Raw genomic sequence first — 71,831 nt, 5'->3', positions numbered from 1 at the left:
AGCAGAATCTGTCAGAATTGATGGATTATGCAGGCACAGGTTTCAAAAACTTCCGGTCAGGGGCAGCTAGGTGGCACAATGGACAGAGCACAGGCCCTGGAGTCAGGAGGACCTGAGTTCAAATCTGCCCTCAGACAACATAACACTTACTAGCTGTGTGACCCTGGGCAAGTCACTTAACCCCATTGCCTAGCCAAAAAAAAACCCCAACAAAAACAAAAACCTACAGACAATCCCATGCCACAATGGCATCATAGTAGGAAGTTTGGCCATGGTGACCCATAAAACATAAATATGCCAAATTGCTGGTGGTGACAGTGGTAGAGTGAAACAAAAGGGAGACATAAGGTTCTAAGAATCAAACAGTTTTTAGGTAATTTGTAAATATTAATTTAACCATTGGCAGATAGCTACTGGCTTCATAGTCAGGAAGACCTGGGTTTAAGGACTTGCCTCTGCTACATCTGGCTTATCCTGGGCCTTATACTTATCCTCTCAGTGCCCCCAGACTACTCTCTAAATTGCCAAGAAGGTGCTAATCTGCATGGGTAATGAGAGTTCCTTTTGGGGAACTCTATACACTGTAGTGTGTGGGTGTTCAGGGAGAACTAGCACCTCTGATGTGAGGGCCACTCATCCTTCTGGGGTCCACCTGGTACCCAACTCTCACCTGTGACTACAAGAAGCTATAGCATGCAGAGCAGGCCACATGGGCTAAACCAGGTTGAGGGTAACCTAAGCTGGTCGGTGAGTTAGTGGGATGCCTACTGCAAGGATGTAAAGACTTTCCACTGTGGAATGGACAGATGAGAACAATTTGTTCCAGTGGCCACGAAGGCGGCTGAAGCAGGTTCTGTGCAGTGCTTACAGCTCGCTCAGACGTTGAAGACACTGAGGTTATCCACAGCATCCCGGGCCATCACCAGTCGTCTTGACTTTTGACCTGCCACTGGCCTTTAATGACTCTGGAAGAGAGAGTGAGGCTGATGACTTTGTGCGCCTCTGCCTCACTTAAATCCAATTTACACATGAGTCAAGACATCACCTCATAATGTCATCGGTCCTCTTCGAGAATGGAGAGCAAACAATACACCAATATCACGAGTCCAGTCAAAAACTCCCCACAAAATTCTAAGTGTGAACTCTTTGTTCAATGACCAAGGATCTGATACGCTATTGTAGGAATTGAACCACAGTCATATTACTAAAAATGAAACCAAAGAACATAAAAAAGTTTGAGCCAGATGGAAAAATGCCCCGAAGGCTTAGAGAGACAAATAAGGGAGTTAGAGGAGCTGATTTCTTTGTGCACCCAAGAGCTACAATAAGCATCATTTCCTGGGGCACCTGGTCATCTCATCCATTAATTAATAATTAATTTACATAGGCAGGAGGACCACCAATGTCTGTTGCACAAGATAAAGCAGCACAGAAATTCTATAAAGAACTTCATAGAGCCAACCGACCAAATCAAGTCGACATAGACTTGGTATTTGATTATTTCATTGGAAAGGTGGATTTAGGGGAGGATGGAAAAATAGACTAGAAAACATGACTCAGGATTGAATAATGATAGAGATCACAGACCTAAAGAATACTAAGAAACCTAATACCTATATATTATGAATGATTTATTCAAGGAGAGAATTATGATGAGTACTGAGTTGCATCACAAAAAAATGAAATTGAATCCATACTGAATGACAGGCAATGATGGGTTACCCCTGTGAGGGTTATTCAGAAGCAGGTCTCCATGTGTAGTGCTTGGTTTCCTTCAACACTCAGCTCAGATTTCACTCCCTACATGAGAGCTTTCTATCCCAACTACTAGTGCCACCCCTTACCAAGAAATCCCTTTGTATTTACTTTTAAAGTTTTTTGCTTTTTTAAAGTAAATTTTGTTGCTATTTTGTTATTACATTATCTATATTTCCACTGCATTCTTCTCTCCATCTCCTCATAGAAGGCTATCCCTCATAATAAAGGATAAAGAAAGTTTCAAAAGGTTACACAAAACTAGACAAGACATAAAAAGTTTAACACTACGTGTACTTCTATGGTCTTCTACTTCCACACAGGAATGGGAGGGATGTGTTTTGTATTTCTTCTTCTCCTCCTCTTCCTTCTCCTCCTTTTTCTTCTCCTCTTCCTCCTCCTCCTTTTGTCCTCCTCCTCCTCCTGATCTTCCTTCCTCATTTTCCTCCTCCTCTTCATTTTTAAACATTTTGAGTTCTGAATTCTCTCCCTCTCTCCAGCCTATCCTCTATTCACTGTGAAGGCAAGCAATATGATATCAATTAAACATGTGAAGTCACACAAAACGTATTACCCATGTTGCAAAAAAGAAAAAAACAAAAAATAAAGTGAAAAAAGTATGGTTGGAGTTGAACTCAGAGTTTATGAACTCTCTCTGGAGGTAAACAGCATTTTTCATCATGAGTCTTTTGAAATTATCTTGAATCATTGTCTTGATTAGAGTAGCCAAGTTTTTCACAGTTGATGATCATTACAATATTGTTACTGTATACAATGTTCTCCTAGTTCTCTTCATTTCACTTTGCATCAGTTCATATAAGTCTTCCCAGATTTTTCTGAAGCCATCCCTATCATCAATTTTACAACAAAATAATATTCCTTCACTATCATATACCACAACTTGTTCAGCCATTCACCAATTGATGAGCATCCCCTCGGTTTTCAAATTCTTTGCCAACAAAGAGTGGCTATAAACATTTTTTCATATATAGGTGCTTTTTTCTTTTTTCTTTAATCTCTTTGGGATACAGACCTAGTAGTGGTATTGCCGGGAACAATGGAGCATAGTTCCAAGTTGTTCTCTAGAATGGTTAGACCTGTTCACAACTCCACCAAAAATGCATTAGTGTCCCTATTTTTCCACATTCTCTTCCGCATTTGTCATTTCTTTTCTGTTATGTTAGCCAATCTAATGGGTATGAGGTGGTACCTCAGAGTTGTTTTAATTTACATTTCTCTAATCAATAGTGATTTAGACTATTTTTTCATATAATTATTGATAATTTTGATTTCTTCTTTTGAAAACTGCCCATTGACATCATTTGACCATTTGTCTTATTTTTATAAATTTGGCTCAGTGTCCTATATACTTGAGAAATAAAGCCTTTATCAGGGAAACTCACAGTAAAAATTCTTTCCTAGTTTCACATTTTCCTTGTAATTTTGGCTACATTTTCTGTTTGTGCAAAACCTTTTTAATTTCTCATAATTGAAACTATCCATATTACTCCTTGGTACCCTTCTCTTTCTCTTATTTGGTCATAAATCCTTTTTTCCATATTCCCTAAATTTGCTTATGATGCCACTTTTTTATGTCTAAATCATGTATCCATTTTGACCTTATCTTGGTATATAGTATGAGATGTTGGTCTATGCCTAGTTTTTGCCAAACTATTTTCCATTTTCTCTAGAAATTTCTGTCAGGTAGTGAGTTCTTACCCCCAAAACTTAGATTCTGGGGCTCATCAAACACTAGATTTACTGTACCTAATCTATTCCATTGATTCACAGTACTAGATTGTTTTGATAATTGCCCCTTTGTAATATAGTGTGAAATCTGGTACTGCTGTGCCATCTTCCTTCACATTTTTTTTTCGCACTGATTCTCTTGATATTCTTGACATTTGTTCTTCCAGATGAATTTTGTTATTTTTTTTCTAGTTCCATAAAATAATTCATTGGCACTCTGATTGGAATGACACCAAATGAGTAAATTAATTTAGGTAGAATCATCATTTTTATTATGTTGGCTTGGCCTTCCCATAAGCAATTAATATTTCTCCAGTTGTTTAGATTTGTCTTTATTTGTGTGAAGTGTTTTCTAATTATGTTCATCTAGTTTCCTGGGTTTGTCTTGATGGGTAGACTCCTGACTATTTCATACTGTTTAGAGTTACTTTAAATACAATTTCGCTTTCAATTTCTTCCTGCTGGATTTTGTTGGTAATATATAGTAATGCTGGTTAGTTCTATGGATTTATTTTGTATCATCCAATTCTGCTAAAGTTGTTAATTGTTTCAGCTAGGTTTTTTTAGCTGATTCTCTATGGTTCTCTGAGTATACCATCATATAGTCTGCAATGAGTGACAGTTTTATTTTTTCACTGCCTATTTTTATTCCTTCAATTTCTTTTTCTTGTCTTATTGGCATAGCTAGCACTTATAATACAAAATTGAGTAATAGTAGTGATAATGGACATTCCTGCTTCACTCTTGATCTTACATATTTAATTGAGGATTTTAAATTTGTCCTTTTTCTAATTTTTTTAGTTGCCTAATTTAATCTGCTCTTTCTCTTTTTTATTGATGTAAGTTTTAGAGATATAAATTTTTCCCTAATTTATCCCTATTGCAGATAATGCTTACTCTTAGTTTGAAATAGATACTACTTATTTATTCCTCCTATTGGTTCTGATTCTAATGTGAAAATATATTTAATATGAATGTATATGTAAAGCCTCTATCAGATTGTATGCCATCTTGGGAAGAGGGAAAGGGAGGGAGGGGGAGAAAATTTAAAACTCAAAATCTTATGGAAATGAGTGTTGAAAACTAAAAATTAATTAATTAAAAACAAAAAAGTTTTTCTGTGTCTATTGATATTTGTTTTTTGTTGTTATTATTATTGATATGGTAACTATGTTTATAATTTTCCTAATATTTAATCAACCCTGCATTCCTGGTCGTAGTGTGTGATCTTTATGATATATTGCTGTAATTTCCTTTAATATTTCATTTAATTTTTTTTTGCATCAATATTCATCAGGGAAATTGGTCTATAGTTTTCTTTCTCTGTTTTTGCTCTCCTTGGTTTAGTTATCAAAACCATATTTATGTAATGGAAGGAATTTGGTAGGACTCCTTCTTTACCTTTTTTTCATATAGTTTGTATAATACTGGAATTAATTATTCTTCAAATGTTTAGTAGAATTCACTTGTAAATCCACCTGGTCCTGGGGATTTTTTCTTAGGGAGCTCATTTTTGGTTTGTTCAATCTATTTTTCTAAAATAGGGTTATTTAAGTATTCTATTTCCTCTTCAGTTAATCTGGACAATTTATATATTTGTAAATATTATTCAATTTCACTTAGATGATCAGTTTTATTAGCATACAATTGGTTAGAGTAATAGCTCCTAAAAATTATTTTAATCTCATCTTCCTTGGTGCTACATTCACCCTTTTCATTTTTGATACCAATAATTTGGTTTTCTTTCTTCTAAAAATCAAATTAGCTAGTGGTTTATCAATTATATTGTGTTTTTTTTCTATAAAACCAACTCCTAGTTTTATTTGTTTGTTCAATCTTATTAATTTCTCTTTTGATTTTCAGGATTTATATATCAGTGTTTAATTGAGAATTTTAAATTTGTCCTTTTTCTAACTTTTTTAGTTGCCTAATTTAATCTGCTCTTTCCCTTTTTTATTGATGTAAGTTTTAGAGATATAAATTTTTCCCTAAGTGCTGCTTTGGCTGCATCCTACAAAGTTTGGTATGTTGTCTTATTGTTGTCATTATCTTTAATGAAATTATTGGTTCTATCTATGATTTGTTTTTTGACCTACTCATTCTTTAGGATTAGATTATTTAGTTTCTAACTAATTTTTAATCTATACTTTATGGAATGTAATTATAATTACATTATGGTTTGAAAATGCTGCATTTAATATTTATGCTTTTCCATAAACAGGGGGGGAAAAGCATGGAGAAAAAGACACAGATAGTAATCATAACTGTGAATGTGAATGGGATGAACTCTCCCATAAAACGGAAGTGGATAGCAGAATGGATTAAAAACCATAATCCTACAATATGTTGTTATCTATTGTTTGATAAACCCAAAGATCCCAGCTTCTGGGATAAGAACCCACTCTTGGATCTAAGACATCTCCAGAGGCCTAGTGATGGAAAATGCTATTCACATCCACTATGGAAGTTGAATCACTATCTTTTTTTTTTCTCTTCTGTTGAGCTTTGTTTCCTTTTTCTGATGGTTCCTCCTATTGGTTTTAATTTTTACTTACAACTTCACTAATGTGAAAATATGTTTAATAGGAATGTAAATGTATAGCCTATATCAGAGTGTGTGCCATCTTGGGGAGGGTGGGGGAGGAAGGGGGAGAAAAATTTTAAACTCAAAAGCATATGGAAGTGATTGTTGATCAATTAAAATAAATTTTAAAAGTATTCACAAAAAATATTTATGCTTTTCTGTATTTGTTTATGAGGTTTTTATGCCATAATACATGGTCATTTTTTGTGAAGGTGTCTTGTACAGCTAAGAAAAAGGTATACTCCTTTTTATTCTCATTCAATTTTTTCCAGAATCTATCATATCTAACTTTTCTAAAATGTTATTCATCTTCTTCACTTCTTTCTTATTTATGTTTGAATTTATCTAACTCTGAAAAGGGGAAATTGAGGTCTCCCCACAAGTATAGGCTTACTGTCTTTTTCCTCTTGTAATTCATTTAACTTTTCCTTTAAGAATTTGGATGATATGCCATTTGGTATATATATTGGTATATATGTTTAATATTGATATAATTTAATTGTTTATGGTACCTTTTAGCAAAATGTAAGTTCCTTGATTATTTCTTTTAATTAGGTCAAATTTTGCTTTTGCTTTGTCTGAGATCATGATAGATTTTTGTCCAGCCCCTTATTTTAACCCTGTGTGTATTTTTCTGTGTCAAGTGTATTCCTTGTAAACAACATATTGTTCGTATTACCCTCCATCCCATTTTCTTCTGTTTATTCCTGTCTCTCTCTCTCTCTCTCTCCTTTTTCTCTGTCCTTCCTCAAAAGTGTTTTTTGCTTCTGACACTACCTCTCTTAATCTGTCCTCCTTTTCAGTCCCCATCCCTTTCTCTTATCCCCTTCCTCTCCTACTTCCCTGTTGGGTAAGATCTCTCTCTCTCTCTCTCTCTTTGTGTGTGTATCTGTGTATGTGTGTGTATTCTTCTCTCTTCGAAACAATTCAGATGAGAGTGAAGTTTAAGTGTTGTTCCTCCATTTTCCCCTTCTTGCCTCCTCTTTTATGTGAAATAATTTCCCTCATTCTTTCTCTCTTTTCTCCCTTCTCCCACTGTATCTTCTTTCTCATTCTTCATTTTTTCAGATCATCCCAAAATAAATGACTCACACTCATGCCCTCTCTCTATGTAGATGCCTTCTAACTGCCCTAATAATGACAAAGTTCTTAGAAGTCATATGTATCATCCTCCCATATGGTATTATAAATAGTTTAACCTTGTTGAATCCCTTGTGATTTCTCTTGACTTTGAATTTTATGTTAAGGTTAGGCTCTACTCATGGTAGCAGGAGCAGAGCCAGGGGATGTCCCAACCTTCAGGATTTTTTTGTGCTGCTGTTTTCACAGCTAGTTCTAGAGGTTTGTAAGTTTTTAGTACTTCCAAGGTGATATGACCCAGAGAGAGATGTGGTCACTGCTCTCCTGGTCAGGACTCTGGTGTTTACCCAGGAAGGGCCTCTGTTCCCTTGCAGCTGCAAGCACTCCTTTCCATCCTGCAACTTTGACCCAGAACTGATTATGGACAATGGGACTGCCAAACAATGTCTGTTGACCACCCAGTGCTTGCACAGCAGTTTCCCTGTAATCTTTCTGACCCGTTTTTCAGTCCCCTTGCCTTATCTGGACTGCAGAGCTTTTGAAGCTGCTGCTGCTACTGTCACTACCATCTCTAAGGCCCATAGCGGGTATTGCTGCTGTGTGTGCTCCAAACCAGCCACCAATCCAGTGTCACAGACCTCTCCTTCTGATCTCCCAAGCTATCTTGGGCTGGAAAAATGTGTCACCTTGACCTTTTGTTGGCTGTGCCACTCCAGAATTTGATTTGAGGTGCTATTTTAAAGTTGTTTAGAGAGGAATGTTGGGAGAGCTCAGCTGTAATGTTCTTTCTACTCTGCCATCCTTAGCATATCCCTTCTCAAGGCCAATTGTGATCATTAAAATTCCTTAGCATTTAGTTTCAATTATTGTTTTTCATAGCCACCACCCTGGTGCAAGCCCTCATCACCTCATACCTGGACTATGGCAATATCTTTCTGGTTGGTCTTCCTGCCTCAAGTCTTTCCTCATTACAATTCATCCACCACTCAGTAACAGCCATCTTATTTTGCCTCGTTTTTTAAAATTATCCCTTTGATAATTTGATTGTTATACAGCAAATTTATAAATTAACTTTGGTAATATTATCTTTTTTATTGTATTGGCACAGCCCAGCCACAAGTGCTAAATATTCCTCTAGCCATTTAATTTGCTCTTTATTTCTTTAAGGAGCATTTTGTCATTGTATTTTTACAGGCATTAAGTAAGCTTTGTTATATTGACTCCTGGGTACATTATATACTTTATTATAGAAATGCTATTTAATTTTGTGGGTCAGTTTTGTAGACTACAACTTTACCGACACTATTGTTGTTCTCAAATTTTAAACCTTTTGTTAATATTTTTGTTTTTATAATAATTTCATATTTCAATATATTCCTCCCTCTCTCAGACATTCTTTTTAACAAAGAATAAAAAACCTAGAGAGGGGGAAAATCACTTCAGCAAAAATAACTAGCATATCAACTAAGTCTAACAATACATGTCATGTCCTATATCTATAACACCTTATATAAAGAAGGAAGGGATGAGCATTCTCGTGTCTCTTCTTCAGGGCCATGTTCAGTGTTGACTTTGTTTTTGTTGGTGGTATTCTTTCCATTCATATTGTTCTAATCATTGCACATATTGTTTTCTTTTTTGTTGTTCTGAAGATGATATTTAAAAATACAATTTTATATTTTTCAATTACCAATTTTTTTTCCCCTTTCCCACATACTCCCACCCCACTGAGGGGGAAACCCTTTTAACAAGTAAGTGTAGTCAAGTAAAACAAATTCCTGTACTGGCCATATCTAAAAATATGTGGCTTGTTCTGCACTTTAGTGCATTCCCTTTCTGTCAGAAGCACACTTCATCATTGGCTATCTGGAATCTTGACTAATCATAGTTCTTAATCTTTTGAAATTGTTTTTATAATTTAATATAATATAAATTGTTCTCCTGGTTCTGATAACTTTGCTCTGCATCAGTCCATATAAGTATTCTCACATTTCTGAAACTGTTTCATTTCTTATAGCATGATAATATTCCGTTACATTCATATGCCATAATTTGTTTAGCCATTTCTCAAATGAGGGACAGCTCCTTAGTTTCCAATTCTTTGCCTCCACAGAAAGAGCTGCTATGAATATTTTTGTACATTTAGGACCTTTTTGTCTTTCTTTGATTCCTTTGGGGTATAGGCTGAGTAGTGGTATTGCTGGCTCACGGGGTATGCACAGGTTAGTAACGTGTTGAGCTCAGTTCCAATTTATTCCCAGAACGGTTGTACTAATCTACAGCTCCACCAACAGAGCATTTAGTGCACCTGTTTTCCCACAGACACTTAAATATTTGTAATTTTCTTTCATTTTTTTTTTTGGTCAACTTTGCCAATCTGATGGGTGTAAAGTGGAACCTCAGAGTTGCTTTAATTTGCATTTCTCTAATTAGTAATGATTTGGAGAATTTTCTTCAAATTGCTATAGATAGCTTGGTTGTCTTCACTTTAGAACTCCCTATTCATATCCTTTGATTATTTATCAATTGGGGAATGGATTTTATTCTTGTAATTTTAATCAGTTCCTTATATGTCTCGTAAATGAGACATTTATCAGGGAAATTTGTTGCAAATATTTCCCCAGTTACCTACTTCCTTCTTAATCTTAAATGCATTGAATTTGTTTATGCAAAACTTTTAAATTTTATGTATTTCCCTCCATTCTGTTCTCTTATACTTTTTACTTTCTTTGCTCCCTACCTCTTCTTTACATAGAAGAGGGTCATGGAAAAGGCAGCAATGTACTCACCACCAATGGTCTATGCTCCATAAACTTCCACTCCCCTGCTCCTCTTTTCTTCCCCTCACCCAAACCCCAATCACAGGTTCTTGATTTTTCTTTCCTTTTGGACCCCTCTTCATGATGTCCCTCCCAAAATTTAGGGTTTATTTTACTTATGGCTAATCTCTTCCTAGATCTACCCTACCTCTTATTTCCTCCTCTTTTCCCTTTTTGCTATTTCCTCTTGTTTTCGTTTTGCACTGAATGTATTATACACCAAGCTCTGTGTATGTAACATACCTTCCCTTGACCAGTTCAGATAAAAAAGGAGGTTCGAATGATACCTGCTCATACCTTTCTTCTTTCTATAGACCTATATTCATGCTCCCTGATTATGTGAAATAAGTTTCCTCCCCAATCCCCTCCCATTCCTTTTCTTTTCTTCCCTAGGGTATCCTTTTCCCCCTGCTTAAGATCATCAAAACATAACAAACATCATTTTTAGTCACTGTATCTTATTTGTCTCCCTCTCTTAATCTTGGTGACATCATGATTTTTAGGGGATGCTTGCATTGTCCTTCCTTCCCCCATTAGGATGCAAATGCTTCATCATTATAAAGTTATTTAGTCTCTGTGCAGACATTTCCTAACCAGTTCTAACCTGTCTCCTTGTCTTGCATCTCCAACTGCCTATTAGACATCTTGAACTAGTTGATCCAGAGACATCTCAAATTCAACATGTCCAAAACTGAATTCATTATCTTTCCCCCCTAAGCCCTTTCCCTCTTCCTAACTTCCCTATCACTATTTTTGTGTGTTTCTTTTCTTTTCTTTCTTTTTTTTTTATATGAGACAATTGGGTTAATTGATTTGCCCAGAGTAACACAGCTAGTGAGTGTTATATGTCTGAGGCCAGATTTGAACTCAGGTCCTCCTGACTCTAGGGCCAGTGCTCTATCCACTGTGCCTCCTAGCTGCCCCTTCCCTATTACTATTGAAGGCAACATCATCCTCCCAGTCACCAGGATTCACAACTTAGATATCACCCTTGACTTCTCACCTTCTATTATCCATATTATCACCTATTATCATATCCAATAAATTGACAAGTGCTGTCAATTCTACTTCAAGACGACTCTCATATAAAACCTCTTCTCTCCTCTGTCACTGATTCCACTCTAGTGCAGGCCCTCATTACCTCACACTTAGACTACTGCAGTAGCTTTCTGGTTGGTCTCCCTGACTCAGTTCTCTCCCCGACTTGGACTCCAGTCCGTCCTTCAATCATCTGTCAAACTGATCTTCCTAAAGTACAGGTCTGATTATGTCACCCCCTAGTCAATAAATTCTAGTGGCTCCATATGCCTCTAGTAACAAATACACAATCCTGTTTATCTTTTAAAGCCCTTCATAACATGACCCCTTCCCATCTTCTCTATCTCCTTATACCTTACTCCTCCCCATGTACTTTACTATTTAGTGACACTAATCTCCTTGCTATTCCTTGCACAACACACTCCATCTCCCAACTCCATGCATTTTCATTGGCTATCTCCCATGACTAGAATGTGTTCCCTCCTCATCTCAGCCTCTTGGGTTACCTGGCTTCCTTCAAGTCTCAGCTAAAATTCTACTTTTTGCAAAAATTATTTCCAGATTCCCCTTAATGCTTCCCCCTGAGATTACATCCAATTTATCCTATATATATATATCTTGTTTTTACATAGTTGTTTGAACATTGTCTTACTCCTTAGACTGGGAACTCCTAGTGAGTAGAAAGTGTTCTTGCCTTTTTTTTTTGTATCCCCAGCACTTAGCCTCAAGGTCAATAAGTACTTGCTGATTTGATTTCCTAATTGTTTGCTTGTATTTACCATTTTATGCAGCTCTTTATATTCTGTTTTTGCATTACAAAACTTCTACTCAGTTTTGATCTGTTCATAAAAAATTCTTGGAAATCCTCTATTTCATTAAAAATCCATTTTCCTGCCTGTAGGATTGTACTCCATTTGAAGGGTAATTTAGTTTTGCTTATAAGCCAACATCTTGTGCCTTTTGGAATATCATATTCCATACTCTCTGTTTCTTTAAGTAGTGGATGCTAAATCTTATGTGATCCTGACTATGGCCTCTTGGTACTTGAACTCATATATTATTTTTCTGGTTCTGCATACTTCATTTTATATCAACTCACAGAAGTCTTCCCATGTTTCTCTGAATCCTTCCTATTCATCATTTTTTACAGCGCAAAAGTATTCAATTGCATTCTTGTTCCACAATTTATTCATCCATTCCCCCATGTTTACTTTGTATATATTTTATATATACGTATATGTTTATATGCTGTTTCCTCTTGTAGAATGCATGTTCCTTAAAGGTAAAGACTGTTTCAGTTTTATATTTGTGTCCTCAGTACCTAGTGGAATGCCTGGCACCAAAGTAAGCCCTTAAGTGTTTGTCCTTAAATACTGTGTACAGTTACAAAAGTTCCAATTGGACCTATTTGAACAAGCTACTAGCTTTGAAAAATGGGAAATGTTTATCTAAAAGGTTTGCCCCGGAGGAGCCTGATCAAGAGTAATGGTACAATGGACAGAACAGTGGCTCTAGAGTTAAAGGCCCTAAGTTCAAATTCCAATTCTGAATCTTACTACCTGTGTGACCTTGGATATGTCATTTAAGTTCCCTAAGTCTTAGTTCTTCATCTCCAAAATGATGTAGTTAGACTGGTTCGCTCCTGAAATCCTTTACAGATTTCTGTCTGTGATCCTAAATGATAATACTTTTCTTCTGGTATTGAAGCTCTAAACAATGTATAACCATTCCCACATTTTAGAGTTTGTTCTGGCACTGATGATGCCTTGACTGATAAAGTGTGAGCTCACTTTGCCTTGGGAGTTTACATCAAGGGTGATTGAATGAGTCATGACTAGTCATGCGATAGAGTTAAGCCTTTGGACTTGGTCCTTAAAAGGGAGACTAGACAGAGAGACAGAGAGAACAAAAAATAAGATATCCAAAGAGAAGTCAGGCAGACACAGCCCCTGGAGGGCCCTGCTGCCACTCCAGGAAACCAGGTCAATCAGGGAACCACGTAGTTTCAGAGATAGCAATAGATAGAGCCAATGTAGCGGCAAGGAATTTCTGGAGAAGCAAAGGAATTCCTGGAACAAGTCTCCTGAGCACACTGTCCATTGCTTGGACAAAACAAATGCCTCAACTAAGCAATTTACTAAGAAGGTTAGTTGATGGACCAAGGAGAGGAATAGCAGGACCAGGAAAGATATGCTAAGGAGCACTAGGAGGAGCTGTGTTGCAGAGGAGTAAACCAAGACTTTGCCCCTCATTAGTAATAGAGTTATATGACTCTTGTACGTCCAAGGGAAGGAGGTTACTTCTAGAGGAGCCCTGAGTGCTTATTGATAAGCTTCTACTCTAGGGTGGTGCTATAGACCCAGAGAACTGTCTAGAACCTTGGGGGATGTAGGACTCACAACTGAGACAGTTCGTTTTACTCACTAGCAGCCCTAAATGCCTTTCCCCTTCTAGGGGTTGGGGAAGTGGGGAAATTCAACCAGGGTGCTACCCTAAGTCCAAAGAATGGGTCAATGGGAAGGTAAGGTTCACTTGAAGAAAGGGTTGCCTGAGTCTTTAGAATAAGTGCTCCCCCATTGTGGGAGGGAGACCTTACCCAGGGTAGTGCTATAATTCTGGAGGGGATAGTATCACTTCCTGAGAAGGAAGAGGGCCCACTGTAGGAAGAGAATTTAACTCTCTAGCAAGCCTGAGTGCTTTCTTGCAAAGGGGAAAGAGGTCACCTTAGGGGGCAGTATCTGAAGGCTAAATGACAGGGAGAGATGAAGGTTTACCAGAGAAGAAAAAAATTATTTTTACAATTTATGAGCTCAGACAAAAGTCTTTGCCTGTATATAAGATTTAGAGCTGGAAGAGACCTTAGAGGCCATCACGTCCCACCTCCTCCTTTTATGGTGCAGAAAAAAGAAGTTAATCAGGTCACGTAGGGAGTGACAGTAGTGCTAGGATTTGAACTCAGGTCGTCTGACCACCGTTCTTCCACCACCATTGCACCATGATGCCTCCTCAATCCAATCATCTCTGGAGCATTTATAAATGAAACTGGAAGGGAAACAAGAAATATATTTGAAATAGAACAGATCTCCCAATGTTTCTATGATAATCTGTTATCATCGTTATTACAGTAAAATTATCACATGTGGATTCTGACATGTTAGTACCCAATAGACAATATAAGTAGATGTAAATGGCACCCATGACAATGAAGTCTAGAAAAGCAGCTGGATCTGACCAAACACACCCTAAGGAAATCCATGCTGTGAAGGGCCGGGGGCAGGGGGAGCACAATTAGAAAGGCACTCAGACACTGAATTTTAAGATATATCAAGGAAAGTTTATAAAAGCCTGAAAAGAGGCAGCCTAATTGTCATTATTATAACACATACATGGTACTTATGTTATAAATATGGACTCATATATTTCTTTTCTTATTTCTATTAAACTTTTAAGCTAATGGTCTATGCACATATCAAAGATTTCCTTGATGAAAATATGAGAAGAGAATAGCAGGTTTTTGAAGATAATTCTCTACAGAAGACCACATCTTCATGGTCACACAATTGAATGAGAGACATAAAAAATATAACATCCTGCCACATTTGTAATCTTTTATTACTATAAAAGCATTTGACCTACAGAACAAAATACTATGGGGCTATGAAACACGGAACAGCATGATCTCAGAGAGGTCAAAATTTTAAGTGCTCCAAAAGGCAACGGAAAGATGCACGGGTAAAAACAGGCTGTATCACGTTACAACAACCTGCACGTAACAGGTGATGGCAAAGGCACCATCATGGACATTTATGACTGGAGAAAGAAGTGGGCCAATCACATAGCAAGAACAAGAAATAATAGATGTTGTTGTGGTACCCGTAAAATAATAAAAGACTCCAAGGAAGGCCTCCAGAATATATATGAACATCTGGGGAGGATTTATGAACAGATGAAGATAAGAGTTACTCTGGGGGAAAAGGCGTGGATCAGTTGTGACCAGCCCTAGTGGAGATATCATGGATCCACAAGTATTCAACAAGTATCTCATGAATCACTCTCCTCTCTATTTTCTCTGCTACCCACCCTACTTCACTCACTTCTTAAACAGACTGTCATCCTTCATGGAGAGAGTAGATCTACATTACAAACCACAACCAGAGAGCAGATCTACGTTACAAACCCAATCTTTCCTGCTCAGAAACTTTCAGTGGCTCTCCCCTGCCTACAGGACGCAATTCCTCAAAACCCCTTCACTCCGTATTATAAGTCCTCTGTAGTATGTCACTATTTTCCCTTTTCTTCCTATTTCCAGCATGCACACACTATATTTTAGCTCACTTGGACTCCTTTCTGCGACTGAACAAGCCTTATAAATTTCCGCCTTTAATCTTCTGTCCAAACTACTGTTCCTTCCACTTCAAACCCTTCTTTCCATCCCCATCTTCACCTATCAAAGAGGACTCCGAAAGCCAACTCAAGTGTTACCTGTTCTACCACGCTTCCTTTCTCTGATCCTCCCCCAACCCATCCTCACCCCTGTTGGAAGTGAATCGTGTCTTCGTGAGTAGTACCATAGGACTTGGTGTGTACCATGACACACAGTGCTCATCGCTTGCAAACACATAGTGAAGATCTTTGTCTAATGCCATCCCCCAACTACACTTTCCCCTCCTTCTAATGCATTTCTTGCTTCACTACTTCAACTCCAAGAATTTATGTGGGTACTCTCCCCCACCAAAGAAGACTACAGTTATTCTATGTCATAGACAGTAGTATTTCCAAATTCCCAATAGATATTAATATTTGAGATTTAGTAAAGAGAAATTGGAATTCCTGGGATAATGTTCTTCTTTATTCTTCATAAAATTTTATCTGTTTTTGAATAATGTGTAACAATAATAATAATAAATAGTAAATCATTTTTCTATGATTTTGTTGTCATTTTCAGTTGTGTCCAACTCTTCACGATTCCATTTGGGGTTTGCTTGGCAGTGCTACTGGAGTGATTTGCCATTTTCTTCTTTAGTTCACTTTAAAGATGAGGAAACTGAGGCAAACAGGGTTAAGTGACTTGCCCAGGTCACACAGCTAGTAAATGTCTGAGACTCAAACTCATGAAGATGAGTCTTCCTGATTCCAAACCCAGTGCTCTATTCACTGTACCACCTAGCTGCCCTTTATTTATGATAGGGTTATACTAAAAGTTTCATAGGTATTGTTTTAAAACTGATATAATAAATTCATAGTTTACTATTATGAACCAACCCATGATAATGATTTAAAACATAGCTGGCTTCACATGTATAGTGGTCATCATATAGCTTGCCTTCTTGGGAAGGAAATGTAGGGAGGGAGAGAATCTGGAACTCAAAATTTTTAAAAATTAATGTTAAAAATAAATTAAAAAGGAAAAAATAAAGTAAAACATCTGGCAACAAGATGACTGATTTCCTATCTCAATCTTAAAATACTTTCAATATTCTTTATAATCTTTACTTGTTATTAAAGATGTTTACAAATCATTTAATAAATACAAAATGTTAAGTTTAGTAGTATTTATAAAGAAGTGCAGCCTACAGCAAATATTTAAACCCTGAAAAAGGCCAGCAAATGTTATTGGAGAGTTTTTTTAATACCATTCAAATCTCCTAGTAAAGTTAACAGCACTATGTAGAATCACATGTCTGAATGATCAATTTAAGGATTTATTTTGCTTCTCAAACTCATTTCTTGGAATACCACTCATAAGATTTGCATACTATGCAATAAATTTATTGATATTTATTTTATTTGCAAGAATGACTCACCATTAGCAGTAGACAGGGCCATAAACACATACTTATAACATTTTTGTGAATTTCTGTGGCTGATGGTCAACTCGGAGAGGAGCTATTCCAAACTCAGCTAGGTTGATCCTTGGACAGCAAAGTCCATTGTGGGTTCTACATTCACACCTTTCCAGCTTGGTCCTCCCACCAAAACTCATGCTCCCCTAACTTGGCCTTTGAGAATCCAGGGCCTCCCTGGAAACAAAGCGTATATCAATCATTTGTTTAATAGGTGAAAAAACTTTGGAATGTGAATTAATGGAACAATTTTGAATGGTAAGGAACACAAATAGTAAGAATTCAAAAATGCACAAGAAAATCTGTATGTACTATTGTAAAGGGAAGTAAGCAGAACCACAAGAACAATATATACAATGAGGTATCAGAGGAGGATTTTAGTAATCAGTTTCTTACTTTAGGAAGCTATTTGAGAACAGCTGAAGGAATCCAGGACAGAAGTTGTCAGCTCCACCCTATCTCTCTAGTATTTTTCTAAGTAAATTTAGTCCACAGTAATCTGTATGGCCCTGGTGAAAGCTTCCAGGAATGTTTGGAGTTCAACTAAGAATCTACTGGGACTAAAAGAATTCCTGACTAAGTAAAAAACTAAAAAAGACTGACCTGACCCAAAGGACTCTATTGTGCTGGCTAGGGGGAACTGTGAGTCTAAAAAAAAAAAACACAAAAGAAAACAAAGAATTGAAATCCTCCTGAGGCTGTACAAGCAAGCTCACAAAAGAGCTGCAAAATTCTTGCTGTAGGGGAAAAAGCTACCCAGCAGCTGCAATTCACCAGAGAAGCAGCAGATGGCGGTAGCATCTTAGTGGAGAAGCCGGGCCCAATCAGACAACCCGGCAGTAGACGTTATCAGCAGCTCACTGGAGAATCAGATGATGACAGCTAGGCATTGGACATCCGCAGATCTGGAGAGCGTTGCAGGCAGAGAGACATTCTAGCCAGGATACAACTCTAGGAGCATGAGGTTGCCAGGCTACGAATGCTCCCTTTCCTACCAGGGACGTGGGAATCTATAGGTTATTTTGCCTAGTATGTGTAGGATGATTTTTCCTTGTTATTTCCTTTGCTGTTTTTTTAATTAAATCTTTGCTTTGAATTAATGTGCCCTCAGGTTTAGTCTAATACTAGAGGGGGGAAAAGCTGGGGGCTTATGCACTATGGTTTTGAATACATGTTGATCCAAAAAAGACCTTGAACTTGGATATAGCTTTCAGGGGCCCTAATATCCATGACCAAAATTATGCCTCCATTCCTATTATGTCCTTTCCATTTGAGGAAAAGCAGTACAGTATAGAAGACAGGAGGCAGGAATTAGACGTAAGAAGATGTGGATTTAAAAGCTGCCTTCTGGTGTGGTAGCTATAAGTCACAATTTCTCTGAGCCTTGGTTTCCTCATCTATAAGACATGGATGATAATAATACCTACAGTAACTACCCTTACAAGGGTTGTTACAAGGGATGGCATAGGAATAAGCATTTATTGAGCACCTACTGTATCAGGCGCTGTACTAAGCACTCTGCAGATATTTTCTCAGGTGCAATGAGGTGGATAGAGCGCAAGGCCTGGAGTCAGGCACACTTATCTTCTTGAGTTCAAATCTAGCCTCAGACGCTTACTAGCTGCATGACCCTGGGTGAGTCACTTAGCCCTGCTTGCCTTAGCTCCTCATCTAAAAAATGAGCTGGAGAAAGAAATGGTAAACCACTCCAGCACTTTTGCCAAGAAAAACTCATATGGGATTAGGAAGAGTTGGACATGATTCAACAACAGCAACAAATGTCATCTCATTTGACCCTCACAACCTTGTGAGGTAGGGCCCATTTTGATACCCATTTTATCGTTGAAAAAATGGAGACAGATGGAGATTAAATAACGTGCCAAGGGTCACACAGCTAGTAAGTGTCTGAGTCCAGATCTGAACTCGGTTCTTCCTGATGCCAGGCCCAGCGCTCTATCCATTGGGCCACCTTGCTAGCTCTGAGGAAGGCTCAAATAAGAAGCACTTTGAACTTCTTATTTAAATGGCCTTTTCCGCAGAACCTTTCCCTTTGTTTTTCTACTTATTACCCGCATTTTGTTATGGTTTTCTTTTCTAATTTTGAACAAACACAAGAAGTGTTTCCTTGATTGATTTTCTTGATTTCCAAGTATAGAGAAAGATCAGGTCATGATCACTACTTCGTAATACAGCTAACCATGATATCCTGCTAGGGCCTATGCATGATGGATGGAGGAGCAATAAGACAGTTTCCGATATACTGGATCATAAGCTCTATGAGGGCAAGGGTCGTGTCTTAATCTTTGTTATCTCCCCCTAGTACTTGGTACAGTAGCAAGTACTCAGTAAATACTTGTTCCATTAGATATATGAAAAACAGAATTCTTTCTCCTTTTGGAGGTAACCCAGAGCTGGGGATCCATACAGATAGTAAGTATGGTGGTAGGTCTAGTGTGGAGAGGGGGCTAGTCCTGGAACTCAGAATGTACAGGAAGCCTAGAGTCACCAGAAAGGGTTGATCCGCTGGGTGAGAGGTGAAGGCCTTAGTAACTGGAAGTCACATGAGGGGGAAGCACAGGCTCAGTGGCTAAGTGTGTATTGGGTTGGGGGATTGGAAGAAGTAGCATGGAAGGAGGCTGTAATGGAGTGAATAGCAAAGATTGAGTTAGAGAGCTCAGACGTGGAGCAATGCCCACTGACAGTGAGTTGCTGGCTATGGCCAAAGCCAATAGGGGAATGAATATGGAAATCAGAAGATTCCAGGGGCCTTGGGATCTTAGGCCAGTGGTGCCTGCTAGGGCTTCACCAAGGCTGATGGTATCTGAGGAGGGATCTGGACTGGTTATTTCATCAGTGGGAGGAATTCCCTGTGTGGAAACTCCTTTTTTAATGGTATTTTATTTTTTCCTCAATTATATGTAAAAACAATTTTTAACATCCATTTTTCTAAAATATTGAGTTCCAAATTTTCTCCCTTGTTCCCTCACCTCCACCCCTCCCTAAAACAATAAGCAATTTGATATAGGTTATAAATGTTCAATCATTTAAAACATACTTCCATATTAGTGATGTTGTAGAAGAAGAAACAGACAAAAGGGGGAAAAAAGCCATGAAAAATAGTAGCCTTCGATCTGCATTCAGACTCATTGGTTCTTTCTCTGAACGTGGATAGCATTTTTCATCATGAGTTCTTTGGAATTGTCTCGGATCATTGTTTGTCTGAGAAGAGCTAAGTCATTTGCAGTTGATTGTTGTACAATATTGCTGCCACAGTGTACAATGTTCTCTTGGTTCTGTTCATTTCACTTTGCCTCAGTTTGTGTAAGCCTTTCCAAGTTTTTTCTGAAATTAACCTGCTCATCGTTGTGGAAACTCCTTCTACCAAAGCAAATCTTAGATTCTTGTCTGGGAATACCGCAGGTTAAATCACATGGCTAGTATGTATCAAAGGCAAGACATGAACCCAGATCTTCCTCAATTCTAGGCCTGACCCTCTAACTCAGTGGTTCTTAGTGGGGGGTGGGGGGCTAGGATGGACTTCTCTGGCATTCTGATGAAACCTATTCCTCCCTCTACCCTCCACATGAGACAGGGTAGCACAGTGGATAGAGGGCAAGATTTGGAGTCAGGGACAAACCAACTTCAAATCTATCCTCTGACACTTACTAGCTAAGTGACCCTGGGCAAGTCAACTTAAACTTGTGTTTGCCTCATTTTTCCATCTGTAAAGAGGGGATAATAATAGCATCTATTTTCCAGGATTGTTGGGAGGATCAAATAAGATAAAAGTCATAAAGTACTTTGCAAACTTTAAAGTACTGTGTAAATGATAGTTATTATGACTATTCTCAAAATGATACTTTTAAATAATTGGAATAAATGCTAAATTTTAGTTAAAGGTTTAGTAAAAATAAAGATATATATTTTTCCCATCTAAGCTCCCATAAACCTGAAATTGGGCCCCAGTTTAAGAATCCCTGCTCTAACCAGTAGGCAATGCTGTTATGACAATAACAATGCATCTTTATGGAGGTGCACTAAGGTTCACAAAATGGCTTTACTCATAACAACCCTGGGTGGTAGGTAATGCAAGCATTATTATTCCCGTTTTACAGGTGAGGAAACCAAGGCACAGAGTAGTAAAGTGACTTGCCTATCATTGCATGGCTAGTCAGGCTACAAATCCAGGTCCCCTGGCTCCACACTATGTCCTTTCTCCCAATAATGCTTCTCTCAAAGGGATAGTAATGTAGGAAAGCCGAGGATGGTAATGGGGATGTGGTAAAGAACTGGAACAGGAGCCAGGTGCCAATGTTTTCTGGAAGTCAACTAAGACGATTGAAATAGGTCCTGGGGGAATGCAAACAGTGGTAATCCTATAAACAGATAGCAAGGATTTGTGATGAAAAGAAATGTAGAGTGAGGGTAGGTGATGCTCAGCCCAGAAGTGATAAGGAGAACAAAGAGTAGGCAAGTGGCCACAACTCTAGCAGCGGGGACTTCTGTTAAAGCTGTGACAGAACTTATTTACATGAAGGCTTACTTGGCATTGAGACAGGTAACAGGCAGCCCATGGAGTCTCCCTAAAGGATTTAACCACAAGAAATACTCTCATCTGGCAGGGAGAGCTCAGTTAGAAACAGCCTGGACATGGACGGGGAACAGAGAGGAAATGACCTCTCAGCAGTGAGGTCATTGGCCCCTATATCTGAAGCCCATGCCAGAGTGCCCTTGGTGCTAGACTCCTCTCTTTTCTGGCCCCTGGTGCAGGGGGGCATGGCTACAGGACCACTCCCTACCAGACCTACACCTTTGTCTGATGTGAACATATTTTCTTTTCTCCTTCACTTGGACGTTTGTGTTTGCTTCTTCCTCCCCCTTCACAGAAGCCTCAGAGAACAAGGGTAGAAATAGGAAGGCACTCAGACAGACTGAAGAGTTTGATTTGTGGGCTCTGGGAATGAGCCAGCCCTGCTCTTTCACCCTTTTTCTCTTTTCTTTTCTTTTCCTTCCTTCTTTCCTTTGAGAGACTTCAGAGAGCTCATTCCAAGCCTTACCTCTTCCAGGTAAGACACATTGCAAGGGGAGTGGGTTTGCCCCACTATGTCCATAAATACAGGTTTGGGCTTCAGGTCCTCACGTTGTTGGGCTGTGACCTACACTTCTGTCTGGTGTGACCTGCATCAGCCAAGGAGAATGGAGACCAGTTTGAGGGAGGCAGCAGTGGCCATGACCTGCATCTCTACTTGCAGCATCAGGACAAGAATTGTAGTCGCAGTCTAACAGGAGCAATGAACCAAATCCAGAAGGGGGTCCAGAGCGTTGGACACTGTCAGCAGGAGTGACCTGGGGCCAAGGAAGCCCACCTTTCTTACCATGATGTCCTGGTTGTACTGTCTAAAGGCCAAGGTCAAGATCTGGGGCTGAGTGGGCACTGACATCTCCACCTTTCACTCTTTTTCCTGTCTCCAGGACATGAATCAGCAGGTATTCAGGACTGTCCCCCAAGCATCCCCAACGAGAGGTAGAACAAAAAGGAGGAGGCTGGGTGATGATTAGGGAAAGCATTCCACTCTGGGTTGTTTGGTTTTTTTTGCAGTTTTACTTTACTATAAACCACGTGCTCACAGGAAGGTCTATTATTTATGCCTTATAAATAGAGAGGGCTGGACTGTGCTAGGAAATTTCCCAGATATGAGGTAGGGGCAGAGCCGCTGGAGTTTCCCATAATTCTCCAGTGATTCAGAGTCCATATTTCATATTACCCCTAGATCAATATCGAACCCAGGTCATTGGATGTTTCCTTCTGGCCCAGTCATCTGAAGCAGCTTTGCTTGGTGGGGTGGGCAACAGGTACTCTTTCATGCAAGCCCACAGGGAGAGTATTCCTCATTAGTTAATTAAAAGACAAAGTGACAAACTATTTTCCATAGGCTATTTCTAAAAGCAAGATACTGGCTGGGTGGGGGCTGCCCTGCTAAATGCAGTATATTTTGTTTCACGTGGGATAAACTCTCAGTGCCTGTCAAGCCTTTATTGAGTCTAATATAGCCTCATCAGAAAGACTGCTCTGTAGGTGTTTAGATGTCTCTTCTACCCCTGGGCTTCCTGTCTGTTATCATTCAAACTGGGAGCTTCCCAAGAGTTATGGTCTTTATCCAGTTTTCTCTGCATTCTTAGGACATAAGATACCATATGTGGACACACATGGGAATGGAGGGAGTGATTTCTGACTCAAATGTGATCTCCCTGGGGATCTGCCCAGATTTCCTTAGGTTAGAGATGGGAGAGACCACACAGTGGTCCTGAGCTTCCCATCATCTCATTCCTTAGCTTTTGTTCCCAAGATTACAAGTTTCCTGAGGGATAGGAGGGTAAGGAGCCCTCTGGATTGGTGTCCTCAGACACATGTAGGTGGTGCACATATGATGCACCTAAGAGTGGTATTCACCTCTCTTCACCCATAACCCTGTCCCCATGAGGCAAGAATGACCTTATCCGTGACCCTAAGTGGTCAACAGTAGGTCAGATTCCCCTCACCAAAGTGATCAATATAACAGAGGGTGTTTTTCCCAGTGTGTGCAATCTAAGCAATCTAAGCTTAAGCCACAGGGTGGCAGCACTAGCCCAGATCCCTGCAGGGTAGGAGGCTATTATAGAAGGGTAGAAGTTTGTAGGGTCATAGATTTAGAACCAGAAGGGACCCTGGATGCCTTTTAGTTTAACTCATTCATTTTACAAATAAGACAACTGATGATCAGAGAGGTTAATCGATTTGCCTGAGGTCATCCAGTTAGTAAATGGCAGAGCTGTGATGGTGGTGTCTGAAAGTGGATTGGAGTGTTGTAAGACCCCCTTCAGTTCCACCATCTGGCTGGCAGGACAGGGCCCCTTACAGGGCTTGAGTTCCTCTGACCTTCCAAAAACCGGGAAGAATTGTTTTGGTATTCTGTATCAATCATCCTGTTCTTAGACATTTACTAGATTATATTCTTCTCTCCCTGATAGCCATCCCACACAGCCAGATTTATCTTGTAGCAAGATCACCATTCTGTGACTTGTAGCACTCCCCCACTAAGAAAACTTCACTCACTGCATTTGGTCTGGCCCCAACCCCCTCTTTGTCCACCTGCTTTCTAATATGGGCCCTATGTTCCAACCAAACCAGAATAATAATCATTGACCTTTAGGAATACCTTGGCCTTTCCTTCCCACCTTTGTTTCTTCTGTCTGGAATGTCCTTCCCCATCTCAACCCTTAACCCTACCCATTGAAACCTTATCCAGTTCAAATTTTACAGATGAGGAAACTGGGTCATGTATAATGCCTTCATGAGCTGGGGAATGGATAAAGACAAACCAATTTGGAGCCTTAAAATTAATTATGAATTATGAATTCTTATGAATAATTAGTGTTAGTTGGTCATATGGCCTTTGACCTGCATTAAGCCCCATGTAGCTACTCCCCTTGCCTGTCCTGTTAAACCAGTTAACACTAGCAAAGAGGGCTAAAGGGACTGAAGATGCAATAACCAGGTTAAGCATCAGGTGGCTCAGGAACTGGCAAGGCTGAGCTCTCTGTCATTTTGCTTCCCCAAAACAAAGGAGATATAGAGCTCAGAACTCCTGAGGTCAGAGAAATAAGCCAGTCAGTGCTATAAGGTGTTATTAGAGTTTTACCTGAAACGATAGGGAGAGATTTGGGATTCAAGTGTGTCCTCTACCTTAACATTTATGGTAAGGGGAAGTAGATCTTTTCTTTTTGCTATGCCAGCCCAGCAATGGATAAGAGACAGAGGGCACTGAGTGCCCCCTCAAGATTTATAGGAGAAGCTGGTACAGGAGAAAAAGAAGGCAAGGCATTAGGAGTTTGTAAGGTTATGGTAGAAGAGGGAGACTTAAGTGGTAGGTAAAGGGAGTTTAGAGGGAGGAGGAGGTAGGGTGATAGATAGAAAATGGAATAGAGAGGGGGATAGGGGCAGGTGGCAGAGTGCAGGAGGTTTAGGTGATTATGTAGCCTGGCACATGGTGAGGGTTTAATAAATGCATGTTGTTGATTGTGGGAGGAAAGAGGAGACAGGGCTTAGAAGGTGATAGCAGGTGGAAAAGAAGATAGAGATGGGGTGTTTAAGGGATAGGATAGATTAAAGGGGGAGAGTAGAAGGCAAAAGAAGGTAGAAGGCATCTCCCATAAGGATCTGAGACCCCTGAATACTGAACAGCTTTGGTAAAGCCTTCAGTACGTCTTTGCTGCAGTTGCTGTCTCAGGTGCCTGCAGCTTTTCTGTTCTGTGGGATTACAAAACTATCCCCATAGTTAATGACTCAAGTCAAAGACCATACCAAAGGAACCCCATTTATGATTCCTTGACAAAATATGTTCAGCACTGATTTTAAGGATCCACAGTGGAACCTCTTCTCTCCCATTCCTTCCCAACATTTTGGCAGCTTTACAAGGTGAGAACTCCTTTACTTCTATGGCCTTCCCACCCCTCCCTTCTGTCCCCCTCTTCCCAGCTCCTGCATTTCTGTGGGCAGTGATAACATTTCCCCCATTCTTTTGCCTTTCATCAACTTGACCGGGCCTAGTACTCTGAACCAGTTCTGACTCATTGCGGGCCAGGCCTGAGCACCTGGCCAGAAAGGGTCACTCATTCTCCCACCTCACCAGTTGTGGGAGATTCTGTCAATTGGGCAGGGCACATGAGCCACACACAGAGGCCACTCCTAACTCAGCACTCTCAAGGACCTGGGCTCGTGCTGCCACCCTGTGTCCCTAACTGGTGTTGCACCCGCTCAGGTACCGCACCTGCTCATGGACGGATGACTGCTCTCTGTCAAATACTGCAGCTCCTTGGTCGCTGCATTTGCCCAGATATTGGACCTCTGGGGCATTGCAGCTGCTTGAGAGGTTCTGCACACGCTAGGTAGCGCATTTACGTCGACACTGAATCCTCTCTAAAGTTTAACCATTGGTTATCATGCATTACACCTGCTCAGATACCGCACCGGCTGCGGCCGTTTGTGCGTTGCACAAGATTGAGCACTGCATTTCCCAAGAACGTGCACCCGTTTTGTGTCCTCATATCGCAACGACTAGTGCATTTCCCCAACCCACTCTGCACTGCTTCTTTCGAGACTCCCTCCTTCCCCAAAGCCTAAGACGTGGCAAAAACCATCCTAGACTTCCAGCCACGGAAAGGAGGAAGGGCTCGTGCCCACCCAGGCGTACGCTGCAGCCGTTGAACGTACCACGACCCGCAAGGGGGCGGAGCCAACGTCCTCGCCCCGCCCCCTCACTCCTCGCGGGTGGAAGTGACGTAGCTAGGACAAAGGGAACGCACGCTGGCTCGCCACCGACGCCGAGCCGGAGTCTCCGTGTTGAGGCTGAGGTTTACTGGGCTGCTGCTGCCGCTGCCTTTGCCATTCTCCCCCCCCTTCCCACCCGGCCCTAGGTGACCTACCGCCCTCTGCCCCGAGGGTGAGTAGCGTGGGGGGAAGCCCTTGTGAGGGCGGCGACAGGTGAGGGTGGTGGGGGGGGAGGTTTTCCTCCCAACGGCCTCAGCTTCCCCAGCCCATCCCCCCCGCTGAGCACGTGACCCTTCCCCCCCTGGTGCTAGCCCCCCGCCCTCCCCCTGGTAATGTCTGTTTACGTGACCCTGCGTTTCTAGGAACCACGTGGCCCCCTGCCCTAGGAAGAGTGCGTGCCGCCGAGACCCGCCTCCCCTTAACCTCTCCCCCAGCGCCTTCAGCATTACCACCTCCAGGCCGCCTCGCCGCTACCTGAGCTCAGGCAGTCTCTTTCCTGTTGCTCTCCCCTAACTCATCCCCTCACCCCACCCCCCAGGTACGAACTCTTTTTCAGCCTTGTCCCACCTTCTAGGGTGGGAGCTGGTGCTGGGCCTGAGGCGCCTGCTGCAGTGAGCTTGCAGGGCTGGTAATGTGAAGAGGCATTTTTCTGGGCTGGTACTTGACCTCTGGGCCCTGAGGCTTTGGGGTTGTGGAAGGGAGGAATGAGGAGACGTTGCCCAGGATCCGGCCAGTGCGCCAGAGAGTGGTTACATAAAGTAACCTAAACGGACCAGGCTGACTGCTTAACGCAGTTCCCTAAATCCCCAGATTCTGCCTCCAGACAAAGAAGTGGGACTTTCCTGACTCCTGCTACATGTAAAAATGTGAATGTTTTCTGAAGGTGATTTGTCCCATCCTTGTAACCTCCTAGAGGCAAACATGACCTTACTGTTCTGGCCGCAGGGGTCATTTCAAAGACAGGTTCTGCTTGTGCATAAGTGGAAAGTTCACTAGCTAAGGATTCAAGGGCCCACCCTGTGTTTTAATACTAAGGTAGCACTTTAATGTTCATAAAAATTCTTTATTATGGCAACCTGGTACAAATGTTATCCTTATCTTACAGAAGAAATGTGGTGGAAAGAGCCTTGGATTTGAAGTCAGAAGACCTGGGTTTGAATCCATCTTTTTTACTTGCTACCTATGTGACCTTGGACAAGGCCCTTAACCTTTCTGGGCCTTGGGGGTTGGAGTAGGTGATCTCGGTGGAACCACAGAGGTGAAGGGATCTGCCCATGAGTCAGAAATAGGATTGGAACCCAAGTTTTCTCTAAATTCGAGCCTCCTTTCCTCTGTACATACTGTTAATATTTTCATCTCTTTCTGATTCACCTTGTGACTGCAGTGGGTTAAGTTCTTCTCTGTGTCTTATATAAAATGAGAGAAATTGGACTAACAGACCTCTTAGGCTCACTGAGCTGTGACTTCTTTGATTCTGCTGTCACAGAGAGATTATAGAAAGGAGTGCCTTGGCAAATGGTAGTAACTTTCATGTCTAGCCTGATATATGCATTACTATCTCACTTGGTCTCCACAACACTGTGATATAAGGGGCACAAGTAGTAGCATCCACATTTTATAGCTGAAGAAACTGAACTGCAAAGAAGTTGTAATGATGTGTCCATAGTTATGCAGCTAGTAGGTTTGTAGAACAGGGACTAGAACCTAGATTTCTTCATTCTAAGGCTGGTGGGTTTTTTTGGCCACACCACATTGTAGTAGTTACTCATATGCCTCACTTTCAAGTTGTCCCCAGCAGGTTGGCAGGATATAAAATGCTCCTGAGCTATAGATTGAGTAGTTGCTAATGTTGGACCTTGGTGGTGTTCCTAGCCATCATATTGACAAAGTAAGCTTGGCTTAGTACAAATTTGGATGTTAGAAAGCCGAATTAAATCAGGGCCCAGGTTTATTCAAGACTTAGTTCTTGTCAAGTGTCAGAGTTGAAATGGTTTCTGTTCATGGCCATTTCTTTGTAACTGATGGATATCATGTTGTATTCCTAAAAACTATCAAATGTTTGTCAGTCACGTCATATTGTCAGTGTATTGGTGGACCTAGAAGTGGACGGGAATCCCTACAGCAAGTAAAGCAACACTTCCCCACCCCCAAAAAATTCTTTTGTTTTATAAATATCTTGTAATATATGTCTTACATGGTTGAATTTTTATATGCAAGCTCAACCCCTTCCCCCATAATGTTGTCCTGCCAGTATAGGTTTACAATACCATTAATCTAGTATAACCAAATTCTAAAAATATACTACAGAAAGAGCTGGTACAGTAGAAGGAGCACTGGATTCAAATCCCACTTACACATCCTACCTACTTTGTATCTCATTTTCCTAATGGATTTAATGGGAGGTTGGTCTAGAAGAGAGGTGTCAAACTTGTGACCAGTTACTGGCTACTTTCTAAGTGCAGCTGAACCAGATTAAAATGTAAATGGAAAATGTTTAACAAAATAAATGAAATACAACATTAGATAAATGTCAATTTGTGGTTTGCTAAGTTAGTATGCACTAGTAGGGATCATTTTCTATTTCAGTTTGACACCACTAGTCTAGAATACCCCTAAGGTCAGTCAAGTCATTAAACATTTTTTTAAGTGTCTGCTCGTGTACCAGGGACTGTGCTAAAGCACTAAGGATGCAGAGAAAGGCAGAAATCAGTCCTTGCTCTCAAGGAACTTGTAGTTTAATGGGAAGAGATAATTTGTACAAACAAGGTATATTCAAGATAAATTGGAGGTCATTAAGAGAGGGAAGGTCCTTCCAGCTATGAATCTGTGAGCCTGTGTTCAGCTGATCTTTATAAACTGATATTTTTGCAGAACCAGTTATTATTAGGCAAAGTGTGCTTGTATTAGGTTTTGTAAAAGCACAATGTACTGTGTCCTGCCTCAGGGAGACTCCAGTCTTTTGCCCAGTGCTGTCCAATGGAATACTTCTTTACCTTCAGACCTCAGCCAAGTGAAGCAGCCCCGCAAATCCTCATCAGATGGGCCATTACCTATTCCTGTTAGCTGCTGGTGAATGGAAACTCTTGAGGGAGTGAGGTGACATTGTTTTGGATGTTGTCTGATTACTATTTTCTTTGATTCTAGAGTTCTTTCTGAGCAGAATTCCTCCTAGCCTTTTTGAGGATATACTTGTAGACACTGATGTAGTAGGATTACAGGGGCAGTCGAATATATTTTTGTCCATGATCAGCACAACTTGTTACTCAGGACAGTCACATAATGACATCTCTTCCAGTTTTATGTCCTCAGTTGTTTGCATATTTTTTTCTCCCCCTCCCTACTTGACAACTGGAATTCTGAGTTACAACTTATTAACTGTTCCATTGCCCTTCTCCTCCACCCAACAGTGATATAATGTGTTGGGAGACATAGATATGTTGTTCTATATTCAGCATAATTTATCTAGATCCAATTATACACTTACCCCAGGAAACATTTACAGCCTACTTCATAGTCATCACCTGGTTGAGCCACACAATTAAACATGCAGTGCAAAAACAAAATACTTAACACTACTTTTCAGTACTTGTTTTCAAGTCATTTTATAAGTTTATGTCCACAGTAAAGAAAGAGACCAGTTCTGGCCCTTTGTCTACTTCACACAACACCCCTCCCTATTTACTTTTGACTTGAGTTTCCTAAGAGCATGAAGCTCTAGTCTGGGTTAAACAATTTCTTTTTCTGTGCTGACTGCAATTTTATTTTTAAAAATATACATATAACAACAACATTACATGATGAGCAACTATGGTTGACTTAGCTCTTCTCAGCACCACAGTGATTCAAGACAATTCCAAAAGACTCATGATGGAAAATACTATCCACATTCAGAGAAAGAAGTGATGGAGTCTGATCTAAGCATACTACTTTCACTTTATTTTTTTTCCATATTTTTTTCCCTTCTGTTCTGTTTCTTTCATAACATGCCTAATATGGAAATGTTTTACTTGATTGCACATATATAACCTATATCAAATTGCTTACTATCTTAGGGAGGGGAAGGAGGAAAAGTTAAAATTTGGAGCTCAAAATTTTATAAAAAATTAATGTTTAAAATTGTCTACTGTAATTGGAAAAAAATACTATTTTTTAAAATATATATACATGTGTGTAAAACAAAGAGATTGGAAGGAGGTATAAAAGGAATAACAGAGAAGTTACTCTCTTAATGTATGAGAGACATTGTGGGGGTAGATTTAGTTAGATAGTACTTGGCAGCAGGTGAAGGTGAGGGAAGAATCAAAGATTCTTCTGGGGTTTTGAGCTCTGGTAACAGGGAAGATGGTATGGGTATTAGCATAGGGAAATCAGAAGGAGCAGATGTTGGGGGCAAATGATGAGGTAGGGTTTTTGAGGTATGTTGAGTATGGAGTGCTACCTAAAGATACACCATTGAAGCTACAGAGAGGTTGGGATTGGATATTCAGTTGAGGAATGACTGTTGTGATCATTGAAGCCCTGGGCCTAAGTGAAGTCATTGTGAGGGAAAGAATAGCAAGAGAAGGTCTGAGTACTGACAAAAGTAGGACCATATTTCGTTGTAGAAAGAAGAGTTGAAGTTGTTTCTCTAAGAAGAGCAAGAAACTAAATTCGAGCATTTATTTAGCTGCTGCTATGTTCAAGGCAGCTTTGAGGATACAAAGGCAAGGTGAAAAACTACCCCTGCCTTCAAAGATCTTACATTCTACTGGAGAGTTGCAACATGACAGTATGTGCACAGGTGACTAAAATTAATTTGAGGAGGGATGGCACATTTGTAACTAGGAGGATCAGGAAAAGTTTTCCTGTGCAACCTTTTTAGGAGAAGCTAAGGATTCTAGGAAGTGGAGAGAGAATACATTCCAGCCTTGGAAGATTGCAGCAGCTCAGAAGTGGGAAATTAAATGTTGAATTCAAGAAATAGGCTAGTTTGGCTAAAACAAAGAAATCATGAAGGCGAATAATGTGAAATAAATCTGGAAACAGGCTGGACCCAGGGTATGGAGGGCTTAAATGCCAGTCTGAGTAGTTTATGTTTTATCCTGAAGACAGTGAGGAGCTGGTCAAGATTGGTTAACAGGATTGACATTGTCAGACCCTGTGCTTTAGGAAGATTGACAGTTGTGTGGAAGATGAATTGGAGAGGAGAGTCCCTAGAAGCAGGGAGACCGTTTAGTGATAGTCCAGTTGGGAGGCAGTAGGTCTAAAAGGAATAATAGAAATTAATCTGTTAAAGTGGCAACTGATTGCATAGGTTGATCTGAGAGAGAATGAATAGTTGGGGGTAACTGAGGTTGCAGACTGTTTAAAGTAGGATAGTGACGTCTACTTTGATGTCTTACTTTCATATCACACCCACTACCCCAATCCATTCTGTTGTCAATTTTTGCAATTCTGCCTCTTCAACTTTTCTTGTGTCCTATCATACCCTTGCCTCTATCCCCACCACAATCACTGTAGTTTGATCCCCTTTTTACATTTCACCTAGAGACTCTTAGAATAGCTTTCTAATTGATCTTGTATCCAATCTTCCTCCCTCTCTAATAGAGCTTTCACACAAATCTTAGGTTAATATTCCTTTCAGTGGCTTCCTGTTACCTTTAGGGTAAAATTTTAAAACTTCTTTTGGAATTGAAAGTCTTTTAAAATCCAACACCATCCTTCCATTCCAGATTGATTATACATTACTCTCCACACATTCTACATTCTAGCCAAACTGGCCACCTTGCTGTTCCTTGTAAATAGTAAATTTTATCTCTCGCTTCCATGACACCGTGCCTAGAATGTTCTCCCTTCTCACTTCACTCTTGGAATCCCTACCTCCGATTCAGCTCCCATCTCAAGTACAATCCAGCTTCAAGAAGTCTTTCCTAAATTCCCTTAGTGGTTAATACCTCCAGTTATTGCATCTTTGTTTAGTTTATGTTTTATTTTTACATATCTGTGAACGTGTTTATCTCCTTATTGGAATGTAAACTCTTTGAGGACAAGTTTTGGCTCACTTTTTTGTATTTGTAGCTCCAAAGCACAATACAATGCCTAAAAACAAAAAGGAAAGTTTAGAGAAAAAAATCAGTTCTGTTTTGGATATGCAGAGTTTGAGGTTGCTTATGAAACATCCAGGTAGAAATGTGCAGGAGGTAGTTGTGACTAGAGCTTAGTTAGGAGAGAGATGGGGCTGGATTTATATGCCTTTTGTCAACTGCCTAAAGATGATTGGACCCATGAGAGCTGATGAGATCACTTGGAGAGAAAGCTGCCTCCTCCTGAGAGATGTGCTTCTCTGAATAATGTCCACTGAGCCTCAGGCTTTCTGTTTTGGCAGAACCAGCACAGCTAATAGAAAATAATATACTGTTGGCCAGTGAAGAGCTGTCAGCTCATTCTTGGTATTGTGGGGGAGTTTTATTCTCTCTCTCTCTCTCTCTCTCTCTCTCTCTCTCTCTCTCTCTCTCCTCTCTCCTCCTCTCTCCCTCTCTCTCCTCTCCTCTCCCTCTCCCTCTCCTCTCCTCTCCCTCTCTCTCCTCTCCCTCTCCCTCTCCCTCTCCCTCTCCCTCTCCCTCTCCCTCTCCCTTCTCCTCTCCCTCCCTCTCTCTCCCTCTGTTTCTCTCTCTCTCCCTCTCCCTCTCCCTCTGTTTCTCTCTCTCTCTCTCTCTCTCTCTCTCTCTCTCTCTCTCTCTCTCTCTCTCTCTCTCTCTCTCTTTTCCTCTCCCTCTCCCTCTGTTCTCTCTCTCTCTCTCCCTCTCCCTCTCCCTCTGTTTCTCTCTCTCTCTCTCTCTCTCTCTCTCTCTCTCTCTCTCTCTCCTCTCTCTCTCTCTCTCTCCCCTTTTTTTAAGGCAATTGGGGGTAAGTGACTTGCCCAGGGTCACGCAGCTAGTAAGTGTCAAGTGTTTGGTCTGAGGTCGGATTTGAACTCAGGTCCTCCTGACTTCACGGCCAGTGCTCCATCCACTGTGCCACCTAGCTGCCCCGGGAAGTTTTATTCTCAAAAAAACACTTTGAAGACTTTGAATTTATGCCCAGGTCACTGTTCAATCTGGCTGCTCCTTTTTAATGATATTCCCTGGTTTATATTAAGTTTTTAAGACACTTAGAATAGTGTTTCATATTTCAGTACTTATTAATGTGTGATTGTGGTCAAATGCTTTACCCCTTGGGGTGTTTGGGATTCCTTAGATCATTGCAGCGTTTATGAGATTAAACAAAAATAAATAAACGTGCTTTAGAGTTGGGTTTAGAGTAGGTTGTTAAGCCCCAGAAGAATAGAGGCAGTGTGTTACCATGGAAGGTCCGGTTCACATTGCACCTCTAACGTTTATTGTGTCTTGAGATTTTGGCAACTTAGCCTTCCTGAGTCTTGATTTCCTCATCTGGAGAATGAGAGGTTTGGACTTAGCATCTGTGTAATTGAAAAGAACCTCAGAGATCATCTAAGATCTCTTTTGATCTGTAACATTTATAACCTGTATGTGTGAAAGAAACATAGGATGTAAGCCTTTTATTTCCTTCTCTCCCTATTGTGGCTAGGTCATGAATATTTAAAGCTTTCTATGAACTTTAAGCCTTGTGCCATGAGTAGAAGTTAAATTTGCCTTCGTACTGTAATTGCTATTTTTTCCTTAATGCTGTGCTGCTAGCATATTTTTAATTCCATCATCTATCCAAAAATGTTTTTTGAACATTTTTGTCTGATTTCTGAGTAAATCATCAGTAGAATGGAGAAGGAATGATCTGAGATTCAGTGGGATGCTCACCTTTTCTTACTCCCTCAGACAGATCCTGTTCTCCTGTAAATAGGAGTAGAAATTATATTATCCAGAGGATAGTGTGTACTTGCATTTTAAAGGGTAAATTATGTGAGTGAGGATAGGGAGCCTTGTAATGAATTGGTCCCTACTATTATTGCTCTGAGTTGCTCTTTTCTTCTTTCTTGAGGAAAGGATCCATAGCTGATTGTTATTGTCCAGGAAACAGCCTGAATTGCTTGCAACATGACAAGTGAGGTTGTGGAGGATGAGAGCCAATTCTACTTGAAGGCAGAGAAGTACTGGAAAGATGTCCCACCCACAGTGGACGGCATGCTTGGAGGGTATGGCCATATCTCCAACATCGACATCAACAGCTCCAAGAAGTTCCTGCAGAGGTTTTTGAGGGTAGGCAGGTCTGGGGTGCTCTACAGGCAGGAGTGGGGTGGAAAGCACACTGGCTGTCATGGAACAGTGTCATTTGAATGGGAATATCATGAAACAGCTGCTCTAACATGTTACAGCTTAAACCAGCTGGCTGTTTTTACTTTCAGCACTTCAGAGTCTTCTTTCTATTTCCTTCCAGCCCCTCCTCCCAAAAAAAAAAATCAAAGTCATCTGTCTTGTCACTCATGTAGGTGGCTATGAAGAAAGCCATAGGATCCTTCCAAATCCATGGCAATACAAGGGGACTTCAATGACATATCCAGATCCAGTCCTGAGAAAAGCCATCCTCCTTCACTATGTTTGGCCCTAAACTTAGTAACATGACACAGCAACCACATTCATCCTTAATACCCTAGGCCTTCACTGCTACCTCTCTTCATAGGCCATGTATCCACCTGTTTTCTGGTTTGCTTGATCTCTTTCGTTGGTGAGGTAATAGTAAGCTCCATGCCCCTAACTGTTTGGTATGGGGTACTTATATTTGGCTCTTTGCAGGATACTTTATTGGCAATCTGCTGCCAATGCCCCATATGATCAAATGATTGAAATAAAATTCTGCATAATTATGACACAAATATTCAGATAGCACATAGGTTCTTACACATAACATTCATCATCTATTCAACCTAAAGTTCACATAGAAACTCCACTTCTCTACAGTGACTCAGATGAAATATTTTCCATGTTGAAAACTTTTACAGATATGCTAACCCCCATAATAGCCCTGAGAAACATGTCTCATTTTACAAAGTGAAGCACCAAGAAAAGGAATTATGTGTGTTCAAGTTAATACAACAAGGCAGTGATAGAACTATGAATAAATTGATCAAACCGGTTCCTTCACCACTAGCCAAGTGATGTACTAACAGCTTACTATTTAATTCTAATTTGTCCCTCATTCCTAGCTTAGCAGGATCTTCCCCCTTTGTTTTAAAAGGGTCCTTGAGGTTTCATTTTCCTTTCTCACTAATAATATCCCCCTTCTTTTCAGGAAGGTCCAAATAAAACAGGGACTAACTGTGCTTTGGACTGTGGAGCTGGCATTGGTCGAATCACCAAAAGGCTGCTTTTGCCACTCTTCAAAGTAGTGGATATGGTTGATGTTACCGAGGATTTCCTGATTAAGGCTAAAACCTACCTGGGTGAGGAGGGCAGGAGGGTGAGGAACTATTTCTGTTGTGGTCTGCAGGACTTCAGTCCAGAGCCAAATTCCTATGATGTCATTTGGATCCAGTGGGTTATAGGTAAGGACTGTCATCCTTACTCTGGTTTCTTTTGCGTTGGGGTGAGGAGGAACTGCTGTCAAGGCAGTTATGCTTCTGTTAGTTTGTAGGACATTCTTTGATCTCCTTTTGTTTTTGCTATGGTATCCCAGTACAGTACTGGAAACATTGCTTTCATCATTCTAGCAACACCCTTGTCCCAGAGAAGGTCTCTTGAGAATCCCCTTTGATGGAGAGTGACTTGGTTATTTAATCTAATATAGTTTATTATCAGAAACAGAGTTTGTCAGGTAATAGTTTTTACCTTTTGGGCGGGGGTGAGGCAGTTTGGGTTAAGTGACTTGCCCCAGGGTCACACAGCTAGTGTCAAGTGTCTGGTCTGAGGCCCGATTTGAACTCAGATCCTCCTGATTCCAGGCCCGGTGCTCCCTCTACTGCACCAGGTAATAGCTTTAATAGTGAAATAATATACTCCATATTGGGTAGATTAACCAAGGGGAAATTTTAAAGCCTTAAGCTTCCAGTCCCATCCTGAGACAGATGGTTTTTCATTTCTCTGGGGCTATTCTGTAGGCTACAAACAGGTTTGATAGTCCTTTGTACCTATTGCTTCCAATTTATTTAACATGTCATTTACCCCAGATCTGAGACTCAAAATAGGAATCCATGTACTCTCTCTTGGTGATGTGTGGCTCTGTGATGTAATTGGATGATTGCTGGGTCAGTCTTCTTTGAGAATAGCCTTTGAGCTATTAGCAGCGGCCCTTTTTCTATCACAGAGCATTCTGCTTCAGTGGTAGGCCACCATCCCCTTATAGTACTAGAAGCAATCACCCAACCAGACTTAAGCCTCACAAGGGAGAATGAACTTTTAGCCTCATCCCCAGAGGAAATTATGCTATCACAAAGTGAGTAACCTATGTTCTGTTCCTCACATTCCTAAACCTATTCTCATTGTCTTTCCTCTTTGTGATCACATATAGGCTGCCCGTTAGAACGGAAGTCTGCTAGTGAGCTACTACTATGTAGAGAGCTATATAACAGAGCTTTCTCCACCTCTAATTCCTGTCTGCCTTCTCTAGGTCACCTTACTGATCAGCATCTTGCTGAATTCCTACGAAGGTGCAAGGCAGGCTTGCGGCCCAATGGCATCATTGTCATCAAGGACAACATGGCCCAGGAAGGTGTGATCATGGATGATGTGGATAGCAGTGTGTGCCGGGACCAGGAGGTGGTACGCAGGATTGTCCGCCATGCAGGTCTTAACCTTCTGGCTGAAGAAAGGCAGGAAAACTTCCCTGATGAGATTTATCAAGTCTACAGCTTTGCCATGAGATGAGACCCAGTTTGGCATGAGAGACACAGGAAGGGACCAGTGTGGGGTTGGGGAGGGGGGATGGGGACTGGAGCCAACTGACAGCTGTTGGGTCCAGCAGTGTTGTGTTATGGTTCAGGAGTATAGAAACAGCCCTATGGAGGCTGCCAAATACACCTGTATATTTGCTATCAGTTTACTCTGTATATATTCGGTATTTAAAAGAAAAGCCAGACACAGGAGGTAAAATGCTGCTGGACAGGATAGAAGGTGAGTTGCAGGGGTTCCAAAGTAGAGAGTGCCAGCCAACTTTTTTGTGAGCAAAATAGAGTAGGCCTGGATCATAACCATCTCCTAACTTTTTCCCCCATCTTTCCTAGTGCTTATATGGGGACTTGTTATTTTCTTCCACAAATATGATTACACATGATGATGGGTCTGGGAAAACACTGATCCTACCAGGTGACTTTTTTTTTTAAACCAAAGGTCTAGCTGCCTTAACAGGAAGTAAAATCACCTTTAACTTTGCTTCTGTGGACATTAAAAAATAATCCATTGTTATTAACTGGGAAGCAAATTGTTCTCATCCTATGAAGAGTAAATTAAGGCTTTGTTTCCTTTCACAGCCGTGGTTGATCTAAGCCTCACTTTGGTACCTGGGATCTGGGGGAGAGAAGGGGGTAGCCCCAGGCTGTTCTGTGTTGTGGGACTGTTCAATGTTTCACTGAGTATTTTGTGTGCTTGTCCTTAATGAATGTAACAAATTAGGAAAAGGGTTAAAGCCCCCATAGTTGCTCACATTAGAGCAGAGAATTTGCTTATGGTTTTACTACTCACTGTGCCTTGCTTTTTGAATGTGGTTTTTCTGTGGCAAGCTGTAGCAGTGTCATTTTCAGTCAGAAATAAAAGGTAAATCCATTCATTGTTAAAACCCTTATGTAAGGCAGAATGAAAATGTCATTTGCTATTACTTATGAGCAGAACACTGTCTTCTTCCTGATATCTGTTCTCAGAAGTCTCACCTTGATGGCTCACTACTTTTTTTCCACTGGCTACTACTGAGTATATGGGCAGAACTTTTGCCATTCTTAACAGTGTAAGATAGAAAACGTCACTCTAAAACTCTTAACAGAGAAAGAGACTTTGTCAGTGTTTAATTTTACAAAAGATCTCATTTAATTGCTTGAGCTTATTTCAAACATCAGTGCAGTATAGTATAGTGTTATACATCTTCAAATGGTCAGCATGTCTTTAAAAGTTTTGTGGGGAGGGGACAGTGACTATGGGTTTGGCAGTGAAGTTTCACAGTCTGGACTTAACTAAATGATGATTTCCTATACTCAGTTGAAGCTTTCTCACAAAGACAAGACTGACTTTGATAAAAGGCCACATACTTGAATATACACGTAATTGCTTTTAAACACAAGTAGTATCATACATAGCACTTTATTTTCCAGTACTGAAATAAGAAAGCTCCTGGTTTTGGCACTTTAACCATAACTTACACTGGGGTTAGGGAGACTGTCAACATGTTAGAAATGTTAGGTTCTTTGTACAGACTACCTACAGCCCACTGATAAGGTGAGGTAGCTCAAACCAGCTGTATTTACACGCGATACATTGTGACCTGACATTGCAGCCTGATAGCTCTGCAGTGCTGTTCGAAAGAGGTCTGAGCTCATCTTTCACCCATGGGGAGAGTAAGTGGATTTATATAAGTTTTCAGCAGCTATTTTCCCCTGCCACCCAAAAGGCACTTTGGCAGGAACTGCCAAGTAACAGCTAAAGAACCCATGGTGGAAAACAGCAGAGGGCAAAGGGCTACATGTCTGACCTCTCTGCCCCCTCCCATACCTCTCTCTCTGAAACAGAACACATTTCTGGGTCTTCAGCTTTTGAAAGAGACCGACAACCCTCATAAAATCCCTTCAATTAGAGGGAATAAATAACATCACCTGTGACTAAGTGGCTTCTCCGGGAAGAATATAAATTTCCTGCAGCTCCCAGAAGACCAAATGCCTGCTAAAACCTAAGAGAGTTTCACAGAGCAGTAGTCTTTGTACCAACATGGGCAGATTTCTTGTTCCCTCCAGTACTATCTACATGTGAGCTTCAGTGGACAGACTGCTGCACAGCAAGTAAACTCTCACTTAAAAGAGATGAAAATTAAAGGATAACCGAGCTTCTCCCAAACCTAGAATCCCGTGCCTGTTCCCTTCAGGCAAGGATTGGGATCCTTAGCCCATGGGGCAAAGCCACCTTTAATAATGCATCTTATATTAGGAATGAGTGAAGCTTCTATTATCAAGCACCCCAGTCGGAAACGCTAGGGAATACCCACGTATCTCTTTCCTAGCACCCATCAAGAACCAGGTCTTTCCCAAACCTCTTTTTGTTTAGATGGAGATAAATGAGGAAAGGGGCTACCCCATCTCTCCTCCCAGAACCCAGGGACCTACACTCATTTAGTGCACAAGTGGTCAAACTGTCACATTAAAGCTGCTCCAACCATTGTGCCTTTCAACCTGGGAAATCTCAGAGATCCAGGGGAGGGGGAGGAGGACAGGGCTGGGGGGAGACAAATGGAAGATGAAGGGACTTGCCTGGGTCATATCAGACATCATCATCATTAGAACCACTGTGCTCAATGAGGAGATACCACTTTAGCCTGTCAGGAAGAGGTAGGGCCTTGACCTTGACATCCACAGGCCAAGGTTGGAGCTGCTGGCGAATGTACACACGGCACAGATGTTTAAGGGGTGGGGGACAGTATTCTAGTTGCTTCAAGTAAGTGTAGAGGGCCTTAATCTTTTCTGCCAGGGAACCAGCAGGGTTGATCTCAAAGTTGCTAGGCAGCTGGATTCTCTGAGAACTAGCTACCATGAGCTCCAAGATAGTCTCTGCTTTCTGCAGGAGTTCAGAGTGGCTGTCATCTTCAGGGCAGCCTGGGTGGGAACAGAGTCTCTCAAAGACAATATGGAAGCCAGACCAGCAAGATGGGCCATGGAGGGAGCAATTGTAGGTGACTCCAGATTCCAGAAGGAAGCGCAAGAGTGGAAAGTGAAGTTTAAAGTTCTTGAAGCAGATATTGGTGAGAGATTCATGGGGTGGGCATTCACTAGGGTCTGCTCCATGGGTCAGTAGCAGCTGAGTAACACGAAAGCAGAACCGGTTGATCATACGGGCCTCCTCTTTGTCCCCTCCCACTGTTTCACCAAGCAGGAAGATGATGCATGTAAAGACTGTGTCACCATCTTTGGTGGTGGCCTTTACATTTGCTCCTGGAACATAAAAGGAAGATCATACTGCTAATAGGGCCAGTATATAAATTTCTATTATTTTTTGGGGGGGGAGGGGGGGGCTAGACGATGGGGTTAAGTGATTTGCCCAAGGTCACACAGCTAGTAAAAGTGTTATGTGTCTGATGCCAAATCTGAACTCAAGTGCTCCTGAGTCCAGGGCCAGGGCTTTATCCGCTGCACCACCTAGCTGCCCCACCAATATATAAATTAAGAGATTAATGTACCCAGGTATTATAGCAGGTGAACTAGAATGGTAAAATTGCGTACCCAACATCTGAAGAAACCAACAAGATGAGAAAAAAAAAGTGGGAAAGTATGAGTGGAAGTTACCACATATAAAATGGGCCGCCACAATGCCTAGCCTCAGCCACTCACCTCCTTCCAACAAGAGGCGGATGTTCTCAGTGTTATGGATTTGGACCCCATCGCTACTGGCTAGTGCATGAAGCAAAGCTGTCTTTCCTGTAGAAGGACAACACTGTCAGTAAACATAACTCAGCATTGTGAAGAAGACTGGCTAGCTAAGGCTGTATGTGTAGGGAAAGAGCTCTCTCTGAAAATACCCCATACGTCTAGAGCTGCTGCTCTCCGGACACACTCCAATAAGGCTTCTAGTGCTATTGCTTGGGTTAAGGGGATAACATAGAAAGTCAAATATGATTTTACAGAACAAGGATATATTTCAGGAAAGGTATTTTTTGAGTTTAAGTCAGGGATTTTTAACCTGTTTTGTGTCATAGACCCCTTCTCAGTGTTTTAATGAAATGTATAAAATACATTAGGTTACAAAGGAAATTTTTATATGTTATTTATACTATAAATAATATATAAAGTTATACTGAAATGCAGTTATCAAAATATTTAAAACAGTATTGCACGTCCCAATTTTTGAACCTCTAGCCTGTATTCTCTAAACCCTGGGCTAGTTTGGTAGCCCACAAAAGGTGGGCAAAGTCCTAGGCACACCCCTTTATGAATGTAGATATGGTAGCTGAAGACCAATGCTAGAGCTGGAAGGAACTTGGGAAACCAATAAGTACAACCACTTCATTTTTAGTAAGTTTTGCCAGCTATGGGGAGATACCGCTTTGTATGTTACAAGTGCCTTTGAGAATCACTTGACACTCTAGCAAGAAGAAAATGGATGCTAAGTACTTTATTTAGGGGTAAACCAGAACCTGGCAGCCATGGGCCTGTGCCTATCCACTTTCTGCCTAATTCTAGTTCCATTTGGGGGAGTGGGAGGAGCTTGAGGAGGGAAGGATTCGTAATCATAGAGTATCATCATCCTATCCAAGAGCTACCCTACCATGCTTGTCAGCTGCATTAACATCAGCCCCAAGGTCCAGGAGGCGTTGCAAGCAGGGCAGCCGCTCAGGTTCCTCACTGGCCAAGTCCAGGGGGCTGCTCTCATGGATCTGAGCAGGAAGAGCAGAAGGAGGCATTAACCAGAAGCCACCAGTGGTCACTGGGGTGGGCTGGGGCAGGGCAGGGCAGAGGTTGTGGGGCATGGAGTTAGGACTTAAAAGAATCTAGGTAGGGTTCCTGGTGATGGGACATTAAAAGAAGCATTCGAAGAAATGCCATTCTTAGCATGGGTTGGCTATAATATGTAGAGGTGGTTACAAGCTACCATGCTTTTTCACCCTTTATCCCTGGATCAGCATACCCGGTCTCTCCTGTTGATGTCGGCCCCATGATGCACCAGCAGCTCCACCATGTCAGGCTGGTTGCGGAGGACAGCAATGTGCAGAGCAGTGTAGTAAGTGACAGGATCTAGAGACAGAGAGGCTGAGATTTCACCGTCCAAAGCAACATACACACACTATCCCACAACATCTGGCTCCAGAGTCCAGCTTTGATCTCATAGTAATAGGTTCTACAGATGTATTGCCAGCCGCAGTAAAGGCATCAAGGGCAAAAGATGTAAGATGGGACAACCACCAAATAAAAATTGAGGCACCACTAGGTACCTCGCTTCCTGATCAGTAGAACCAATTTATCTAGTCCCATTATGTAATTAAGCAGGACCTTTCCTCCCCTAAAGGCATCCAGTCTTATACCAGGATTTCCCCTCCCACTTAGTGGTTCAAATTCAAGCCAGTGATTCTCAGCCAAATCCTCCCTTGTAAGGCTTTCACAAACCAAAAGTGCTGGACTAGCAGTACAGAACCTAGCCAGTCCTGAGGACAAGCACAGCATCTCCACTCAACCCCACTATCTAGAATTAAAGCAGTTACAAGTCACCCGTGGCACAACTCTGTTAAAATGCCTTGGCCAGCTACACATTACCCATGACTCCCCGCTGCCCAGGCCCTACCTACCCCATGGAATCCAAGAACCATATTTCCCTTTGCATGGAGCAGCCTTGGTTCTGTGGCCATTTACACGACAGGAAACTAACACTTTCGTGCCATGATTTATGCCCAAAGCAGCTTTTCTGCTCTCCTCTCCACACGGTATTAACAAATAAACTGCAAGACAGCTCAGAGAAAAGCGGCAAGAAATTATCTTCGCTTAGCCCTGGGCTCAGTGCCAACAGGCACATTTTCATTAACATTAATGGGAGAGGCGACATAACTGGGGACTTGGGGAAAGGCTGCTAAATCAATCACACAGGAGGAGCTGAAGCAAAGACAGGGCTTCAGCTAGAATAGAGGTGGCAAGAGAATCATTTAAAAGGCAGAGAGACGAGGAGGTGGCACTCAGCCAAGTCCTCTTCTCCCCCTCATTGGGCATTTGCCCACAAGTTGAAAGTGAATGTGGCTGCTCTCAGAGCTTAAACAATAAAAATTGAAGCGAAACCTGAGGAATCAAGAACCAGAAATATCCAAGGCCTGCCCTTTACCCCAAGGCATGATCCCACTCTTAAGCTGCCTGCTCAGCCCCTGCTAGGGCTGTCAGAGAAACTTTTGGAATGAAACACCACTAATCAACTGACCTTCAAAGTTGAGGTTGGCTCCATTCTGCAACAGGACGTCAGCTGCATGTGTCAGCCCAAGCTCTGCCATCTTCAGCAAGGAATAGCTAACACCTTCCTGGTAAAAAGGGGAATGCGCCTCCCTCTCCAACAGCTCATTGAGAACAAGGACCCGACTTCCATCATTAGCCAGGTAAGTTGGGCTGAGACACAGGAGGGAAACCAGATGGTTAGAAAGGAACACACTGGTAAGAGGCCTAAACATAAGACATCTGGTATGAATGGGTAATACCTTCCTAATAACCTGCTCTATGTTTAAACGAACAGTGCCTCAATATTCCGGTTTAGTCCCGTACTAAAACTGCCCATTTGAGCATTAACTCAGCTCTGAAAGAAAATTTTCTGACAATTTTTTACACAATGATATTTATCTGCTAAATGAGACCTCATGTCAGTGTTTAACATTGGAGACCTGCAAAGTCCTCGGTTCCTGGCAGTGGCTTCTCTAGTCGCTTTCTTAGATACTGCCTGAAGGGACGTCTTCATTGTGCAGCTGTACACTTGGGACTGGCTTGGTTGTTTGGTCATCAACGTCAAGGAGCTGGGACATCGTTAAAAAAATACTGCAAGTACCAAGAACTCAATCCATCTTTTTTTTTTTATCAATGCTCCCAAGAATTCCAGAATGAGGAAAAGTAAATCTAAGTCTACCAGGTATTACTGTCCTATTTTTATACATTGCTTCCTCAATAGACTCCCTTTACATGAAAGTTAAAACCCATGTCTAAATTACAGAATATCAAAGCTGGAAGGGATCTTTTGAGATCATCTAAACCCCATCTTGTAACAGTATATAGTTTTCCTTTTTTTCGTCACATATTAGATGACTTTTAGCTACAAATGGTTTTCTCAAGATTACATGGAGACTTTCCTACAGGGGTTCATGCACTCCCACTGACCAAAACTCTAAATGCCGAGACAATACTAGTGGTTAAAGGAACATAAACTTAACATTTTGTCTAAGACATTATAGGAATATAGTTAGGCCTCAATTTTTAAGTAAACCCAATACATGAAAACGTAGGTTGCCAGAGAAGGCATATTAGGGGAGTGACTCTTCTCCTTCCTAAAGGACTGAGCATAGTATTCTGGAAGGGTTTGCTCCTCTGATGCACTTCAAAAAGATTTGATGATCAGATCAGCTAACTTCAGAAACATACTTGAATGTGAAGTACTGATACAAAGGCACTATCCCCATTCATCTCTATTACAGATGGAGGATATCAAGATACAAGAAGGAAGAAACTGAGGCAAGAATGTGGGTTTCTCTAAAACCACAGAGGCAGTCAAAATGCAGGGCTATGTCCCCCTAAATACAGTATCCTGACTCCTGAATCACTGCTTCCTTAAGACTGGCACTGGCTCTCCCATCTTTGCTCCCAGAAACCATTGTCAGAAAGGGGCTATCTCCACTTGCCATAATCTCCAGGTAGCCTTCACTGCTTTAGACAAACCATAAAGGAAAAGAATTTAATTACCTCTCCAGACCGTCCTGTCTGTCAGGATCTTGTATCCCCAGAGATCCCAAAATTGTATCTACCAAAGGCTGGTACTCAAAAATGATCCTCCGGAAGCCATGTAGAAAGGGCATTGTGGTAGCTTGGTTGGAGTTCCCAGACAAGACTCTTGCATCAATTGCAAGAGTTAAGGGCTGATCTCCTCTGAAATCAAGAGATTGATCTGGGTTCATTCCCTCAGTGGAGCCCTTGAGCACTTCTATATTGCTTCAAAAAATAAGATGTGCATAAAAAAAAAGTAGAGAACCACAGACTATTAAGAGCTGAACAGTAATTTAGAGATCATTATAGTCCAACACTCTCATTTAACTGCTGAAGAAACTAAGGCCCAGCGAAGTCAAGTGACTTGCCTAAGATCATACAGCTCATGTTTGGCAGAGCAGAGTGACAGAGCCATGTCTCCTTAGTTCTAGCCTAGGAAGTAATATCCACTACATCTGAATGCCTCCTAAGCCCACCCAAATGAAAATACTCTATCCTTTGGCCTATAAGAAGCCTCTAAGTGTTATATAGCTATGTATCACCACCACCATTTTATAGATAGTGAGGTTCAGGGAGGGGGCTATCAGCACTACAGAGAAGTTGTCAAGGGCTGCTACAATGTTAGAACTACTGCTGCTACTCTGATCAAGTCAATGATCCAAGACAATTCCAAAGGACCCATGATGAAGAATGCCATCCACCTCCAGAGAGAACTGATTAACTCTGAATGCAGATGGAAGCATACTTTTTTAAAACTTTATTTTTATTGTTTTCTTTTGCAACATGGTTAATCATGGAAACATTTTGCATGATTTCACATGTATAAATGATATCAAATTGCTTGCCTTCTCAAGGCGGGGAGAGAGAATTTATAACTCAAAAATTTTTTAAATGATTTTTAAATTTTTTTATACATAATTGAGAAATATTTAACCAAATAAATAAAAATAACTTTTAAAAAAAGAACTACTGCTGTTAAGTTCCCTGAGAATTGGAGATGATGTTTAATTAATCTTTATCTCTCCCTCTGTAGCTAAGACAGTACAGAAATATAGCAAACACTTATTAAATATTTGCTGAATTAATGCATGAGTCAGATTTTCTGTGAGTTGAAAAGGACTTCAGACGTTATCTAATCTAACCCATTTCTGAATGGGAATTCCCTCTACAACATCCCAAGAAGTGGTCATCCAGCCTCCCTTTGATATTTGTCACTGATTTACTGAGACAGCCCACCACATTTTTGGACAGCTCTTGACTACTGGCAGGTTTTCCTTATGTTATACAGAAAGTGGCCTCACTGTAACTTCTATCCCACTGGCTCCTAGGTCTGCCCTCTAGAGGTCCCATATGGAGCAGGACTAATCCCTCTTCCACATAAATACATGATCTTTTCTCCATGGTATCTCAGGTCACACTTGGTGATTCTCTTGTGATACTTCCTGCATTATAGTTCTCCTGTATAATTTCTGCATGTGTGTGTGTGTGTGTGTGTGTGTGTGTGTGTATGGGATTTGGGGTTAAGTCACTTGCCTAGGGTCACACAGCTAGTGAGTGTCAAGTGTCTGAGACCAGATTTGAACTCACGTCCTCCTGACTCCAGGGCCAGCGCTCTATCCACTTTGCCACCTAGCTGCCCCTGTTAATGTATTTTTGAAACCACTACCAAACTGTGAGCTCCATGACAGCAAGGACTATGTCATCTTACTTGCCTCTCTTCCCACTGTGGGACACAATGCTCTACACATAGAAGCATAAATCTATGTCAAATTAACATAAAACATATACACTAGCTGTATGGAACTGAGATCTCCAAGCGCCAAGGAGGCTGAATTCAATTCAATTTAACAACTTTACTAAGCAGGTACCTGAAAGCAGAGAGGGGAAGTCATTTGCTCCAGTCATCAAGTAAATAAGTGGCAAAGCTTACCTTCAACATAAGTGAAGGACACACAGCAAGGACTTTGAGTCGGGGGTTGGAGGTATAGTTATCATCTGTAATAATGCATTCCATAGTGTTTTAAAGGTTGCAAAACACTTTTCTTGTAATCTTGTGAAAAGAAACTGAAGCTCTTGAAAATGATGTGAACTGTCCAAGACTACAGTACTGCTAGAAAACAGCAGCACCAAAACAATATTCAGGTTTTCAAATCCACTCTTTTCACTGCACTATATATACAAAGTCTTCAGAATAAGACAGGCTGGTGTATGAGACCTACAGTCAGTGTTATGTGAGAGGACAAGGTACTGACTTTGAGAAAATGAACTGCCCCTCCGACAATTATTTGTGACTTAAGCAAGTCATTTTACTTCTTTGGGCCTCAGTCTCCTCATCTACAAAACTGGGAGAATAATCAAGTCAAAGGAACCTTTTCTTGGAAAAAATTTTAAAGAACTTTAAATTCGTACAGATGAGTTATCTTAATTATTACGAAGGGAGGGAGGCTTTTTGGAGAAGGTGGCAAGGAACTTGGACTTTAAAAGATGGAGAGAGGGGCAGCTAGGTGACGTAATGGATAGAGCACCGGCCTTACAGTCAGGAGGACCTGAGTTCAAATTCGCTTTCAGACCAGACACTTGACACTAGCTGTGTGACCCGAGGTAAGTCACTTAACCCCAACTGCCTCGCCACTAAATAAATAAATAAAAAGATGGAGAGTAAGGGGTTTGGCTTTGCATTGAAGAGGGCTGGGCGCAATGATGGAAGATACAGATAAAAAGCTATTGGCCCGGATGTAAAGGGCTTCCTGAGGATTAAAACTCTCCATTCAGAGAAGGAGATGCCTGACTAAGCAATGAGCTCTCCATCAGCGATGGCGGTCAGTCGGAGGTGGGATGATCACCTGTCAGGGATGCAGGGCGGGGTTGGACTCCGGGGCCCTCACATCGCGTCTAAAGGAGACGCCGGCAGCCCTGTCAGCGCAGAACCCGGAGCGGTGTCTCCGGCCCAGCCCAATCTGCCCCGACCCCAGCCCTGCCCTCCGCCCTCCTCCTTCCCTCCCGAGACTCCAGCCCGGACAACCAGGCCGCCTCCCTGGCCCTGCGTGGATCGGCTGTCCCGCTAGCTCCAGCGGCTGGGCCCCGCTCACCCTCATCGATCCCGCGTCCGCAGCTGCAGAGAACCCGGCACCGGAAGTTACGAAAGCTGTCGCGAGGGAAAGAACGGAAGTGGCGGAAGGGTACTAGAGGAGCGGACTTCCGCCGCCGCACGCCCCCTGGAGGGCCAGAGGTGCAGTGCAGTGCGGGGCGGGGCGGGTAGAACCTTCCCGGGACTTGGGGAAAGGACTGGGCTGAGAGCTGGAGATAGCTGGCTTCTGTGCCTATCTGAGTTTTCCCCTTTTGAAAATGAGGGGCCTAGACTGAAGTGTCTCTGAAGTGTCTCTCAACCGTGACATTTTAGCTCCTGACCTTCTGTTCCTTCAATATAAAAGTTTTATTTTTGTTTTTGTTGTTGTTGGACTCTTTGTTTTTTGCTTTGGTTTTTGGTGGAAACCTGTAATCTTGGATATATGGTCTGTTTTCGAAAGAGGTGTGACAAAATCTCCTAAATAAGAAAAGCCCTACAAAAAGCCCAAAGAGAAAAGGCTTTTGTGATTTAGTCAATGTGGTCGCTTTTACTTTGTTTCCTCTCTTCCTTAGCTTATAATGAAATTGTTACAGGGGCCAAAATAAAAAATCCAATGTATTGGGAAAAGTTCCACTCGTTCGATTTTTATTAAAGCCCATTATAACAGGCTAGGCAGTAGCCATGCTGGACATTGTGGATATAAAAGATGAAAAAATGATATGGTACCTACACATAAGAATATAAGTTCACAGATTGGGAGTTAGAAAAGATTTAGAGGCCACCTAGTCAAATCCTCTCATTTTACAAATGAGGAAACTGAGGCCCAGAGAGATTAAGTAATTTGCCAGAGGTCACACAGTGGCAGAGGCAGCAACACTTCAACACAAGTCTTTGACTTTCCATTGTGCCATGTTGCTTCAGGGATATGAGAAATGTATGCAAATAAATTTAACCCTGGTCAAGTCATTTAAGCTCTCCTGGCTCAGTTTCCTCACGTGTAATATAAGGGGATTGGACCTGCCAGCCTCAAAGGCCCTTCTAGCTGTAAATCTACTATCCTGTAAAGTAGAATGCAAGGTAGAACATAACTGGGACAAAGGAAAAATCCAATCGAAGTTCTCTAGCAAAATTTGAGGAGGGAGCAATCATTTTCAAGCTAGAAGGAAGGCTTCATGGAAGAGGTGATACCTAAGGTGAATCAAGAATAAAGAGAAATTTTCTTTTTTTCTTTTTCAACAATTTAATTGTGTTTAATTAACCAGCATTTATGTTCTGTCCCTCTCACAGCACTCCACTAGAAAAAAAAAACCCTTCTGCATAATCAGTTAAACAACGTTTCCCCTCTCCCCTAATCTCTTTTTGTTTTTCCTGATTACTTTGTCACTGTAGGCCCCTGAGAGCAGGAACAGACTTTCTCTTTTCTTATTTGTGCCTCCGGTGCTTAGCACAGGCAGTTAGTAGGCACTTAATGAATGTTTATTGAATTGAATTGAATCAAGCAAAAATAAGTTCCTACATTGGCTATGTCCCAAAATGTATGTCCAGGGGCATCTAGGTGGCTCAGTGGATAGAGCACCAGCCCTGGAGTCCGGAGAACCTGAGTTCAAATTCGGCCTCAAACACTTGACTCTTACTAGCTGTGTGACCCTGGGCAAGTCACTTAACCCTGATTGCCTTGGAGGGAAAATGTATGTCTACTTCTGTATAGTGAGTCCATCATCACTCTGGCAATAGGTAGATAACATTCTTCATCATCAGTTCTCTGAAACATTGGTTGATCATTGCATTTCTCAGCTGTCTTTACAATGTTATTGTTGTATAAGTTGTTTTCCTGGTTCTGTTCACTTTACTCTGCATCATTTAGAACACGTCTTCCCAGGTTTCCCTGAAACTATCCTTTTCATCATTTCTAATGGCCCAATAGTATTCTATTATATTCATATATCATAATTTATCCAGTCACTTACCAATTGATGGACAACCTCTTAGTTTCCAGTTCGTTTGTCACTACAAAAAGAGCTGCTACAAGGAAAGAAGAATTTCAAGACTAAAATGAGAAGGGATAGGAGGGATGCCTGTACTGATACAGGGAGTGGGTGAAGGAGGAACCGTGAAATGAGTTTAAAAAGTATATTAGGGCTAGATTGTAGAAGGCCTTAAATATCAGGCTAAGGAGTTTTATATTTTTATCCCAAAGGCAACAGGGAGCCACTGAAGGTTTTTGAGAGGGAAGTGACATAAGTTGTGCCTTAGGAATATTATTCAGGTAGGCTTGTAAAGGACAAATTGGAAATCAGAGAGACTGAAGGAAAGATATGTTTTTAAAAATTATTGCTATACTACAAGCCAGAGGTGATTAGGGCCCAAACCACAGTGGTGGCCATGTGAGTGGGGAAAAAAGGGGGACAGTTGCAAGAGTGACTGTGAAGGCATTGTCTACAGCTTGAGGGATAGATATGAAGGAAGAGGAAGAGGTAAGAGTCAGAAGTCATTCCAAGATTTTGAGCCCATGTAATTAGGCAGCATTGTTAACAGAATCTGGAGGAGAAATTGGCAGGAGGGGTGGGCTTAGAGAGGAACATGATGGTGAGTTTGAGTTCGGCTATGTAGAATTCTCAGTACCAAAAAGCAATCTAGGTGAGGATGTGTAGACAGCAGTTGGAAATGCAAGATTAAAACTAAGGAAAGAGGTCCCAGCTAGCCAGTTCCCTGGCCCTTCAGGCTCTAGGATTCTCTATGATCAGGACACTTACTTGGTCCAAGGATGTGGAGACCAGAATGGGAGCATTCCTCGGCTGTGAATGGTTAGGGTGACTGGAATAGGGTTGTGGGCAGGATAAGGGCCTGAGGAGGCCCTGAGCAGTCTTCCTCCACTGTTCCTCTTTCTTACACAGCCTGAACAAGACTTTCAGGGATATGGATCCACTTCTGGATAATTAGGAAAGCTGTCATCCAACAGGAGAGGATGTATTATCAACAACCACAAGGAGGCAGCATGGCTTCAAAATTGTAGGCCTGGGGCTCAGCTATTCAGAAAACATTGATTAAGCCACTGCTGAGTATGAGGCCCTGTGATTGGCACTGGGTGTCCGTGGTCCCGAGCAAAGATGAAAAAAGTCATACTCCCTGCCTTCCTGAAGCTTAGGGTCAAACAAGATGGAATCAGACCTCTGTACAAATGATTAGAATACAAAAGATCTATTAAAAATTCAAGGAGGGTGGGGTAACTTTTAATTGAAATAATCAGAGAAGATACTTGGAGAAAGTAGCACCTTCTGTTAGGTCTGGGAAAGCTATCAATAAGAAGAGATTACATGGAGGTCTTCCAAGCCTGGGGCTGCAGCTGAATGCATGAAAAGGGTAGGAGGCCAGATAAGACTAGAATAGCCAGTAGTCCATCTATGGCTGGAAGAGTACTAAAGGAGTATGGTATGAAATACAGTTGGGAAGAAACAGGTGTAGTTTAAGCCCTATTCTGATGCCTTGTTGTGGTAGCATGACTGGGGGTTCTTGAAAGTCTTGCTAAATGAGCATACGCCTTAGCAGGTTCTACCGTGCTGGAATAACGCTAACAATTTTCATTTATATAGTGACTTAAGGTTTGTAAAAGACTTTATGCATGTTAGGGTAGGGAATGACTTTGTTAACCTACTAAATCCTCACACATACTTAAAGTAACTAACAAGATGCTATCCCCTGATACCTTTGTCAGTAAATGAGTCAGTGAGTAGATGTGAAGAGGCCTAGATAGCTCCATTAGGGGTGACAGGAAGTCTGTTCTAATTATTTGAGGGAGACTCAAATGCACCCTATAGGGTTTTTTTGCTTTGTTTTTTTGTTTTGTTTTGTTTTTGGCTAGGCAATAGGGTCACACAGCTAGTAAGTATCAAGTATCTGAGGCTAGATTTGAACTCAGGTTCTCTTGACTCCAGGGCTGATGCTCTATTCAGTGCACCACCTAGCTGCCCCACTCTCTAGGTTTTATATAAAATTAGCAAGGTCATTCAAAAACATTCCTGCTCCTAACTGCTTAGTGGTGGAAGCTATCCCAGATAAGCCACTGAGAAAAAAATCGGCTTCCATCTCTGTCTTCTCCCTTTGCCCCTTTCTCACTTTAGAGGGGGAGGATTTGGAAGCCTCTCCCTGGGACAGCAGATGTCAGCAGTTTCTGCACCAGGAACCTAGGATAAACTAGACACACTGAAGGATGGCAGCTTCAGAGCCCCAAGAGGAAGCCCGAATTAAAAGTTTCACCATCCCTGTGGGGAGCTTCAGGAAGGGGAAAAAGACTTCAGTCACTAGAATCTGTGAATTACCTTTGGCCATACATAATCCCTAAATTTAAGCCAACTTTTCTCTGAATGTTGTGTGTACTGATAGGAGGATGTGTCACAGACTGAATGTAGAGGGGCAGGGAAGAGTTGAGGCAGACCTGTTCTACAATTCTTCCTATACTACCTTAGTAGAACCTGCCCTTCTAAATGCTAATTAAGTCTAACTGATAAACTGCTATCAATTGATAATCATGGAGGGTGTATCAGAAAGCTACTCAGGAGTGTGCTGAAACCAGCTGGAATAGTGTCAGGAAGCCAATTTTTAAATTTTCAATGTAATCATAAATACCTTGGAAATCAACAAACTATAAATCGATGTTGTTGTTCAGTCTTTTTGGTCATGACCAACTATTCCTGACCCAATTTGGGGTCTTCTTGGCAAAGATACTGGAGTAGTTTGCCGTTTCCTTCTCTAGCTCATTTAACAGATGAAGAAACTGAGGCAAACAGGGTTAGGTGACTTGCCCAGGCTCACACAGCTAGTAAATGTCTAAGGCCAGATTTGAACTGAGGTTCTCCTGAATCCAGGGCCAACACTCTCTTCATTGCGCTACTCAATCCTGTCTTGACCCATACTGGTTATATGACTATGAACAAATCACCGAGGCTTTCTGTGCTGGCTCTCTATTCATCATGCCATAAACCATTGAAATGCCAAGGAAATTCCAATATTTCAGCAAATAGTAACTGAATGAATCAAGTCAGTAAGCACTGCAATAAAAATATACATAAGTCACCAAAGATGGAGAAATGCAGGCTGAAGAAACATTGAGATTCACACCCTCTCCCACATTACGTACATCTATAGCCATGAATGTATCATATGCGCTCAGCTGAGTTGACAGATGTCTGGGCTGATGGGCTCTGACACATCTAGAGGTAAAGCTAGAATACTGACCCCTACATGAATTCCCAGCCTCAGTTTCCTCATCTACAAAATGGCAGGGAGGGGGATGGACTAGTTGGCTCCCAAGGGGTCTTCCAAGTCTAGATCTATGCTCCCTTATCACCCAGCTTCAAAAAGACCTTCCACCCAGGACCAACACTTTGAGGCCCTTATGTGTTATCACTGTATTTTGCATAGAGCCTTTCCCTTATTGAATGTTTGTTAAATGAATGGATGATCCCATGAACCCTGTCTTGCAGACAGTGATATGAAAACTGCACCCAATTTTAGCAGCTATACAAAGTTGATAAATAAAATCATAAATGGGGAGGGGGGAAAAGGGTAAGGGGACCCTACAATCAGACCACAACACATACGCCCCCATCAAAAACACCACAACCTCTATGTAACTTACAACAGTGAGAGGATTGTCTGAAGCACAGAGAGATGATTTGACATGCTCAGGGTTGCATATCTTTGTCAGAACATGCGTCCCAATGCTTGGTTCTGACGGAGGCCAGAATGAATCATTCCCACAGCCCATGGGAATGAGCTTGAGGACAGGGCAAAGGTGGAGATGGAGGGAAAAAAAGAGGAAGCCCGGATCTTGTTATACCACAGAACATTTTATTTCAAGACAGTTTTTTTCCCTCTGCCTGTCCTCCTTTCTGATCCCTCACCCTGACTTATTTCATACAGGTGTGCCTCATGTGGAAGATACCAAAAAGCTGACCTAAAACAAATTTCAACTGTTTGAATCCTATTTTTCCCTTGACTTACACTGTACAGATCAGGGTATGTTTCCAGGAAATACATGTTGAACCCCAAGACAAGATTATAATGTCTTCTTGTGCAGGAACCAACTTTTCATATTTTTTTTTATATTCTCCCTGGGGCTGCCATTTACCCTCTCTTAAGCCTCAGTTTACCCATCTTTAAAAAGGCCAAGATAATAATAGCTCCTACCTCGAAGGGTTGTCATGAGGATCAAAAGTGATAAAACTACGACCTTAAAGAGCTAAATAATTGTTAGCTATATTGTTGTTGTTATTATTATCATACATTACGTGCTCAATGAATAGCTGCTGAATGGATGGATCTAAGATGTAGTAAACCTTTTAAAAGAAAACAGTTTTTCTTATTGGACATTAATAATACTCAAAAATAAGTCATTTGTGATAGAATACTACTGTGTTATAAGAAATGATGAGCTGGTTGATTTTAGAAAAACATGGAAAGACTTGCAGGAAATAATGATGAATAAAATGAACAGAACCAGGAACACACCGTATACAGACAGTAACAGCAATACTGTTTGAAGAACAACTGTAAATGACTAAGTTATTTTGAGTATTATAAATATTCAAATCAACTACAAAGGACCTACAAAGGAAAATGCTATCCATCCCCAGAGAAAGAACTGATAACTGGAAGTATGTATATGCATATTTGTGTCTAATGGTAGTCTTCTCGAGTGTGGGATGGGAAGGGAGAGAGAAAAACAAATAATTTTTTTGTCTTTTTGTGTTTAAGTTCAAAATGAATAAACAATTTTTAACAAATTATTTCCTATTTATCCTGTATTTTTTTAAAAAAGAAAGGCATTTGACACAAATTTTGTACTACAGTGGAAGCTAGGGCCTTACAAAATTTCTGCTGATCCCCTACAGTCCAGAAGAATGTAAACTTCTTAAAGGGAAGGACTATCTTCATTTTTGTCTCCAAATCTCCACGACCTAGCACAGTGTCTGACAAACAGTGGTTAGTCAGTAAGTCAACATTTTTCAAGCATTTACAGTATGCCAGGCTCTATGCTAACCTCGGAAATGCAAAGAAAGGCAAAAGACAGTCCCTGCTCTCAAGGAGTTCACAATCTAATGGAGAGAAAACATGCAAACAGCTATGTACAAATAAGACATATGACAGGTAAATTAGAGATAATCAACAGGAAGAAGGCACTAGAATTAAGGGGGATTGGGAAAGACTTATTTTTTTAAGTTATTTTTGACATCTTTTGTTTTTATATTTCAATAGTTTCCCCCAGTGTCCCTCTCTCTCCCCTTCCCAGAGAGCTGCCTCATTTAACAAGTAGTATTTCTTAAGGAAATAAAAAGAAGAGGAAAAAACCCAGCATGGAATTAATCAATACATTGAAAAACTCTGAATATATGTGCAGTGTGCAGTATTTGTGGACCTTCCACCCCTCCAGAGGGGTAGGATGGTATTACTCTCTCGTATTTCTTCTTTTGAGTCATGCTGGTTCTTTATAATTTTGTAAAATTCATTTTTGATTTACATACGGCTGTTCTTTCCATTTACATTGTTTTTGTCATCATGTATATTGCTTCTTGGCTCTGATTACTTCATTCTTTTCATGCTTCTTTGTATTCATCACATTTGTCATTTCTTAGAACCCGTGATAGTCTATTACATTCATGTACTACAATTTCTTTAGCCATTTCCCGATCAATAAGCATCTACTTTGTTTCCAATTCTGTGCTATCACAAAAAGAGCTGCTATAAATGTGTTGATACAATATGGGTACTTTCTTATCAATGGCCTTTTTAGGGTATAAACCCAGTAACTGAATCTCTGACCACTTTATTTACATTATTCCAAACTGCTTTCTAAAAAAGTTGTACTAATTCATAACTCCACCAATAATGTACCATTGACTATTTTCATCTTTTGTCATCTTTGCCAATTTCAAGGGTGTAAAGTGAAACTTTACTTCACATTCCTCTCATTATTAGTGATTTGGAAAATTCTTTCATGTGGTTGTTAACACTTTGGAATTCTTCCTTTGAGAACTATTTATGCATATCTTTTGATCACTTAGCTATTGGGGAATGACTTTTAGTGATAGACTGATAGATTGGTAGATTTAGATATATTTACAGGTAGATATACATACATATCTATATATACATGTATCTATATCTATAATAGATAACTAGATCTATACTATTTTTGTTTATATATCTTACCTGCCAAATCCTTATTAGAGAAATTTGAGACAAAGATTTGTTCCCGTTCAGCTGCTTCCTTTCTTATCCTAAGTGCTTTAATTTTATCTGTAATCGAAATTATCTGCTCTCTCTTTTACATTGCTTTTATCCTGTGTTTGGTTAAGAATACATCTCCTGCCTATGACTGTGAGAGATATATGATATACTTGTCTTCTAACTTACCATAGTTTGATCTTTAAAATAAAAGTTACATATCCATTTAGAATAAATATATTGTGGAATGTGGTGTATAAGATGTTGATCTAAGCTTAATTGCTGCTAGACTAATTTCCAGTTTTCCCAGAAGTATTTTTTTTAACCAGATAAGGAGTTCTTGCCTAAGTAACTTATTTTTTCTCATTATGAAGCACTGGGTTATTAAGTTCCATTATTTCTTATTCTCCTTTTTCCAGTCTCTTCCGTTGATCTTGCTCTCTATTTTTTAACCGATACCAGATGGTTTTGATGACTCCTGCTTTATGATATAGCTTGAAAATTGGAAGTACAATTTTCCTTCTTCTCTGCCTTTTTTTCATCATTTCCCTTGATATTCTCGATCTTTTGTTTTTCCAAATGAATTTTGTTATTACTTTCCCAAATTCTGTTAAGTATCCCTTTGATAATTTGATGGATATAATATTAAATGTGTAAATTAATGTTGGTTATCTTGTAATTTTTTTATATGGTCATGGCACAGCCATGAACACTGAATATTCTTCCAGCTATTTAAATCAGTCTCTATTACTTTAAGAAGCACTTTGTAATTGAATCTATACAGGCCTTTTTTTATATGCTTTGGTAGACTGATCTTGAGATACTTTATGCATTTTGTAGCTATTTGGAATGAGATTTCCCTCTCTGTTATTTTCAGGAAGGGCTTCTTGGCAAAGGCAGGAATTTGAGCCAAGACTTGGAAGAAGCCAGAAAGCAGAGATAAGGAGAGAGAACATGCTAGGTATGGGTGACAGCCAGGGAAAAGGGACTGAACTGGGAGGTGAAGTGTCTTGTTATAGGACCAGTAGGACCAATGTCATTGGATCAAAGAGTTGGGGAAGGGGATAGAGAGTGAACGTAAGGTGTAGGAAGGTTAGAAAAAAAGCAAGAACTGATGGAATCTGAATGCAGATCAAAGCTTACTATTTTTTAGCTTTATTTTTCTTGGGGTTTTTTTGTCTGTGTTTTCTTTCACAACATGACTAATATGGAAATATGTTTTGCATGACTACACATGTATCACATATATCAAATTTCTTGCCTTCTCTGTGATGGAGGAGGGCAGGGAGAGAATTTGGAGCTCAAAACTGTAAAAAATGAAGGTTAGAAATTGTTGTTACATGTAATTGGAAAATAAAATTTGGAAAATTTGAAAAATATACAATACATGTCTTTTAAAAATAATAATAAAAAAGAAGACTGGAAGGGGCCTGTGTTATTATGGCTTTCAAAGTCAAAAACAGGATTTGAAACAGGTCTCACAGAATGTTAGGGCTGGTAGGAAATTTAGAATTCATCTAATCCAACCCCCTCATTTAGGAGATGATAAAATGTTAGCTCTCTAGAGAATCACCTGCCCAAGGTCACACAGCTAATAACCGGCAGAACCATCATGCAAGCCAAGTTCCTCTGAATCTTTTAATTCTAAATCAAATGCTCTTCCCACTATACCAGGCTCCCTCTAAGGAGACTTTTAAGGCTAATCAGAAGACTGGTGTCTGGTCTGCCCTAACAGGTCATAATTAGTAGCGTCAAGGAGAAGGCAATAATAGAAAGCCTGGCAGACTGGATGGAGGATGGGGAATGTAAGGATTGTTTCTCAGTCACTCTGCAGCAGTTAAATTTCCATTACTCTTCCTTTCACCTGCTTGCTGGTTTATTGACTCTGGCAGAGGCATTTCCTCTGCCTCATTCCTGAATTAGAATCACCATTTTGCACTGTTCTGTGCACTAGGATGATGATGATACAACAGTAATAATGGTAATGACAGCTGCTTGGATTCTATATGACTTTAGGGTTTTCAAAGCACTTTGTTCACCTCTGCTCTGTGGGGCGGGGGCATGAGCACCCTTATCCTTGTGTTATTGATAAGAAAACTGAGGCTTAGAGAGATGAGGAGACTCATTAAAGAAAGCTTCCTTGTGATGCTCCTAGTATGATGGCCAGGCTCTGTGATTTGGGGTTTAAAATTTCCCTCATTTTAGTTTTGTTGTTCAGGTGTTTCAGTCGTGTTTAATTCTTTGGGACCCCAGTTGGGGTTTTCTTGGCAGATATACTGGAGTAGTTTGCCATTTCCTTGTCCAGCTCATTTAATAGATGAGGAAACTGAGGCAAACAGGGTTAAGTGACTTGCCTAGGGTCACACTGCTAGTAAGTGTCTGAGGTCAGATTTGAACCCACGAAGATGAGTTTTCCTGATTCCAAGCCCAGGGCTCTATCCACTGCGCCACCTAGCTGCCCCTTGTAGATTTACTTGGCTCTGATCAGAGCCTTTTACACAAATTCAGTATGAGACTAGGCAAACGAACAGCAAAGCTATAGGACCAGCTAGAGAAACAGATTTAAAAAGGTGTAAGAGAACCACAGTGGGGGAGACAGACAGGAGGATGTAGTAGGGAGAGCCAGCCTTCAGATCAGCAAAACCTGGGCTCAGGTCCTGCAGGGACACATGCTGCCTGGGAAACCCTGGGCAGGTCACTCCCACTCTTAGTGACTCAGGCTCCTTTCTAAAGCTCCATGCTGCAGGGCCTGGTGCAGATCTACATTGGGGGAGAGAATTTCCTTACTGGGAGTCCTTATGCCAATGAAATCACTGACCCAAACAAATTAAAACCAGAACCAATTTAAAGAGAGAAGCTTCTTGTGGGCAGATGCTACCAACCCAGGAGACTGAGGTCCCTGACCTCCCAGCTTAGTCTAAGATAGAAATAATAATACAAGGTCAAGTCAAGTCAGTCAATAAATATTTATCAAGTGCCTGCTAGGGACCAAACCTGTGCTAAGTGCTAGGAATACAAATACAATCATAAAAACAGTCTCTGCCCTTAAGGTACTTATTAGAGTGTAATGGAAGAAGACACCACATAAATGAGGCTGACGAGAAGTATCTTTGAGGGGGCATCATAGAGAAAGTCTGCAAAGTCAGAAGTACAGAATGAAGATATGGCTGTCCCAGGCATCCCTCTTACAATGGAGGTTCTGGAACAGGATGCAGAGGCAAAGCATCATTCCAAGGTGAGAAGTCCACGCGGGAAGTAAACTCCAGGGTGATGAGGTTTCTCTGGCATCCATGGCAGAGAAAATCCAGAGAGCTGGGGGGAGGGAGGATGTAGCCTGAAGTGGATACTTTGACACAGAGCACATTACCTGGGGTCTATGAACTTTTGAAAATAACATTTAGATAACTAAATTTCAATATAATTGGTTTCTTCAGTGATATTATATGTTTTATTTTTTGAATTTAAAACCATAATTCTGAGCAGAGACCCATGTTCTTCACCACTCTCCCAAAGGCATTCATGACCCATAAAAGGTAAAGAACCCCTACTTTAAGATTTGCCAAGTATGTTACTTACATACATCATCTCATTTGATTCTCACAAAAAATCCTGAGATACTATAAGTATCATTACCCCCATTTTACAGATGAGGAAACTGAGGATCAGAGAGGTTAAGTGACCCATGATCACCCAGATAGTAATGATCAGGGGCAAGATTTTAACTCAGGTTTTGGTTAAGTTCAAACTCTTGTCTCCAAGTCCAGCACTTTCCACCAAACCGTACTGACTCAGACAGTCCATTAGTTGTATCATGCAGCAAGTGACCTTCCCTAATAGGTTGTACATACAGGGATCACTACTTTATACATACACATCATCATCGTTGTTGTTGTTCGGTCATGTCCAACTCTACGTGAAGGTTTTCTTGGCAGAGATACTAGAATGGTTTGCCATTTTCTTCTCCATCTTACAGATAAAGAACTGAGGCAGGAAGGGGCTAAAAGACTTGCCCAGAGTCACACAGTGTCTGAGGCCAGATTTGAACTCAGGTCTTCCTGACTCCAGACCTATCCATTGCACCCCCTGCATGCTCCATACATATATACCCATTCTAGATGCTAGAGGTGATAAATACATTTACTTAAATATAAGCCAATCTTTCCACATCCAAGTTCATGTCACGACAGTAATGTATGGTGAGGAAGGGAGAAAATGGTGAAGAAGAATAGCTTTTCAGACTCACTCCACATTACTCCCCTTCCCACACTCTAAATTCCACCCAAACCATTCTCTCTGTTCCACAGTACCTGACACTCCATCCCTATCTTTGTACCTTTGCACTGGCCATCCCAGGTACCAGGAGTGCCCTCCCTCCTCACCTCTGTCTCACAGAATCCCTCTCTGCCTTCAAGACTTAGCTCAAGAACTATCCTTTGCATGAAGCCTTTATTGATCCTTCCCACCTTGTATTTTTATATTTACAGTATTCTGTATATGTGTATATAAGTAATATCTCTTCTCATGGCATGTAATATTCCTGAGAGCAGGAATTGTGTCTTTTTTTCATTTTCTTTTTTTTTTTGTCTTTTTAACCCCAGCAGAGTGCCTGGCACACAATAGGTGCTTAATAAATGCTAATTGATTGATTAAGAAATGGTTCACAAATAAGGCATCATATTTCCAGCAGCTTATTCAGTGTCACATCCTAAAGTCAAAGGCTGGAAAGAAAGGTCACAAAGGACTTTCACCAGCTCTTCCACCATCATCAGAGATCAAGGACCCCTATAATAGGGATTTAATTGAGGGAGTTACTTGATTATCTTAATGGCCTTGGAGGATGGTAAACCTTCGGGGCTTTTATTTTTGTCTTCCCAGCAGAGAGTATGGATGAGCACACCTAGAATGTGGGCCTCATTGGCCAGCCTGGAATAATTTGGTTGGCTGGGAATCTGGTGGAAGAGATTGGTATGGTAGAGCCACTCCCTGGCGCTGGCCACTCAATAGAAACTGAGGGACCCTCTTGGCTCCCTTTTCACTCATTTCAACTTGTCTCTGCAATCCTGAGGGCACAGCTGAGCTAGGAATGACACTAAGTCCTGGTGAGGCTAGTTTCCCTCAATACCTAGGAGTCACAAGTGGCTGTCTCTAGGCAAAGGGCACATGAGGGTTTCATATGCTCATCCATGTGGCCCAAAAGGAGAGTTCCCAGACAATGATGAGTTCCAGGTACCAGATATCCAGAAACAAGGGCAAGGCTGTCCCAACCATGTGGCAGCAACAGAAAGGGGAACCAGGTGAATGAATGGTGAAAATTCCTGAACCCCAGTCTCCCAGAGAGAGAAATGGGAAATTCCTGGGCAGCATAATCCAGAATCTAGCCATCTAGCCAGCTGAGGGGGATCTCCTGGGCAGTGCTAGCCTGGGAAGTTGTCCCACAAACAATTCCAAGCTCAAGAGTTTGAGATTTAGCCCTCTGTATAGAAAATATAGTTCTCCTCCAGCAGTTCCCCTCTTGATGGATGAAAAATGAATGAATTAAAAAAAAACTTCTTAAATACTTGCTATATGCAAAGCACTCTGCTAGGCATTGAGTATCCAAATAGAAAAGCAAGACAGTCGTGCTTTCGAGGAAACTCACGTTCCAAATAGAAAGAGACAACACGTAGGAGGTTTCAGCTTCAATTCCAATGGAAATGTCCCCTGATTATTAGAATGCAGAAGCAAAACAGACACTGTAATGCATCTTCTTTAATGTCATTTCCACTGATTAAACTATATCTGTATCTGGCATTTAACCATTTGACAATGCCAAGCACTTTGGTGGCAAGAATTCTTTTTTCCTAGCCTCAGCAGAAGCAATTACCGCCATTTAAAAAAGAGACTGATATGAATGCTTTGGTATATATGAGGCCTTTCTTTATGTCTTTGACCTTATTGGGGCATAAGTATAGTGGTGTACTGCAGAGTCAAAGAGTATGTATAGTTGAGTGATTTTTTTTTCACATAATTAAGTTCTAGGGCTAGACAAGAAGCAGAGTCAAGATGGTGGAACAGCAGGAAGAAGTACAACTGAACTCCTCAACTCTATGCCTCCACAAGGATATAGAAAGCACACAAGAGTGAGTCCTGATTCCAAATCCAAGAAAAAAAAATCAGTGAGACATTTTTTCCAGCCCAGGTCAGCAAAGGCAGATAGATAGACAGAGGCATCTGCAGATACCAGGGATGAAATCTAGCCAGGAGCATGCCACAGAGCCTTCTGATACAAAAACTGAAAGGGGACCCCAGCTGTCCACCAGAACAAGAAGTCCCAGACCCATTCAGGAGGCATTGTGTAGTAACACAACTGCCGGCTCTGTTGTTCACTTTACTGAGTTATGAGTCCAAGATCCAAGGTTGAAGGGGGAAGAGACTTATGCCAAGGGGTGGCATTCCAACGTAAGAAGCAGTTGGAGGCCCTAGGCTGTTTTACGTAAGGAGCAAGCTCAGAAGCAAACAGTAGATGTGTGGCTCTGACTCCAGGGCAGAGAAGGGTCTCCGTTCTAGCCTCCAATCCAGTCTGAAGCCTGCAGCAGAATAACCAGGGCAGGGATCCCTGACCAAAGGAGAACCAGTTCTGTCATTCTGAACCTTCAGAGCTTTCCATTTGACTGATAGTGGCTGAGTCTAGCATCAATCCACTAAAATTCCAACCAGGTCCACAGGTGTGTTGTTCATACACAAACCCAGGTCAGGAGCTTGTAGAGCTCAGACCAGGAGGCCAATGATCAGACTCTACCCTGGTTCAGACCATTTTTGGAGCACTGAAAGCTTTCAGGTTCCCAGACTGAGCTGTCCCTGAGATCCTAGAATAACACAACATTTAATATCCTAATAAAAGAAGGAATTAAGAGCATACAAACTCAGCCCAGACATTCCCTCTAGAAGTGCACAGAGCGTATCCCTAAAACTAAGTCTGAAGTCAGGAAGTAAGCTACAACAATGATCAAACAAAAAAGAGTCCCGCCATAATGAGCTATTGTGGTAACAGGGATACTCAAGATACAAACCCAGAAAAGAATGACTCCAAAAACATCTATAAGCAAAGCCTCAGGGGCAGCTAGGTGGCACAGTGGATAGAGCACCAGCTCTGGAATCAGAAGGACTGAGTTCAAATCCAGCCTGAGAGGCTTGACACTTACTAGCTGTGTGACCCTGGGCAAGTCACTTAACCCCATTGCCTAGCCAAAAAAAAAAATTAATAGCAAAGCCTCAAAGCAAAATACAGCATGGACAAAAATTTAACTAGAATTGAACTTCCTGGGAGAGATGGAGCTGTGCATGGCACTTTCATACCCACACATGTATGTATGTATATATACACATATATTCTGGGTCTATATATTTCACATATACATGATGCATGTAACATATTCATATATGTGCTGTGCATCTATATATATATATATATATATGTAAATATATATATATATATGTGCTGTGCATGGAACTTTCACAAAAATTGAATATATATTAGGTATAAAAACCCCAAAAATAAATGCAGAAAAATCAGAAATATTAAATTTAAAATGGAATTTTAGAAATTAGAAATATTAAATGAATATTTTATGGACCAATGCAATAAAAATATAGTTAATAAAGAGCTGCTGAAGAAATTATTAAAAAATAATAGGAGGGGGCAGCTAGGTGGCACAATGGACAGAGCTCAGGCCTTGGAGTCTGGAGGACCTGAATTCAAATGTGACCTCAAACACTTGACACTTACTAGCTGTGTGACCCTGGGCAAGTCACTTAATCCCAATTGCCTCACCAAAAGGAAAAAAAACCCAACTAATTGGAGACTAAATAACTTAATCCTAAAGAATGTGTGGGTGAAAGAACAAATCATAGAAACAATAGATCATTTCACTGAAGATAATGAAAACAATGAGACAACATACCAGAATTTTGGGGATGCAGCCAAAGTAGTCCATAAGGGAAAATTTATATTTCTAAATAGTTTCATCAATAAAAGAGAGACAGAACAGATCAACAAATTGGGAATGAAACTTTAAAAAAAAAACCTAGAAAAATCAACAAATTAAACCCTCCCTTAATTAAACACCAAAATAGAAATCCTGACACTCAAAAAAGACATTAGCAAAACTAAAAGAAAAAAGAATTAATAAATAAAATTAAGAGCTGCTTTTAAAATGATAAAATAATATATGATATATAATAAAACAGATAAGTAATTAGCTAATTTGATTTTTAAAAGAAAGAAGAAAACCAAATTGTCAATATCAAAAATGAAAAAGGCAAATTCACAAGCAGTAAAAAAAAATCAAAGAAATTATTAGGAACTATTTTGCTCAATTATATGTCAAGTAACCTCACAATCTATATGAAATGTATGAATATATACAAAAATATAAAATGTCTAGATTATTAGAACAAAAAATAGAGGGCTTATATAACTCAATCTCAGGGGGGGAAATGGAGCCAATTACAAATGAACTCCCGAAGGGAAAAAAAACCCAGAGCCAGCTGGAATTAAAAGCTTATTATATCAGACTTTTAAAGAACAATTATTAATTCCAACTAACTGAGGAAGGGGAACCTGGAAAAATAGAAAAATAGGAGGTCCTAATAAATTCTATGATACAAATCTGGTCTTGATACCTAAATCAGGTAGAGTCAAAACAGAAAAGGAAAACTGTAGACCTATATCTTCAATGAAAATTGATATTAACAATTTCAAATAAAATTTTAGCAAGGAGACTATAGCAATATATCATAATCATATACTGGAATATATATAGAATTATTCCAGGAATTCAGGTCTCTTTCAAATTAGGAAAACTATAAACAGAATTGACTATATTAATAACAAAAAAACAAAAATCATATGATGATATCAATAAATGCAGAAAAAGCTTTTGACAAGCTACAACATTCCTGTTAAAATACTAAAAAGCATAGGAATAAGTAGATCTTTCCCTAATATGATAAGTTGTATGTATCCAAAACCAAGAGCCAGTATTATCTATAATGGGGATAAATCAGAGGCCTTTCCAATAGGATCAAGGGTAAAGAATTACAATTCAGTATAGTGGCAAAAATGAAATTGAGAGAATAATTATAGGCAAAGAAAAAACAAATTATTGCTTTTTGCAAATGATATGATGGTTTACTTAGGGAACCCTACAGAGTCAACTTAAAAACTCATTGAACAATTAATTTCGGTAAAGTTACAGGATATAAAACAAAACCATATAGGTCATTAGCATTTACTTAGTCTTTAGCTATTAAAGTTTAAAATGGCACTAAGACTTTTTAGACTCCTTAAATATTACCAACAAAATCCAGTTGGAAGAGATAGAAAGAGAAATTCCATTTAAAATAACCATAGAAAACATAAAATAGTTAGGAGTCTCTTTCCCTAGACACAAGCATGAATTATATGAACACAACTACAAAACATACTTTACGCAAAATAAGATAAGCCTATATAACTAGAGAATATTAATTACTCATGGGTAGACTGAGCCAATATAACAAAAACGAGAAAGAAAGAAAGAAAGAAAGAAAGAAAGAAAGAAAGAAAGAAAGAAAGAAAGAAAGAAAGGAAAGGAAGGAAGGAAGGAAGGAAGGAAGGAAGGAAGGAAGGAAGGAAGGAAGAAGGAAGGAAGGAAGGAAGGAAGGAAGAAAAGAAAGAAAGAAAGAAAGAAAGAAAGAAAGAAAGAAGAAAGAAAGAAAGAAAGAAAGAAAGAAAGAAAGAAGAAGAGAAGAAGGAGAAGAAAGAAGAAGAAAAAAAAGAAAGAAAGGAGGAAGAGGAAGAAGGAAAAAGAAAGAAAGAAAGAAAGAAAGAAAGAAAGAAGAAGAAGAAGAAAGAAGAAAGAAAGAAAGAAAGAAAAAGAAAGAGAAAGAAGGAAGAGAAAGAAAGAAAGAAGGAAAGAAAGAAAGAAGGAAAGAAAGAAAGAAAGAAAGAAAGAAAGAAAGAAAGAAGAAGAAGGAAGGAAGAAAGGGAAGGAAGAAAAAAAGACAAGAAAGGAGGAAGGGAGGAAGAAACTCTTGTATTTTTTTAATATGAATTTATTTATTTTTAGTTTTCAATATTCACTTCCACAAGTTTTTGAGTTCCAAATTTCTCACCCCTCCCCCACCCCAAGATGGCATGCATTCTGAATACCCCTTCCCCTGGTCTGCCTTCTCTCCATCTCTCCCCCCTCCCTTCTCTTATCCCCTTCCCCTTCTATTTTCCCGTAGAGCAGGATAGACTTCTGTACCCCCATTTCCTGTATTTCTTATTTCCCAGTTGCATGTGAAAACATTTTTTTGAAAACAGGTGTTTTTAAAACTTTAAGTTCCAAATTTTCTCCCTTCCTCCCTCCCCACCCACCCTCATTGAAAAGGCAAGCAACTCAATATAGGTTGTACATGTGCAGTTATGCAAAACGCTTCCTTAGTAGACATGTTGTGAAAAACTAACTCTATTTCCCTTAATCCTATCCTGCCCTCCCATCTATTCTATTCTTTCTTTTGACCCTGTCCCTCCTCAGAAGTATTTACTTCTGATTACCCCCTTTCCCAATCTGCCCTCCTCTCTATCACCCCCCTGCTCTCTTGTTCCCTTCTCCCCCTATTTTTGGAACTCTTGTATTACATAAGTATAAAGTAAAACAAATATACACATCAGTCACATTTAAAAATACATTTCTTATTCTGCATATTATTCTATCATATCTTTGTCATGAAATGGGCAGTGTTCCTCTTTATCAGTCCTCTGGAATCGTTTAGTTGATTAGAGTTCTTAATTCTTTCAAAATTCTTCATTTTTATGATATTGATATTATGAATTGTTCTGCTAGTTAGGCTCACTTCACCCAGCATCAGTCATACAAGCTTTTCCATGGTTCTTTGAAATAATATCTTTCCTCATTTCTTATATCCCAATAGTATCCCATTATATTCCTATACTACAATTTGATCAACCATTCCTCAGTTGGTGGGCATCTCCTTAGTTTTAAGGTTTTTGCCACCCCCAAAACAGAAGCTGCTATATTTTTGTACCTTACAATCTTTTACTCTTTCTTGATTCCTTTTGGAGGTATCACATGGGTCAAAGGGCATGAACTACTTAGTAACTTTTCATGTATAACTCCAAACTATTGCACAGCTCCTTCCAACAGTGCATCAAAATGTCCGTTTTTCCATAACCCTTCCAATATTTGTCATTTTTTTTGGTCAGCATTGCCAATCTGATGGGTATGAAGTGGAAATGCAAAGTTGTTTTAATTCAAGTTTTTCTAATTATGAGTGACTTAGAACATTTTTTCATATGATTCTTGATAGCTTGGATTTCTTTCTTTGAAAAATGTCTGTTCATATCCTTTGAGATACATGGCTCTTTTCTTCTAAATTTGAATCTGTTCCTTATATGTCTTGGAAATGAGACTTTTATTAGATGTGACCTTTATATCATATGTCTGTTTGGAGTTTATCTTGGTATAAGGTTTGAGGCATAGGTCTAAGTCTAATTTCTGCCATATTGCTGCCCAGTTTTTTCAGGAGTTTTTAATCAATAGTGAGTCCATCCCACGGTAGCTGGCGTCTTTATTGTTTTTCAGACACTAGGCTAACATGTCCATATGTTTCTGTATGTTGTATACTTAATCTATTCTACTGATGAATCTTTTTTTAGCCAGTACCAAATTGTTTTGATGATTACTGTTTTGTAACATAGTTTGAGGTCTGGTGCTGCTAGCTCTCTTTCTTCCCACTATTTTTTTCATTATTTTCCTTAAAACTTCCTGACCTCTAAATGAATTTTTTTTTCAGTTCTACAAAATAGTATTTTGGTAGTTTTGTATGACACTAAAATAAATTAATTTAAGTAGTATTGTCATTTTTAGAATGTTTTTATTTTATTTTTCTCAATTACGTGTAAAACAATTTCTAGCATTCTTTTTTATCGTTTTTGAATTCCAAATTCCCTCCCTCCCCTTCTCTTCCCCCCTCCTTAAGAAGGCAAGCACTTTGACATAGACTATACATGAGCAGTCATGCAAAACATATTTCCATATTAGCCATGTTGCAAAAGAGAACGCAGACCAAAACAAAACAAAAATAAGAAAAATAAATAAAGTTTTAAAAGTATGCTTTGATCTGCAATCAGACTCCATCAGTTCTTTCTCTGGAGGTGAATAGCATTTTTTCATCATAAGTCCTTCAGAATTGTTTTGGGATTGGGATTGCTGAAAATAGCTAAGTCATTCACAGTTGTTCATCATACAATATTGCTGTTACTGTGTACAATGATCTTCTGGCTCTACTCACTTCATTTTGCATGAGTTCATAAGTCTTCCCAGGTTTTTCTGAAATCGTCTTGTTTGTCATTTCTTATAGCATGATAGTATTCCATCATAATCATATACCACAAGCTGTTCAGCCAATCTCCAGTTAATGAACATCCCTTCAATTTCCAATTCTTTGTCACCACAAAAAGAGCTGCTATAAATATTTTTGGACATATAAGACCTTTTCCTTTTCCTTTGATCTCTTGGAATACAGACCTAGTAGTAATATTGCTGGGCCAAAGGGTATGCTTGGTTTTATAGTCCTTAGTTCCAAATTGCTCTCCAGAATGGTTGGATCAGTTCCAACTCCAGCAAGAGTGCATTATTGTTTCCATTTTTGCATGTCTTTTCCAACATTTGTCATTTTCCTTTTCTATCATATTAGCCAATCTGATAGGTGTGATGTGATTCCTCAGAGGTGTTTTAATTTGTGTCATTTTTTATTATATTATATTACATATAATATTATATATTATTATTAGACTTGGCCTACCCATGGGCAATTAATATTCTGCAATTATTTAGGTCTGTCTTTATTTTTGCAAGCAGTATTTTGTAGTTGTATTTATATATTTCCTATGTGTATCTTTGTAGGTAGTTGCCTGGGCATTTCCCATTTTCTGTTTGTTATTATTATTGTTCTGTTGTTTTTTTTAGTCACATCCAATTCTTCATGACTCCTTTTGGGGTTTTCTTGGCAAAGATACTGGAGTGCTGTGCCATTTCCTTCTCCAGCTCATTTTCCAGATGAGGAAACTGAGGCAGACAGGATTAAGTAACTTGCCCAAGGTCACACAACTAATAAATGTCTGAGGCTAGATTTAAACTCAGGAAGGTGAGCCTTCCTAACTCTAGGCCCAGCATTCTATCCACTATACCACTTAGCTGCCTGCACATTTTCTGTAGTTATTTTAAATGGAATCTCTCTTTCTATATCTTCCTGCTGGGTTTTGTTAATAATACACAAAAAGTAATAATACTGATGTTCTGTATGGATTTATTTTATATCCTGAAACTTTGCTGATGTTAATACTTGTTTCAGTTACACAAACTTCCCCTTTCTGGTTCTCACTGAGACCTGCCTCCCTCCTGATGATCTAGCTTCCCTGCCTTTTCCCAGCACTGGCTGCCCTTTCACTCATTCTCCTCGACGCGCTAGTCAGGGTGGGAGAGTTGGAACACTCCATGCTCTCCATTGCCATTCCCAGATTCTCCCTCTACCACTATCACTTTATAACCTCTCTCCCTTTGAGGTTAACTCAATTAATATCTACCACAAAATTCTGGCAACTGTTGTCTACCAGTCTCCAGGATAATTCCCTTCTTTTCTCAATGAATGCAGTGCCTGGCTCATAGCCTTTCTCTCTTCCTCAGTTCCTCCTCATTCAACATACATATAAGCACTCCTTCAAACACCCTACTCTCACGATTCCTCAACTTACTCATTTCATATGACCTATTCCTCCACTCTACCTCAACCCCACATGAAAACGGTCATACTCTTGATCCTGCCATCACCTACAAATGCACCATTTCCCAATCATAAAATCTAAAATACTCTTAACTGGTCACTATCTATCATCATTCCATTTCTCCCTCTGCCTTGCAGCCCCACATCCTGTTTTTTGTCCATATCACGACCTACAATCTCTCGACCTCTCAATTCTTTCCCAGGTTACTACTATACCTGCCCTGGCTACACTCTCTTCTCTTCCCCATCTTGACCCCTTGGTGAACCAGTTCAACCCTACACTTTCCTCTTCTATTGAGTCCTTTGCTCCCTTATTATATCTCTGATTGTGTCCTGCCAAGCCTCAGCCTTGGATCACTCCCACCATCCTCTGTGTTTGCTCCTACATATGCGTTGCTAGAAAAAAAAATCATTAAAACCATGCTGACTGGGTCCACTACAAATTATGTTACATAACCTGAACTGGGCACTCACCAATGCAAGGCAATCCTTCCATACTTCATTAACTAACTCACTATGCCACTCATTCCTCCGGCTCTTCCAAAGTTTTTTATCCCTCTTCAATCCTCCAATGGCATCCCTTCCTCCTGCTCTCTCTACTGAGATCTTTGCTTCGTATTTCACTGAAAAAACTGAGGCCTTTCTAGAGAATTCCCTCTTCTCCTCTCCCCCTCATCTCATATCACCAAGATGTCTTCTGCCACTTTCTCCTCCTTCACCCTGTTTCACGTGAAGAGAGTGCCACGGCAGACTTCTCTTGCCAAGGTGAACCCCGCTACATGTATAAGTAATCCCACTCCATCCCATCATCTCTAGCAGATTGCCACCTCCCCATCATCCACACCCTCTCATATATCTTCATTCTCTCCCTGTCTGCTGGCTGCTTCCCTACTGCCTAAAAACATGCCCATTTTTTCACTATCCTCAAAAAATCTTCACTTGACTCACAAATCCCCACCACCCATCATGCTACCTGTCTCCTCCCTTTTGTGATTAAACTCATCTACAGTAAGTAAATGTGTTCCCTTCCTTTCCTCTGACTCCATCCTCATCATTCAACTAAAACTGTTCTCTCCCAAGTTACTGACAATTTCCTTTTATAATTTGAAGTTTCTTTTTTTAAAAATTGATTTATTTTGATTTATCAACAATCACTTCCATATGCTTTTGAGTTTAAAATTGCCTTTTCTAAATCCTCACCCTTCTTGACCTCTCTGCAGCCTTCAAAACTATCCATCACCCTCTTCTTGATACTCTCTTCTTTGTAGATTTTAGTGACACTATGCTCTCCTAGTTTTCCTCCTACCTGTATGACTGATCTTTCCCAGTCTCCTTTGCTGGATTCTCATTCAGATCATGCCCTCTAACCAGGGGTGTCCCTCAGGGCTCTGTTCTGTGCTCTATTCTCTCTATTTTTTTTTAATTTGGTGATCTCATTAGCTGCCATGGAGTTAATGATAATCTCCATACTGATGCTTTTCAAATCTCTCAAATAGGCCCCCTTCTCTCCTCTGACCCTGTCACCACTCTGATGAAGGCTCTCATCACCTCACCTCTGCACTATTGCAACAGCCTTCTGGTTGGCCTCCCTGCCTCAAAGGTCTCTCTTTGACCCACTCTTTGACAAAAACTGCTGAGAAAACTGGAGAAGAGTATGGCAGAAGCTAGGCATAGATCAAAATCTCACACCACATACCAAAATAAAGTCAAAATGGGTTCATGATTTAGATATAAAGGCTGATACTGTAAGCAAACTGGGAGAGCAAGGAATAGTTTACCTATCAGATTTATGGAGAACAGAAGAATTCATGACCAAACAGGAGATAGAGGACATTACGAAGTACAAAATGGATAACTTTGATTACATTAAATTGAAAAGTTTTTGCACAAACAAAGCCAATGCAACCAAGATTAGAAGGAAGGTAGAAAATTGGGAAAGAATTTTTACAGCCAGTCTCTCTGATAAGAGCCTCATTTCTCTGTTTGAGAATTAAGTCAAATTTATAA

The 71,831-nt window shown here is 40.5% G+C and overlaps 2 protein-coding genes across 12 annotated transcripts; one reads left to right on the top strand and one right to left on the bottom strand.

Moving 5' to 3' along the window:
* Positions 1-26,180: 26,180 nt before the first annotated feature.
* NTMT1 (N-terminal Xaa-Pro-Lys N-methyltransferase 1) lies at positions 26,181-37,881 on the top strand. Of its 6 annotated transcripts, none has more exons than XM_020973530.2 (5): positions 26,181-26,347; positions 26,538-26,713; positions 34,155-34,367; positions 35,398-35,650; positions 36,712-37,881. In XM_020973530.2, exons 3-5 carry the CDS (start codon positions 34,206-34,208, stop codon positions 36,966-36,968), a joined length of 672 nt encoding a protein of 223 aa, XP_020829189.1. In that variant the 5' UTR covers positions 26,181-26,347; positions 26,538-26,713; positions 34,155-34,205; the 3' UTR covers positions 36,969-37,881. The 6 variants fall into 6 exon arrangements, with proteins under 6 accessions (XP_020829189.1, XP_020829190.1, XP_020829188.1 ...); XM_020973531.2 differs by having other exon boundaries at positions 34,150-34,367; XM_020973529.2 differs by lacking the exon at positions 26,538-26,713.
* A 215-nt stretch (positions 37,882-38,096) lies between these two features.
* ASB6 (ankyrin repeat and SOCS box containing 6) lies at positions 38,097-47,880 on the bottom strand. Of its 6 annotated transcripts, none has more exons than XM_020973522.1 (7): positions 47,815-47,880; positions 44,705-44,950; positions 43,188-43,369; positions 41,916-42,022; positions 41,556-41,664; positions 40,622-40,708; positions 38,097-40,225 (listed from the first exon to the last, which is right to left on the bottom strand). In XM_020973522.1, exons 2-7 carry the CDS (start codon positions 44,914-44,916, stop codon positions 39,558-39,560), a joined length of 1,365 nt encoding a protein of 454 aa, XP_020829181.1. In that variant the 5' UTR covers positions 44,917-44,950; positions 47,815-47,880; the 3' UTR covers positions 38,097-39,557. The 6 variants fall into 6 exon arrangements, with proteins under 6 accessions (XP_020829181.1, XP_020829185.1, XP_020829186.1 ...); XM_020973526.1 differs by having other exon boundaries at positions 44,705-44,887; XM_020973527.2 differs by lacking the exon at positions 47,815-47,880 and adding an exon at positions 47,569-47,707 and having other exon boundaries at positions 44,705-44,887.
* Between the last annotated feature and the right edge of the window lie 23,951 nt (positions 47,881-71,831).

The sequence above is a fragment of the Phascolarctos cinereus genome, unplaced genomic scaffold (genome assembly GCF_003287225.1).
Source record: "Phascolarctos cinereus isolate Bilbo 61053 unplaced genomic scaffold, phaCin_HiC Scaffold_2;HRSCAF=192, whole genome shotgun sequence".
Lineage (NCBI taxonomy): Eukaryota > Metazoa > Chordata > Mammalia > Diprotodontia > Phascolarctidae > Phascolarctos > Phascolarctos cinereus.
Note: the sequence above shows the minus strand (reverse complement) of the source record. Positions and strands in the feature narration are given on the sequence as shown.

Coding starts and splice junctions, on each gene's coding strand:
- NTMT1 (XM_020973529.2), top strand. CDS start 34,206: ATGACAAGTGAGGTTGTGGAGGATGAGAGCCAATTCTACTTGAAGGCA. Junction 34,368..35,397: donor TCCTGCAGAGGTTTTTGAGG/GTAGGCAGGTCT, acceptor CCTTCTTTTCAG/GAAGGTCCAAATAAAACAGG. Junction 35,651..36,711: donor TTGGATCCAGTGGGTTATAG/GTAAGGACTGTC, acceptor TGCCTTCTCTAG/GTCACCTTACTGATCAGCAT.
- ASB6 (XM_020973522.1), bottom strand. CDS start 44,916: ATGAACCCAGATCAATCTCTTGATTTCAGAGGAGATCAGCCCTTAACT. Junction 41,665..41,915: donor ACATCAACAGGAGAGACCGG/GTATGCTGATCC, acceptor CTTCCTGCTCAG/ATCCATGAGAGCAGCCCCCT. Junction 40,709..41,555: donor TAATGCAGCTGACAAGCATG/GTAGGGTAGCTC, acceptor GTCCTTCTACAG/GAAAGACAGCTTTGCTTCAT.